Here is a 72,089-nt window from a genome sequence, read left to right on the forward strand (position 1 = left end):
ACAATGGCTTTTAATTTTTTTAAATAATTAATACTTAAATAAAAGTTATTATAATTCATAATGGCAATAGCTTAAACTTTTGTAAATAACTTTTGTGAAGATTATGTTCAGTGTATTTTATTGCTATGAAAATCCAAGAACAGAAGTGAAACATTAACATCTTTTTGTGACATTTGTAATAAAACTTGAAACAGTGAGAGAACATATTTAAACCAGTTGTTGTTTGCACACTGGGCAAAATAGGCCTGGAATGTCAGTGTGGCACATCCTAACACCAGCACACACATTGTGATAGAGGAGACGTATTATCTTTGCACTGCCGAAAGTACATAAATGCATAAAGCGCAATGAAGAAGGTGGTACGGATTTCAAAACGGGAAGATGGACAAGAGAAAACCATGCGACAGACAGCGGTACTGTGCATGCATCTTCTATACCTTAACTGCATGATAATGCACACACCGGGACAGGTCTCATGGAAATGTTGGTGTTTTTTTTTAGCGTTTTATATAGCGCAAACTTGACTCAAAGGTATAGAGTATCAGAGCGCTTTACACAAGCACCAGTAACGTTACAAGAGACACATTCATTTTTATTAGGCACGGGGAGATTAAGTGATTTGCCCAGCCTTGCCCAGATGTGTTAATTCCTGCTCTGCGTTATTCAGCGGGTGGTTACAATGATCAACATTCTGTAAACACGGCTCATTCTGTGAGGCAGAGACTGGATTTGTTGATCGCGCCAAGACAAACACAAATTTATTTATTTATGCATTTTTATATAGCGCTGACTTTACCCGAAGGCGTCGGAGGCTTCACAATATGAACAGAAATGATACAAGATGAGAACATTACACGAGAACAGATTACAAAGGCAGACGTTACGTTACATACTGTAAAGTGACAATTGTGAGCAAACAAAATACATGAGGTAGTAAAAATTGTGAGTAGCGCAAAGAAGTTTAACACTTGGAGGAGACAATTAGGTGAGGTAGGTTTTCTGAGAGTTTCACATTAAACGTTAGCAAAATGACAAAAACAATGTATTTCACGACAGCACAGTGGTGCTGGTAGCTTTTATTGAGCGGGTATAACATGCACGCCTTATCCAGTAAAAAAAGCTGCTTGACCTTTGAATAGTAAAAGCAATATATTTGTTTGCAGTTTAATGTAGCGCAGACTTCACCCGGAGCGACTGCAGCGCTTTACAGGAGCAGCAGTTACAAGATGAAAGCCCAAGGACAGTCCGCGGGGTCGGAGTGACTCTCCCAGCTGACAGTTCCTGCGAGCTGCAGGGACAGAGCGCGGCCTGCAGAGGCAGGAGGAGGACGGGGTGAAAGGAGGGCGAAGAGGTAGGCGGCTGTGCGGGGGGCAGTGCGGGGGTGGGGCAGTGCAGAGGCTGTGCGGGGGGGCAGTGCAGGGGGCAGTGGGGGGCTGTGCGGGGGGCTGTGCAGAGGCTGTGCGGGGGCTGTGCAGGGCGCTGTTCAGGGGCTGTGTGAGGGGCAGTGCAGGGGCTGTGCGGGGGGCAGTGCAGGGGCTGTGCGGGGGCAGTGCAGGGGGGGCTGTGCAGGGGCAGTGCGGGGAACTGTGCGGGGGGGGCTGTGCAGGGGCAGTGCGGGGGGGCAGTGCAGGGGCTGTGCGGGGGGGCATGAATGAACATATGAGCCCACGGGTTGACAGATACACCACATGCACAAGCTAGATCATCAGAGAGCTGAACACACACACAGATGAAGACAGGTAATCACTGTGAAGGTGCGACTCACGGAAACAGACACAATAAACAGACCATTTTCTAGACGTGAAAAGGAAACAGAGGCACATGGAGAAACGCACAACACAAGAGCAAACAGGTAAGTGTGCGTGACAGAGAAATGCCGCTGCAAACGGACCCAGCGCCACAGAGATATACTTTAAGCACACAGCAGACAATAGAAGTAAAAGCCAGTGCACACTGACAGATACATTAAAACAGACACAGTGACTCACAGCGATACACACAGACACCAAGACTGGAGAAGCATGGCTACTGATGAGATTCCTTAAGGGAGGTCTTAAATTAAAGTTGCTGTCACTTGCGTTTGCTCTGCCTGTGATGCACACACACCTTTTGTTACACACAAGGCGCAGCTCTACCAAGAGAGCAGGGTGAGGAGAACGTAGTGTAATACAGCTGTATCAGCGCCACATTAGCATGTACATGTGTGCTGAGAGTCCCAAAGCTGGTGTGTGCTTGGAGGGTGGGAGGAGGGCTCCTAATGTCAAGCGGAAAGAGGGAAAGACTAAATAAACAAGGTAACAACCAGCCCTGCACTGCTCCGGGCAGGACTTCAGAGGACTCACCTGACTGCGGCGCCGCTCGCTATCACCGGGGTCCCGCTGCTGGGGGGCTGCTGTGTGCGGGCCCCGCTGCTCAGCTCCTGTCGCAGCTTTGCCCGCAGCTGGAGGTAGCCCCCGTGGGTGACGAGGTGCAGCGCCAGAGATAGCGCCAGGAAGCCCAGCAGCAGCCGTCCTTCGCCGGCTGGGAGCCTCGGGGGCAGGTCGGGGGGTCATGGCACCAGGAAGCTGGGGGGCTCTCCGGGATCTGCTTCAACCAGCAGCTACTGCCCCATGTCGCAGAGCCATGGAGACACTGCTGGTAGAGCCTGGGAGCCGGGACGCCATGGGGTGGGAGAGATAGGGAGAGGGGAGGAGACCGCAGGGAGGAGCTAAGGGAGGGACGTGAAGTTAAGAGGGTGGGGCACTGCTGGAGCCGAGGACGGGGCAGCGGCAACTTCCTGCAGAGGAAAGTTAGCAGCTAGGACGGGAAACGACACCGAAGAGATAGAGGAGCACCGCGGCCCACGAGACAGAGAGCAGAGCATGGAGAGGCAGGTAGGGAAAGGACCTGGAGAGAGCGTTAGGCAGAGGCAGGACAGTAAACTACAGAAGGGGAAGCGAGAGACACCGAGGGAAGGATGCAGGCGAGAGAGACGCTGAGGGAAGGGGACACGAGAGAGGCGGAGGGAAGGGGACACGAGAGAAGCGGAGGGAAATAAATGGGAAAGACACTAACGTGGCATGGATGCGAGGCACTGCAGCCAGTTTCACTTTCATTCATTGAAGAGCGCGCACCAGGCAGGGAATGTGCACGGCGAGCGCGTGCACGAGGTCAAATCCAGCAAACTCGAAAGGAAACGCGCGTGGCACCCTCTTGTCCCTAATCCCCCCGAAGTTGATAACTATAGTTATCGAACTTGGACTGCATTACTCCAGCTCGACCTAAAAAGAACTGGAAGACAAAAAGGCGGACACTTACTCATCAGCCAAAATAGCTGCACAGAAGCCCAGAAAGGGCCCCGGGCGGGGGAACGGGACCACACGTCGACGGCGAGCCAGTCGACCGTGATCCCGTTGACACTCACCGATGTCGAGCCGTGTTCTTGACCGTGAAAAGGCAAGGCAGAACAGTAACTCTTGACTGCAGAAGAAGCTGAAGAAAAAAAGAACTGGAAGTCAAGAAGGCGGACACTTACTCATCAGCCAAAATAGCTGCCCCCCTCCCAAAAGCCTAGAAAGGGCCCCGGGCGGGGGAACGGGACCACAAGTCGACGGCGAGCCAGTCGACTGTGATCCCGTTGACACAAACTGATGTCGAGCCGTGTTCTTGACCGTGAAAAGACAGGAGCAAACAGTAAAAGTAACCATTAAAGTACTCTAAAAATCATACCAGATTATCCGCAACCAGAGCTACCTGGCGATCACGTCAACTACCATTGGCGGAGATCCTGCAAACTTCGATCCCGTCGACACACATCAACGGTAATGACGTCAACATCAATTTTACACATTGGTATCATTTACCATCATGTAAATAGGAAAGAATGCTTTCCAATTCTCAATAGCGAAAGCAACCTAGGTCACTATGGAAATATCTGCACAATGAGTCTGACTGACTTTAGGCAGCATTGAGCTTTAATTCTTAATTAATGAAATTCACAGGCAAACACTACTCACGAACTCGAAGCAATGCGCAAGCTAATTGAGAGAAATAGCAAACAGTATGAAAGTGTGTAACACATTAAACGCACATGGCTACCTCATTGCACTGTTGTGGTATGCCCACCATACCAAAACCTATGGTTGATAAATGTTCTTAATCCTTGTGGAGAGGTGTTGCAAAGAGGCAAGGGTGACTGACTACGGAATCTGGTCATCACGCTTACATCAACTGGCCCACTGGCAGATTAGCCCAGCACCGTGTGACTCTAGGCAATAGCTTGCTTAATATTCCTAACAGCCCAGAGCACCTACTGTGCCTAACGGGGTTGTTCCGAAATTTAGAAATGTGGATTAATATTTATTATTATTGTGAATACGTATTAACTCAATATTAAAATGTACTCTCACCATCATCCTATAATGGACGTAGAATCTAACTATAGTCATTTCCCAAGCACAATAACTACAAAAGGAGTCACATTACTTGCAACTGAAGAGTACTTGGCCATATAACTTACCATAATTAAGACAATAGTAAATGTCATGAGATTACATATTGTGCTAATCTACAGCAGACATAAGGAAACATCATGAAGAAAATAAGTACCCTGGTTTTTTAACAACATTTCATACATTTAAAACCTTGTAAAGGTAACAATCTAGATGTGTCGAACAGAATGCATTCTAAGTGTATCCATCTACAGCATTCTTGACAAAGAACCGTATAGGTTTGCAGAAGAACAGATTTTTTAATATTGCACTCCTTGCAGAATTCTTGGACCGAATCTAAATGTAACAGATCAACATTAGTGCATGAATGGAGCAAGTACAAAAAAATTAACAAATTGCAAAGTATTTTATGGACATATCTCTAAAACATAAAAAAACACAATAGGACAGTAAGAACAGATCAGAACTTTCAAAAGGCAAAAAAATAAAACAGCATTAAAATACTCCAATGTATACTTCAATTAATAGAATGAACAACAGTCTCTGTATGTTTGAGAATTGAAGAAAAGAAACATACAAAGCAAATGTAAACTTAAAAACAAAACTAGGGCAATACAATTCTCACAAGAAAAAAATCGAGAAACGTGAAACTCTAACCCGAGTACTGCATTAGCTTTATTGCAATAAACATTCTATATTCATTCAGAAACGTTGCATCTATTATATTTTGTTCTGGGACAGGAAATTCAAGTATGTACGATTCTGCAAACTGAATGGACAAGTAAGAAAAAGTATGTTTTACAAATAACCAAATGAACATAAAATGGTCATAAAAAGAAATGTTAACAATGTTTCCTTTGAAAATACTTTATCCGAGGTCTGACACCAACAACTTTAGTGCCATCTTAGTGGTCAGACAAAATGACAGGCAAAAACTAATCACCAGCACCAGAGTAACTTCACTACAAGCCCTTTTACAGTTTGCAACTAATCCATAGAAATAAATCTATTTACATTAAAACATATCGACAACAACCGTAACATTATAATTACATTACAGAAAAATTATCAGCATGCAAAAAACACCACAATTGAAGCTGTCCTCTTGCTTGGCGTTACATTCTACCACTAACTCCCATAGGTCACTTTCTGGACAGTCGATTGCCTGTAGGAAAGCCCGTTGGAAACATACGAACAGTTAGGTTTAATATTTGTTCGTAAAACATAACAAATGAAAACAAGAAGCTACACAACGGAACTTACACATGTAAAAATCAGATATTCACAATGATAAGTCATATTTTATGTAATTTGTAAGTAAAGTCGTACCTCCAATGTGTTAAAAATTTCTGGTACTTCCCAGCATTTCCAACCAGTGAATCGAATACTAATACTTTTTTAGAAGAAGGTTTCAATATCTGAAACAAAAAGGACAACACAAAAAATGAGCATTCCAAACTTTATATTTTTACATTGAGTTGTATCTTCAAAACATGTGAAAGAAAAATACAAGAAAGGGATTAATATATTCTTCAACAAAAGTCTTCAGCGCTTACAACACTTAAGCAGTCATATTCTTCATGATCAACTAACCAAAGTCACAAAATTTTGCACTTACCAAAAGTATCCAATGAGCTCCGGTATTGGTGGGACACAGGACCATATCCATTTTCTCAAAAGGTAACTATGCAGTACAAAATTTTGAACATGAAAAGAGACAAGTCACATACAACATCGGTAGCAGAATACTTAAAAACACATCTAACACGTCAAACAATTGAATGAAAATTGAAAAAAGGCATAACACGTCATAAACAATTGAATGAAAATTGAAAAAAAGGCAAGACAAGTAATAAAATAAATTGCATACACACTTGCAATCAATATTAATATTACAAATGTCCATATAATTATTTATGACAACCAAATTATTAACACATTTTTTAACAATGATTAACACCCAAAAAAAACAAACAGAAAGTGCAGTAAGACAATTTCATATTTACCCGGAAAAAAGATGACCGATAAGTGCCAATGAATATAGAGGAAGTCACTGTTGCAGTAATCAATAAACACTGAAGTCAAGAAACAAAATATAATTTAGTTACATTTGATACAGATTTTCAATTTACATGAGGTCTGTTACTTGTTAAGGACAATATACGTACTTTTGGTCTTAGCAAACAGAGTCTGGACAGATACGCATCTATTACCTTTCAAATAAAAAAAGGATAAAACATGTGCTTTTGTACAAGAACCACCATGTAAATCATACACCATTACACATACTACACTAACAATAGATTTTAAGTACACCAACCTCATCGAATATCCATTGGTCAGCTTTCAAAGAACAACAAGCATTGGAAATGCAATAGGTCTCGCATTAGAAAAGTTGGAGCTATTGGTTTTGTAAATGAATTTTTTTTTTTATGTGTTGGTCTTGAAAATAGCCAAATTAATAGCTTTGTCATTTACAATGCCAATACTTTAAACTTTTTCAAATGTGACACCTATACCATTTGTAATGCAACATGTTTTGTATGTACGTGACTTAGATGTATTCATCTAACAAATACAAATGTCTTTTAATGTTTTTAAATACTTAATACTGAAGAAAACAAGTTACTTACCTGTAACTTTGGTTCCCCAGTATTGGTAACTTTCATAGATTCCCATGCTTTGTATCATTCCCCGTCGTCGGAATGGGAGCCTCAGTAAATAGAAAATACCATAGTAATAAGCACAAAGTGAAAAAATTGGCCTAGGCCTCATCTCATTTTGTAGCTTATCCACCTCTTTTTGTAAAAGAGGCCAAACTTCTGCAGTAGCCAATCAGAGCAGCCTCACCCCACAGAACCTTCCTGAGAGAAGCTCAGAGTCTCAGATTTTCGTAGCCGTTGTGAACAGCTATCCACCAAGATAAGAAGACTGAGCTTTCCCAGGGGAGGCGGGTGGGCGCATGGGAATCTATGAAAATTACCAATACTGGGGAACCAAAGTTACAGGTAAGTAACTTGTTTTCTTGCCCCAGTATTGGAACTTTCATAGATTCCCATGCTTTGTATCAGAGTAACCAGCAGTAAACAGAAAAAGCATATTTTGCAATATATGAACCTGAAAATGTTACACATCTCTGATTAGAACAGTAGAAACACATAGGATCATAAAATATGACAATAATGCAGTTATACAAAATATGCAAATAGGAAGGCGGGATAGAAAGGAAAGCTCACCGACTTATTGGAAAAGATTCCTCAAAACTGCTTGGCCCACTGCTGCATCTTCTTTCACAGAAGAATCCAAACAGTAGTGGCGAGTGAATGTGTGGACACTGCTCCATGTTGCAGCTCTACAAATGTCCTTGATAGGAACTCCTGCGAATAGAGCTGTCGATGAAGCCATTGACCTGGTAGAGTGAGCACGAACTGCTCGGTGCAGTGGTTTTCCAGCCGCTTGGTGGCAAAATTGTATAGCACTGGAAATCCAGCGGGAAATACAGGCTTTAGAAACTGGACATCCCTTGCGTGGAGGACTGAAAGAAACAAAAAGCTGTGAAGACTTCCTGAAAGGTTTTGTTCTTTCCAGGTAGAATTTCAGGCATCTGTGAATGTCCAAAGAGTGCAAAGTTCTTTCCGCGGGTGTGGAAGGCTGTGGAAAGAACGGTTTTAAGACAACTGGCTCATTTAGGTGGAATTCTGAAGGCATCTTCGGGATAAACTTAGGATTCGTTCTTAGGATCAGAACATTATTCTTAAACTGTAGAAAGGGTTCCTCAATCATGAAAGCCTGGAGCTCACTTACTCTTCGAGCCGATGTCAGGGCCAAGAGAAGAGCCAGTTTCCAAGAAAGAAACTTAAGGTCAGACTTATGAACAGGTTCAAAAGGGGCTTTCATGAGAGATGACAAGACCAGATTCAAATGCCAGGCCGGAGGTGGCGGCCGGAGTGGAGGAAAGACCCTGAATAAACCCTTCAGAAATTGTTTGATAATTCTCGCTGACCATAGGGAAGGACCTGAAGATGAACGTCTGAATCTAGAGATGGCCGCCAGATGGACTTTCACAGAAGATGGAGCCAATCCAGATTTAGCTAATGAAAGAATGTAAGGCAAGAGTTGGTGTGGAGCAGAGGTATATGGGTGTAAACCTTCTTTCCGACACCAAATACAGAATCTCTTCCATTTAGCACGATAGGTCTTGTTGGTACTAGGCGCTCTGGCCTGGGCCAAAATGTCCCTACATTCCCCTGATAGATCTAAACCTTGGAATTCTCGGAACTCAGGAGCCACGCTGTCAATCGCAGAGACTTCAAGTCCGGATGTAGAACTTGTCCGTGAGACATCGTTAACAGGGTTGGCACAGGACGTAGGATAACTGGCTGGTCCTGGGAGAGGAGGAGAAGCTCCGAGTACCAAAATTGTCTGGGCCATGCTGGAGCGATCAGAATCATCTTGCACGGTTCCACCTTGAGTTTGCTGATCAACCTCGGGATCAGCGGAATGGGAGGAAAGGCGTAAACAAAGGCGCCTGACCAAGCAATCAAAAGCGCATTCCCCAAGGATTCCCGATGGTGAACCCTGCTTGCGAAGGACAGGCATTTGGCGTTCTGGGGAGTTGCAAACAGATCGATGGATGGCGTCCCCCATCGTGCAAAGAGCTCCTCCAGAACGGTCTGGTCTAGTTCCCACCCGTGAGAGACTGTCCTTTGGCGACTCAAAGCGTCTGCCTTGACATTGAGTGTCCCCGCTAGATGTTCCGCTGAGAGGGAGACATTGTTCTGGATTACCCAATTCCACAGCGTTTGAGCTTCCTTGGAGAGGGCGGAGGATCTTGTTCCGCCCTGTTTGTTTATGTAGTGCATGGCTGTGGTGTTGTCCGTACGAACCAGCACTGCACGGTTGCGAATCCTCGGAAGAAAAGCTTGTAGAGCCAGACGGATAGCGAGGAGTTCCAGAAGGTTGATTTTTCCTTGTTGAGTCGAAGACCTAGGTGCTCGAACAGTTCTTTGCATGACCGGACTGCATTGGACGCTTCTAGAGCAGATGGAGCCTTCAGTAGCCAATCGTCCAGATATGGAAAAACCTGAATAGCTTGCCTTCTGAGATAAGCTGCTACTGGAGCCAGAATTTTTGTGAAGATCCGTGGAGCGGACCGGAGACCAAACGGTAGTACCTTGAATTGAAAGTGGCTCCTGCCCACTGTAAATCGAAGATATTGCCTGTGAGCTGGATGAATAGGAACGTGGAAGTAGGCGTCTTCCAAATCTAGGGTCGCCATGTAATCCCCTGGATTGAGGAGACAAAGGATGTCCTGAAGAGTGACCATCCTGAAGGACAACTTTACGAGATAAGTGTTGAGCTGCCGTAGATCTAAAATTGGACGCCATTTGTCCTTTGTCTTCCGAACCAGGAAGAACCTGGAATAGAACCCTTTCCCCTTCTGAGAAAGGGGTACAGGCTCTATTGCCCCCTTGGTGAAAAGTTGGTGGGCTTCGAGATGAAGGAGCTTGAGATGTTTGGGAGGAAAGGCGTCCGGCGCTCTTGTCGGAGGAAGGTCTTGAAACTCCAACGTGTGTCCTTCTTTGACAATTTGTAGGACCCACTGATCCGATGTAATGATCATCCAGTTGTCGAGGCAATGGGCAATCCTGCCCCCCACTGATGTGAATGAGGGAACAGGAACAGTGGAAAGAGCCACCTGGCCGCTATTGTTTCCTGGTGTTGTCTCTCCTTTGCTGGCCTTGGCGTCCCCTAGGCTGCTGGCGAGAGAAAGAACCCCTCTGAGAGTACTGAGGTTTATATGTCTGGCTAGACAGAGCCTGAAGAGTAGCGATTCTGATTTCCTCCTCTATAAGAGGAAAATCCTTTGCCTCTAGCTCCCCTGAAGGGTACCTTGCGATACTGCAATGTTCCTAAGGACTTCGCTGTATCGGTGTCCTTTTTAATGCCTTGCAGGGCCTCATCGACGTGCTTGCCAAACAGCATTTCTCCGTCGTATGGCAGATCCAAGATTTTATTCTGCACTTCTTGCCTGAACCATGTGGCCTTCAACCACCCCTGGCGTCGCAGAACCGCCAAACCGTTCTTGCCTGAACCATGTGGCCTTCAACCACCCCTGGCGTCGCAGAACCGCCAAACCGGCAAGTGCTCGAAATGCGGTGGTCGCAATATCCATTGCGACATCAATGACTTCCGAGGAAGCCCGCTCCCCTTCAAGCAAAATCTTCTTCACTTCTTCTTTAGAAGAATCCTGCAATTCCTCTACAAATGGAGCAAGGTCGCACCACATCTGGCGGTCATAGCGTCCCAGAATTGCTAAAGCATTGGCTGCTCTAACTAGAAGACTTGCCATTGCTGAAAATCGTTTGCCTACGTTGTCTAGGCGCCTGCCCTCCTTATCTGGTGGTGTAGTCAGTGGCGTAGAAGGATTCTTAGATTTGCTTTGGGCGGCCTGAGAAATGACCGAGTCCGGTTTCGGCTGGCCAAGCAAACATGCCGGACTGCCATCAGGTGCTTTGTACTTCTTCTCTAGTCTTGGTAGCACAGGGAGGACTGTGGCCGGGTTGTGCATAGCCTTCAAGCCCTCAGACCAGACATGCTCAATGATTGGAATGGACCGTACTAATTTCCTGAATGGTTCCTTAAAGTCATATAAGAAACATTCCGATTGAACCGTGGTCACTGGAAGACCAAATCTTTTGGAAGCCCTTTCCATTAGGTTGTGAAATCCTCCAACGTCCGCTGGAGGCGAGGTATTGTTGTCTGGATCTGCGTTGTCCGGATCCGCCGGGTCAGTAGGATTCCAAGGCGCCTGTTGATCCTGATCAGGATCCGCTTGTTGGTCTGCATCCGAAGAAGCAGTGTCATCATCAGTATCATGAACATGCACCACCTCTTGTGGGCGTTCTTCCGGCACAGTGGTACGCTCTCTTGTAGGTAAAGAGTGGTCTGCCACAGGTTGCAATGTCTGAGGCAGAGGCGTGGGAGGATGCAGACGCTGAGCCTCTTGAGGAGTAGGGAAACGTTTTCGGTAGTCTTGCAACATAAGTTGTAAATCCGCAACTAAAGTGGAGGGCATCGCCACCATCCCTTCTGGTAGCTGACGTGTAGGCTGCTGCAAAGGCATCTGCCTGGTAGTAGTGTGCCCCTCCGCACAATAATGTTCCGGAACATAGTGCTGCCGTTCCATGCCTTCTTCCTCAGAGCTAACATCCTGAACCTTAACCTGCAGGTCAGATGGGCTATAAGCTTGTCCGTATTCACTAAAATTCTCTTCATCAGAGTCATCCTCTAACAGCAGACTAAGTGGCAATCTCTGAACCTGTCGCGGAGACGTCATTTCTGGCGTTATGAGCTTCTTTTTACGTGAAAAAACAAGATTTTCGGAAGATTCCGTCGACGGCAGCTCTTTATGGGACTGCGTCGACGATGGAAGCGCCGACGTAGATACTGTCTTAGTCGTCGAGGATTGCGTCGTCGACGAGGTGAGACTCATCGTCGACGATGGTGGTAGCTCGTCGTCAGCAACATGGTAACCGGAATCGTCGACACCGTCGTCGTCGATGTCGTCCTCGTCATCGCCAGCTTTGCAGTCGTCGTCGACGTGGAGATGGTCATTCTCGTCGACGACAAGCAGGAATCTGGAGCTTTGAAAACTGTCGACGGTGCAGGCGTCGTCGACATAACCGTCGTCGACGAGCCCGTCGACGAGGCAACTTTCACAGAGCTGTCCTTTTTTACACTCGTCGTCGACGTACCTGATAGTTTAACCGTCGACGACCTCTGCTTCTTGTCCGAAGCGACCTCTTGGACAGGAGCTGAAGGCTTCTTGACCCCTTTATCCTTCTCAGAGGGAGGTGAAGAAATAGTTGAAGACTTTTTCACCTTTTTTGAGGGGTGTTGCTCCTCAGGCTTACCCTGCCTCTCCTTTTCACCGTGGTGAGGAGATTTTAGGGAAGCAGGCCTGTCAGACCTATCAGAGGTCCCTGGTAAGGCCTTGTGACGGGACTCGCCTGAAGCAGAAGGGGGGGACCTACCCCTCTTCTGAGACTTCTTAGATGACACCATCGACGAGGAGCCCTCACTGTCCGAAGACATAATATCCTTCCGGTCCTTCATCTTTTGAAGCCATGTGAGGAGACGTCCTTCCCTGTCCCTCAAGGTCTTTGCTGAGAAGGATCTGCAAATCGGGCAGCCTGTAGGTTTATGGTCCGGATACAGGCAGTATATACAGTCCATATGTTTGTTCTCGACAAACAACCTCTTTTTGGAGCAGGTGGCACAGGCCCTAAAAAGGGCTTTCTTCTCCTTGTCAGCCATGAAGAAAAAGAATCCAAGTTGTTGAGAAAAAGTCAGAAAAAACTGAAGAAACTGAGCAGAGCTCAATGGAGACTCCCTTGCACAACGTGCGGTAGAAAATCTGAGGCTCTGAGCTTCTCTCAGGAAGGTTCTGTGGGGTGAGGCTGCTCTGATTGGCTACTGCAGAAGTTTGGTCTCTTTTACAAAAAGAGGTGGATAAGCTACAAAATGAGATGAGGCCTAGGCCAATTTTTTCACTTTGTGCTTATTACTATGGTATTTTCTATTTACCGAGGCTCCCATTCCGACGACGGGGAATGATACAAAGCATGGGAATCTATGAAAGTTCCAATACTGGGGCAAATAAAAGTTCTTGTAATTTATAATAGCACGCTCGGTGATCTTGGAGACCAAACTCAGGTCATATTTGAGCGGGGGATTAGGTTTTTGGAAGGTTCAGCACTTGTTTGAAGATTCTTGTTATTATGTTGTTCACAAGGCTGTTGTCTTTCCATTTCTAATTATTCACAACAAAACAATTATTACCCACTGAACTGCTACTGTTAACAATCATTAGCACTGCCAATAGGGCGGCTAGTTTTAAGCATTTGTTAATTGATGTGTGTGATATGTTTAGATACAGTAATAGACAATTCAAAGAGTTGTTCAACTACCACTGCTTGTTGCCTTGCTTTACTCACAAGAAAGTGTCACATAGGCAAAGAACAACATGCTACACAGAGACCTGGGCTTTGCGCAAGCTCTTTCATTCATAATTGTGATAGTCGCTGTGGTGCCTCAACTCTCATTTTGTAGAAAATCATTCCCCATTAGTGACCAATGATTGTTAAAATTAAAACAATAGAGTCCAGCACAGCACACTCACAGCACTATAGTACCAGCGTCCGGGATGTTCTAAGGAGCCTTAAACTGATGACTAATGCATGCTAGTGCGGTGAAACAAAGACAGCACTGAAATGCGTTAGTCTAACCCCTAATGTGTGGTACATGACAGGACCGATTAATCAGCGAAGGAAACATAAATAAATTAATACAATGCCGTTCCTTTGAAATGCACGGGCATTCAGAGTCCACACATTAAACCAGAAGCACTACAGGTGCACACGATCACCAATGAAATAGCTCCAAGCCAGTGAAGAAGAAATGTTGGGGCTGCCTATGGAATGTTGCGCTTGTGCGCCTAGAATGCTGCAAGAGCTGTACTCTGCCTGGAGACGGCGCAGCCGCAGTAAGCTGCTCTGTGGTAAATATGGCTGCGTGCGAAGGACCTCTGGTCCCACTGCATGGAACCTCTCAATTACAACCCTTCTCAGAAATGCAAAAGCAAAGAAAAAAACCGGGTATATGGCAGCATTACTGGTAAGTAAAACAGGAGAAGCCTAACTATATCGCGGGCCGTCGTGTTTAGTGAGTCCTCCCTTTCCATGGTTCTGTTTTTACCTGGGAGGCAACTTCATGAAATGAATATTCAGTTAATTTAATAATAACTGAAGCCGCACTCGCTGCAATGTTAAAAATAGAGGATGTGACCGCCAGGGTGGTGGTCACATCCTAATTGCACAGGAGGGAAAGCCGCAGCCCATGCGGACGCTCCCTCCTACTCAGGGGTCGCGGACGGACTCAAGTCCGTCCGCGATCCTAATGACCCCCTTAATGTCATCCATTTCTATAAACAAAAAATAAAGTGACAAGAAAAAAAACCTTAACCATGAAATAGGTAATTACCAAATTGTACATGGGGTCGTTAAAATATTTAACGAGACAATTATAAAACATGGAAAAATAGAGTATTACCATAAAGATCACCACCTTCAAAAACAAACCAGTACATATATGACATACACTTTAACCACAAGGAGACACTAGGAAGGCACTGCCATATTCATGAGCAATGGACAAAATGGCGGCGGAGATTACAGTAAGACACGAGGTAGCAAACACAATTACAGATAATATACAGCAATATATACTAGACAAATGGCGGCGGAGATTAGAGTAAGACACGAGGTAGCAAACACAATTACAGGTAAGATACAGCAATATATACTAGACACTGAGGCAGAAGAACAAACGTTACCAACCATACACTGAAACATAAAGGTTCAAATGGAAGCGATGCAAGTGACATGTGCATGCGCAGCGAGGAATTTAAGAAGGATCAAACAGTGTCCATTTCGGCATGGCTCGTCACACAGGTCTCACATTGTATTTCTGCATGGCTCTACATACGCTTTTGGCAACATTGGGCTTTCAATTTAACATTGAAAAGGGGCCTGCACAAATAACTAAGACTGACTTTCGGCAACATTGACCTTTAATTCACAATTAATTTAATTCACTGGAAAACACTAGTGGCCAACTCCAAGCAATACGCAAACAGTATGAAAACGCACATGGATAATTTCTTTCGATTTTAAAGTGCACTACATTTTTGTATTTCGCCATGGTTCAATGCACATGGCTACAAATGAGTAGGCAACATTGGGCTTTCATTGACAATTAATGAAATTCGCAGGCTTGAATTAACAATTAATTACATTCACGGACTAGTCACCGACTCGTGGATCTCAAATACTTTCGGCAACATTTGGGTTTCATTTAATTCGCGGACGGCAGATCAAAAAATACTCACCAACTTGAAGCGATACAAGGATTGCAGTAAACAGACATAGCTGGCTTTTTCCGTGCAGATGCCACGGAAGTGTCTGGCTTTTACTATACGTATGCCACGCACGTGGCTGGGCAGTAGTGCGTAGCAGATTAGAAAACGCACATGGCTGCCTTTCAATAACATTACATTCAATTGAAACGTACCATTCTGAAAAATAAATTGGACGCCGTTTCCCAAAGGGCCAGAGTGCGTACCAGACTACAAAACGCAAGTGGCTGGCTTTTATTAAACGTGGACGCCCTTTGGCAAAGCAAGTTAAAACAACAGGCATAGCTGGCTTTTTCCGTGCAGATGCCACACACGTGTCTGGCTTTTATTATACGTATGCCACGCACGTGGCTGGGCAGTAGTGCGTAGCAGATTAGAAAACGCACATGGCTGCCTTTCAATAACATTACATTCGATTGAAACGTACCATTCTGAAAAATAAATTGGACGCCGTTTCCCAAAGGGCCAGAGTGCGTACCAGACTACAAAACGCAAGTGGCTGGCTTTTATTATACATGGACGCCCTTTGGCAAAGCAAGTTAAAAAAACAGACATAGCTGGATTTTACCGTGCAGATGCCATGCACGTGTCTGGCTTTTATTATACGTATGCCACGCACGTGGCTGTGCAGTAGTGCGTAGCAGATTAGAAAACGCATATGGCTGCCTTTCAATAACATTACATTCGATTTAAACGTACCATTATGAAACATAAATTGGACGCCATTTCCAAAAGGGCCCGAGTGCATACCAGACTACAAAACGCGCGTGGCTGGCTTTTATTATATGTATGCCACGCACGTGGCTGGGCAGTAGTGCGTAGCAGATTAGAAAACGCATATGGCTGCCTTTAAATAACATTACATTAGATTGAACTGACCATTCTGAATCATAAATTGAATGCCATTTCCCAAAGGGCCAAAGGGCATACCAGATTACAAAAGGCATGTGGCTGGCTTTTATTATACATGGACGCCCTTTGGCAAAGCCTTTCAATAACATTACATTCGATTGAAACGTACCATTCTGAAAAATAAATTGGACGCCATTTCCCAAAGGGCCAGAGTGCATACCAGACTACTAAACACACGTGGCTGGCTTTTATTATACGTGGACGACCTTTGTCAAAGCAAGTTAAAAAACAGACATAGCTGGCTTTTTCCGTGCGGATGCCACGCATGTGTCTGGCTTTTATTATACGTATGCCACGCATGTGGCTGGGCAGTAGTGCATAGCAGATTAGAAAAAGCACATGATTGAAACGTACCTTTCTGAATCATAAATTGAACGCCATTTCCAAAAGGGCACGAGGGCATCCTATACCACAAAACGCACGTGGCTGGGTTTTATTATACGTGGACGCCCCTTGGCAAAGCAAGCAGTAGTGCGTAGCAGATTAGAAAACGCACATGGCTGCCTTTCAATAACATTACATTTGATTGAAACGTATCATTATGAAACATAAAATGGACGCCATTTCCCAAAGGGCCACAGTGCCACACACGTGGCTGGCTTTTATTATACTACAAAATTTCCATGGAGATGCATTGGCACACTACTCACCGACTGGAAACGAGGCAAGAATTTTCAAGGGCTTAAAGGCAGAGCTCAACTGGAAGCGATGCAAGGGTTGAACTCGACACTGTCGGCAAGGCTGTGGCAGCGGAAAAGGAAAAGTTTCAGAAAGTTTTCGAATAATAAAGATATGGAAATGCGATGATTGGTTAAATGAAGCAGAAAAAATGCGAAAAATACAGTCATTGGGTGTAAGCATGATGTCACTGTCATGAACACGTGTTTGGTCTGCGACAAAAGGGGGATACACGGAATTATGCTGTACGTTGTGAAACGTCATCAAAATTAAAATGCGCAGGCGCACCATTTGTGCGCCTGCGCACATCGACCGGGGGTACACAGCTGTCTATAGTACACCGGCATTTCTGAAACCCGGTTTCCGGCCCTGGGAATTGGTGGGGGCGGAGCCGAACGGTTAGCGCTCCAGCACTCACAGCCTTTATAACTGGCATGCCAGCCTCTTCGCACAGCGGACGCGCGCATTTATGAGACTGTCGCTGAGGCTGATATCCTCACGCTTGATTACTAAGCTCTTGACACTGATTTTATCACTGTGCTTTTAATAACTTGGATTTTTAACATTTGAAATATACCTTGCTGCTTTCTTCTTGCACTGTCCACTTTGCCTGGTTGCACTTTGCCTGGTCCCGGTCCACCAAGGGGTCTCCCCGCTTGTTGTGGATGGTGCCGGCATTTCATAATCCCGGTTCCGGCCCTGGGGGATTGCTGGGGGTGGAGCCGAAGGGTGAGCGATCTAGCACTCACAGCCTCCACGTCCTGCCGGGCCTGGGGCCCCAACCCCTGCCCCACCTACGGGGATAGTATGAGCTACTCTCAAAAGCAGCTACATGAGCTCCGGCAGAGCCTGCAACAGGACTAATATTTTTTAAATTGGAAAATCTTGATTGCACCCGTTCCTGCTGTGGCTATGCGTTTGATACACAGCCCAGCAGGGAACATCCAACAAATACCACTTGCTCAACTAACGATAATACACAGAAACTATCCCCGGACATGAGTGAGTTCGCTCCTCCCAAGGAATTCACCTTTTTTAGCATTAACTGCAGGTCGCTCCCTTAACATAAGGAAGACATTTTTGACCTCTTGTAGAACACTAAACCCGGAGCTATCTTCCTCATGGAAACATGGTTACACAAGAGCTTTGGCCCCGATGCTTCTTCTGCTCTGCCTCCCCAACTATACGATAATTAGGAAGGATCGTGGAGCTAAAACAGGAGCTGGCATTGCGCACATTTTTAATAATTAATTCACCTGTAAATGGGAGTACGTACCCGTTAAGGGTTGCGAAGCCAGCACATTCATACTTTTCCTTACACCCCAGTTCACTTTCTCTGGGATTTTGATATACTGCCCTCCTAGCCCTGCAGGACCATGGGCTGCGGCCTTTCCTGAACTCATTGCCCCCCTTCTGTTGGACCCTGCCAACTTCACTATTCTGGGAGACCTGAATATTCACTTCAATGACCCTACATGCACCTCGAGCACATCCCTGATGGCCGATTTGGCAGCTGTGAATGTCCTACTTTGTAACTCAGGCCCCACCCATAAGGCGGGCTATTTATTGGACCCCATTTTCTCCAATCTCCCTAGTATCTCATGCCAGGCGACGCTCCCAGTACTTTGGTCTGATCATTTCTTGGTCGGTTTCAGGGTGAGGAAGGACCTGCAATGTGCCAGCACACCCACTTCAGCAACCAAGACATTGTCTAGAAACTGGAAGAAATTAGACAGACACTTTTAACCAACATCTCGCTAAGAACATCCCTGCCATTACTTCAATAAATTTAGCAGATTTGGATATCATCCATACCTGGATCTCAAAATGCCTCCCACCCTCCATTAAAAAAGTGAACAACCACAGACCCCCTGCCCAATGGTTCTCGGAAAGGTTAAAAATAGAAAAAAACAAATTCAAAGCTCTCGAAAGACGCTGGAGGAAGGATTATGCGCTCGAATCCAAACTTACTAATAAATCAGCGACAATTGACTACCAGTCCCTCTGCAACGTTGCCCGAGCTGAATATTTGAACAACAACATCACGTTACCCCAAAACAATTCCATGGCTCTGTTTAAATTAGTTAAAGATTTTTCGGGCGCAGCTTGCCAACCCATCCCACTGTGCTCACTGAAGCTCACTGTCAGGATTTACGGTACAAAAGGGGGTGGTGATGGACGGAGCATCTGAATTAATCAAACACTCACACCCAGTCAAAAGATCTGGGTTTAATCCATCACCGTTTTTTAGCCCACTCTGCCACCCCAGTTCAGAACTGCCAAGCCATGTCTTCCCTGGACCGGAAACAAGCTTCCGAGGACCGGTTTCTGGCATTCCAGCCGTCTTCAGCTTGCCTGCTTGAATCCAGTGGCAAAGTGAGCAAGGGACTCATGTCTCAGCATACGCTGCCCACACTTACGGCGGCCAAAAGCGGTACAAAAGGGGGTGGTGATGGACGGAGCATCTGAATCAATCAAACACTCACACCCAGTCAAAAGATCTGGGTTTAATCCATCACCGTTCTTTAGCCCACTCTGCCACCCCAGTTCAGACATGGCTATATGCAAATCAGTCTGACCCTGTGCCTCATGGGAACAGTGCAGCCCGAACTGCCAAGCCATGTCTTCCTTCGTCTTCAGCCCGGCTTGCTTGAATCCAGTGGCAAAGTGAGCAAGGGACTCACGTCTGAACATACCCTGCCACACTTACGGCAGCCAAAAGCGGTACAAAAGGGGGGGGGGGGGTTATGGACGGAGCCCTTTTGTACCGCTTTTGGCCGCCATAAGTGTGGCAGGGTATACTCAGACGTGAGTCCCTTGCTCACTTTGCTACTGGATTCAAGCAAGCCGGGCTGAAGAAGGCTGGAATGCCAGAAACCGGTCCTCGGAAGCTTGTTTCCGGTCCAGGGAAGACATGGCTTGGCAGTTCGGGCTGCACTGTTCCCATGAGGCACAGGGTCCGAATGATTTGCATATAGCCATGTCTGACCTTGGGTGGTGGAGTGGGCTAAAGAACGGTGATGGATTAAACCCAGATCTCTTGACTGGGTGTGAGTGTCTGATTGATTCAGAGGCTCCGTCCATCACCAACCCCTTTTGTACCACTGTGAGGATTTAGCCAAGTTTTTCATTGATAAAGTTGAGAACATCTGTTCAGCACTGATTGAAGGAACAACCAATGTGGTGCAGCAAACTAACAACTCTCCCCCTACATCGAGCTGTTTCGCTCCTCAGGCGAACCATAGCAACGCACCTTCTAATACGCTAGAAAACTGGCTGCCTCTAGATGCCATCTCTTGTCAAATGCATCTTAAACAGCCTTAACCCTGGCTCTCCCAAAGATCCCCTTCCCATCGCCATACTTCAAAAGCTGGAGCAAGCACCACTAAAGCTTATCATCGAGTTCCTCAATGCATCTTTGTGGGAAGCAGCTGTTCCGTCTAAAAGGAAACATGCCATGGTCCTCTCACTTCTGAAAAAAAGCTAATGTTGATCCAGTGGAATTCTCTAATTTCCGCCCGATCTCTTTACTTCCAACATTTTCTTGAAAAACATATTAATCAGCAATTGATGCATTTCGTCGACTCCCAAAAATTTCTACATGCACCGCAGTCTTGCTTTAGAGCTGGGTTTTCTACGGAAACCACTATTTTGGGAGGTACAGAAACTTTGTGACACCGCTTTGATAAAGGTGAAACTGTGGCACTCATACTGCTTGATTTGAATGCCTCCTTCGACACTGTGTCACATACCACCCTACTAAAACCCTTACAATCTAATGGCTCACTGACTTTCTGACTGACCGTACCTTTCAGATATTTTCCCCGTCTGCCAGCTCCAAGTCTCATGACTCTCCTCATAGAGTACCGCAGGGCTCTATTCTCAGCCCATTATTGTTCAATATCTATGTCAGACCTCTGGCTACAATTGACGAAGATGCTGGGCTTTCTATTCTCTCTTACACCGATGACACCGAGCTAATCTTTTCCCTATCCACCAAAGAGGCATCCAAACCATCCTATCCCCAGGCAGGACTTCTAAACATAGCAGGCTGGATAAATGCCAACCTGCTAAAACTTAATGGCAATAAAACAGAAGTAGACATTTTTTGAAAAAATAAAGATCTTTGGGGCCCTCAGCATTGGCCTCCTAAAATGGGTGCTCTTTCCTAACCTGTGCAACAGGTCTGTAATTTAGGCGTAATCCTGGACGACCAGCTTTCAATGAGGCAGCAAACAGTCAAAGTCCCCTCAACCTGCTTCACCATCCTTAAAGGGCTTAAAAAATCCTTTGGATGTTACCTGGTCCCATGCAAAAAAACAGTAGTCCAGGCTCCTATTACTTCCGGGCTAGACTATGGCAACGTCCTGTATCTAGGTGCCAATAAAGAGGTGATTTGCAAACTGCAGGTAGTGCAGAATTCTGCGGCCAGGTTACTCTGCCAGGTTCCTAGAAGGACCTCCATCTCAAGCTCGCATCACGACCTTCACTGGATTAGGGTGGAGAACCGCATTAAATTCAAGGCCCTGAGCTACATGCATAAAATTAAATCTGGCATAGCTCCACAGTACTTTAACACCTTAGTTCATCACTACCTCCCACCTCCCCGTCTTCATTCTTCTACCCAAATTTTCAGTTCCTAGGACCAGACTGTCGCGCATGGAAGACCGGTTTTTCTCCTGTCTGGGTCCGTCTTTGTGGAATTCACTCCCTACGCCACTTTGGAAAGAAACCATCTACATGAACTTTCGCAAAGGCCTAAAAACATGGTTATTCAATCAATAGTCTCCTTTTTTCTTCTCTGCTCGTGTCCGATGGTGCTGAGAAACACCCGGGTAGCTGTGTGCCTTAAAAAATTAATAATAATAATAATAATAATAATAATAATTGCCAGAAATCACCAGACTCCAGCGTTTTGATCACTGGCACACAATAGGGATTTCCAAGGCTGGGAGACCTCCTGGAGCAAGGCACCCTGATTTCATTTAGCTTGCTTCAACGAGAATACAAACTAATTGACACTCACAGATATAAATACCTGCAGTTAAAACAAACATCGAAGGCCGAGAAGCTAGCCATCGCTGGCATTTCTGAATTCACACCAATAGAGGGGAGGTTATTACAAGGGGAAATATCTAGAAAGGCCTTCTTGTGGACATATAAAACCCTGATTAACAATATACCGGATAGGCTGGCAGTACTTAAAGCCAAATGGGAAGTCACAACCGGAGTTTTAGAAGACATTGACTGGTAGGCTGCTGCACACTAGAGAGGTGGCCATCATGGTAAGATTGCAACTGATTCAATTTAAGATCCTACACAGGGCCTACTTTGATAATGCACACCTATTTGCAATGGGGAGGGCTCAGACACTTACCTGCCTACGATGTAGGATGGAGATAGGCACCTATATACGTACGCTTTCGGAATGTTACTTCATTAAACAATACTGGTCACGGATCATAGAAGAACTGAATAAAGTTATGGAGACACAGCTGTCCATAGACCCCAAATACCTCTTACTAGGAATCTCCTCGGGAGTAGACCTCCCATGCCCCAAACTCATTATGTAATCTGGGTTTGGTAGTTACCAAAAGAGACATAGCCAGAAAGTGGGGTATACCGAAACTATACATGGTGACCGAGTGGAGGGCGGCATGGACCTATACATTGTTGCAGAAAAGGTGACATATAAAGCAAGAGGGTGTCCTAAGAAATTAAATAAAATCTGGAGCACTTGGAAGAGACACTATGGGTTGGAAATGGGAGGGGAGACAGATGAGCCACACCCACGAACTACCAGATCGATGCAAAATGGGGTCAGAGGTGTTTCCTCTCCTTGGTCAAAACCTAGTACGTGGAAAATTGTGATGTGAGGGCCAAATCAGCACGAGTCTGTATTTTTATTAATATCGTTCTGACTCGCTGCCTTGCGAATACACAAAGTTGCATATCTCCTGTGTTAATCGTGTATCTTGCGGTGAAATTAATACCAATAAAAACTTTTTTTTAAAAAGGGTGTCACAGTTTTTGCAGTATGTGAGTTGTGTCTTTGATGCAGCCGTGATTTTAGTGCATTTGCCGGTGTGGAGGAGGTGTTCCAGACTTTGGTCCTATCCGTCAGCATGCCTTCAGGAATCGCATAAGTCTTGGCCATGATTCTCAGATGTGGCTAGAGTACAAAAGACGCGGCAGAGGTTTTACTTACCCGTTGCTCTCCTGATGCTCCCTGCTGGTGATTGCCTGCATCATTGGTCACCATAACTGCACTCTGGAAAATCTGTGGAATCAATAAGAAAAACCCTTACCAAGAGTGCACTACTTCATTCAAGGTAGTAATTGTATAGTATTGTATTGTAATTGCCTTTATATAGCGCTTACTACCCTATCTACCGAAGGGCTTTTTCGACGTATTAAGACGGTACTGTTGAGATTTCCTTTGAGTGCCTTTTGAATCTGGATAGAAAGCTCCTGGAAGAAGGGGACTTTGATTAGCTTTTAAGTGGAAATGTGCACTTTCAGCTCCTTAAAGAACTGCGTTTATTGATTGTTTTCTCTTGGATCTACAAACCTTAATTTTTGTTCTTCACCGAAGGGGGTGGGGGGTTTGGCGAGGGGCATGGAAACAAGACCTGGACTGGTGTCAACAAGCTGAAAAGGTGGTATACGAGAGTAGAGTATGCCCCCAAAAATGGGGGAAAACCTGGAATATGTGGGGAAAATGTAGGAATTCCTGAGTCAGAGTGCTTGTAGTTGGAATTCTGTTGTAGGCAGGGGAAACCCTATCAACCCTTGTAGGCTTGGGCACTGTATGGTTAAGGTCAAAGTGTGCTAAAAGGGATTTAATTTGGACAATAATTGAACTTAGTTGTGAGTTGTACAAATGTAACACACTCAAACGAATCCACAGGATATCTAACTAAATGAACATTTGAAATAAATCTATGGAAGGATGAAAATAGAAAACACAGAGATGGGAATTCAAAAAGATTTGTTTACTCAAAAAGGCATATAATTTGGGAGACAAATAAACAAAGTGAATGAAAGCAATAGTTATCAACAGAGGCAAACAATAATTACTTCATAGTTCACAACTAAAAATATCAACTCCTGGTGGATTAGACAAACAACCAAAATTAATTAATAGAAGAATGGTCGTATGTTAGTGCCAAAGCAACGTGACTGGAGATGATGGAGGTGTCGACGTTTCGGTCTAATTCATCCGATGAACCTACATGCCGACAAAAGACGTCACTCACGAGATCTTTCTGAAAACGAATGTACCACGCCGTTTCAACTAACTGCTTGTCAAGATTCAGCCAATTGATGTGGCCTCAGTTCCTCAAAGTCAAGATTCCTTTCTGACATTGTGCTCTACGTTCACTTACTGCATAAAGCCAACTGATGTGGCTTTCTCTTCAATACCTAAGGGAGTATTTTCAGCAATGAAATATTCTGTCCTGATGATGGTCTACATGACGACTGCCCTATAGACCGAAACGTCGACACCTCCATCATCTCCAGTCACGTTGCTTTGGCACTAACATACAACCATTCTTCTATTAATTAATTTTGGTTGTTTGTCTAATCCACCAGGAGTTGATGTTTTATAGTTGTGAAGTAATTATTGTTTGCCTCTGTTCATAACTATTGCTTTAATTCACTTTATTTGTCTCCCAAATTATATGCCTTTTTGAGTAAACCTAAATCGTTTTGAATTCCCATCTCTGTGTTTTCTATTTTCATCCTTCCATAGATTTATTTCAAATGTTCATTTAGTCAGATATCCTGTGGATTCATTTGAGTGTGTTACATTTGTACAACTCACAACTAAGTTCAATTATTGTCCAAATTAAATCCTTTGTAGTTGGAATTCATCACTCCGGGAAAGGGTACTGAGTGGTTATGGTGGGTACAGAGTGGGAAAGCTTAGCACTGTTGCAATGTGTACTGGTATTAGAGTTACCATGACTCCCCATTGTAACCTGTATTGTCTAAATATCGCAATGTGTAATAAGCAACTGATTAATAAAAAGAGTTTAAAAAAAAAAAAGATGTTGTTCTTCTACCTGGTCTTCCCCTTTTTTGATAGCCTTATTACTTTGTGACTGAGGAACCTTGGGAATGGCTTTTCAATTCCCAGTATTCATGTGTTTAGAAGGGTCTTTTCTGAATGTCATATCAAATAATTAACAGAGTACTTACAAAAGGTACTTTTCTCAATTACTATTTACATTAATAAGGGCACATTTATGTCATTTATTTTCTTGTTTAGGAATGACTAATAGTCAGTGTTTTTCTTCCATTACATTATAAAATTCAAAGTGGGAAATTGGGAAGTTTTACTTAAGCAAAGTTCAAAGGCTAATGTCACCTTAGTATTAACATTCTGTCAGTGCTTTTCTTGAAGTTTACACACTGTTTTCTATTTAGAGATACACAATAATCTATTTCCATAATGCCTTGAGAGGAACTCACTTGAAAAGGATCTAGATGTACCTGTTTTAGAGGGACCAGATTGAAGAGAAGATGATGCTTTTTTTTTCTTATCCACTTCACCCCTCCCCCAAGGGCTGCCTTGGGTGAATCATAAAGAAAGTATTCAATACATGACAGTGTTTGAGTGGTGTTGGAAAAAGCTTCTGTGATTATGTCTCACTCCCACCAGTTTGCATGACTTAAAGAAAAAAAAAATAGTGCTTAAGAGTCACAGAGGTTACTTGGAGGGCTTCACTTGGATAATTCCTTAATGACAGGGAGTAGCTCTTCCATTTCTAATGGGAAGTCCAAGAGGCATACATGTGCATTATGTTTGTGAGAGTGTTTAAACATGCATCTTATTCTCAGGAGGGGCATTTGATCCCATTAGCACAATCAACAGTTTTGAAATAAGGGCCATTTCCATACCTTTGCTTCACTTTCAGCTTTCCTCCTAACCCAGTCTGTCCTATGATGTTCTAGGCACAGAGTGAGGCACTGGGGCATAGCTTGCATTCTTCTGTGACCTGTTGGTATGTGAAGTTCGGAAATTACCATATTTTGGGTGGTATTTCCCCAGATGTTTGCCTTCAGTAGCTGAACCCATTTTTGATGGCATTAGGACTCTGTGCATTTTGCCTCTGCTGACCAGTGGCAAAGTGCTTGTGCTCACCCTTTTAACATGGTAAAGTTGGCATACACCCAAATGACACATTTAATTTACTTATAAATAAGACCGATTCCGAAAGTTGTTTAATCTCAGTTAAACCGATTCGGAACGGCTGTCCAAATCAGTCATCGTACTCGCTCGTTTGGAAACTGTCTCCATTGGACTGTACGATTCGGATCCGAATGACTCTGGCTGCCTGAATCCCATTGGGAACTGATTCGGACAGCCCGGACGGCTTTCTCAGATCGTACTCGGTCACCCGGAAAGGTGACCGATTCGGTCAGAAACAAGGGTTCAGAATCAGATTCACCAATACTGAATCCCATCCAAAGCCCTTCCTAATGACATCGTAATCGGCCCCTAGGTCGTGATCCTGCTTGTGCTTATTAGAGATTTCTTGGTTGTAACCCTTTGGTTCAGGTAATCTCACTGGATTCTTTTGTGCATTTGGTTGCCTCTTCCTCTGCTTTGACCCAAAAAAGGTAGCGGATTATAATGAATTACAAAGTCGTGTAGCAAATTTTGTGGTGGTCCATATACTGGTGGCCATCCATGTTATGTTATGTTATGTTATTTTTACTTGGTTTAGTGCAACTAATCATACCCGAAAGCCTATATCGAGTCTGGACCAGCACAAAAAACAGACAGTTGGAAGAGCCAAGTTTGCAAAAGTTTTTCAAATTTGATAAAATCCAAACGGCAATGCAGATGGTGCGAAAGTTGGTTACACGCTGAAGGAGCCAGAGAGGAAAAAGCTCGACCACCTAGTCTGTTGCCATGGACATGGACAACAACCAAAAATTACTTGTCACCAGATCTAAGTGTTCTTGCAGGATAGTAGTAATTTAGTTTCTCTTTTAGATATGGGGGGACTCTACCCATCACGGCCTTATGAGTAAGGCAGCAGGTCTTTAAAATAATACACCTTCTGACTGGAAGACAGTGCAAGAATCTTAAGGTAGGCACCAACGGAGAGCCTGCAGGCAGATTGCAGACCAGGCGGACAACCGTGTTCTGCACTACCTGGAGTTTTATCAGTAAGGTGTCATTAGAACCATCAGCAAGGAGTTGCCATAATCGATGCAGCTTATCACCAAGGCCTGGACCAAGGTTTTCTTTGCAGCAGATGGTAGCCAGGGGAAGACTTTCCGCAGTAGTCGCCAGTGGAGGCTCCTCCGCTATGGCAGAGGAGTGTTGCCCCACTGGCTCAGAGTAAACAGACTGAAAAAATATATTTTATTATTGCTTTATTTTTCAGCTGCTGGCTGAGCCAAGCATGTACAAGGAGGGGTGGGGCTGGGCCATGGGAGGGAGGAGGAGTGGCGTAGAGTGCATTTAGAAGTGTGCACGTCAATTTAGACTGGCCAAACAGACAGCGCAGTTTAGGTTTCTCCAACTCAGCTGTATTCCACAGCCCAGTGGTAAATGGCACAGACTCCATGTGCCTGAGCAAGCATTAAACTAGCCCGCTCAGGCTAATCTCCGTGCTACTCTCATGCAGCATGAAAGCAGGACGAGGATTGGCTGGGGAGTCCCTGATGATGACCCCGGGACTGCTGGGAGCAGGAAGCAGGAAGCAGAGGAGTGACGAGGTGCAAGGAGGTGAGCAGAATCAGGTACATTTAAAACAAATATTTATTCCCTTCCCTCTGCTGCTGCCCTGCTACTTTTTATTGCCAGTAGTTGCGACTGGTGAGCGCATCCGAGAAAAGCAGTCACCCCATATTTCAGAAACATGGTCCTTCATGGACAATGCCCGATCTAATTTGACTCCCAGATTTTTTCATGGTCAGCCTTGTGGAAGGCGCTGCCCGAGTTAGGAAGTCTACTACTTAGAAGAACACAAATTCTCCTGTTTGCCGTTTTCTCATCATTTCTGCCTTCCTGCTCATTTTTGCCTTTATTGCTTAATTTCTGCCATTCCTGCTCATTTCCCGCCCGTGTCCTGTCCTTTCCCTCCTCCCGCCACCTAATCCCCCTTCCTCCCCCCAGGACCTATTTAATAGATACCACAGCGCAATCCCACTGAGCAGGTTCTCATACCAGCCTCCTGCGACAGGTTTCCTGACCAGTTGCTGCAGTCTGCTCACCCACACATCTCGCTTGGTGCTCTCTGATCTGCCTTTTACCTTTTGTCTCTCCTTACCCCTTTTTCCACTCTGATGCCCTGTTCTGCTCATCTTGCCTTCCCCTCAGCCTTCCTGCTCGTTTTTTGTTGTCTCTTTCTGTTAATTTCTGTCTTCCCTGCTCATTTTTGCCTTTTTCTGGTAATTTCTGCCTGTGTGCGTGTTTTTGCCTTTTTATCTTCATTTCTGCCTTTCTTGCTCATTTCTTCCTTTTTCTCTTTATTTCTGCCCTTTTGCATGCTTTTGCCTTTTTTCCTAATTTCTGCCTGTCAGCTAGTTTTTGTCTTTTTCTCCTTGGCGGCTCCTCTGTTGGAGCAGAGGAGCATTGTCCCACTTAAATAACACCCAAAGATGAAATATAATATTTTAATTCATTACCATTTTATTTTTCATACTCCCGTCCTGAAATCAGCATCAGTACGGGGCAGGGCCACTGCTGAATGACAGCAGCTGGGAGGAAGGTGGGCTGTTTGTGCACTTTTCAAAGTGCGCATGTCCCTTTGGCCTGCCATCTAGTGATGGCCAGCCACTCCTACAATTTGAAACCTCTATCCCAGCTGACTTAAGACAACTGGGTTAGAGTAAGTGCAGGCCTCCAGGGCGCTGGGGAGCACCGAGTGAGGCTGCTCCCTCCAATCAGGGTGCTGCTCTCACAGCATGAGAGCAGCGCCAGAATTGGTGCCCACATTGCAGCATCCAGTTGCTCTGAAGAGGTCTGGAGTAGAGGACATCAGTTAGGGTTTTATTTTTAATATTATTATTTGCATTTGCACCTGCCCTCTTCTCCCTGCAGATGCCAGCCACCACTACTATTTCTCTTCATTTCTGCCTTCCTGCTTGTTTTTACCCTGTTCTCTTCATTTCTGCTGTTCCTGCTTGCTTCCCTTCCCGCTTCCTGCAGTTTCCATCCTCCTGCCACCCAGTGCCCCTCCCTCCCCCTGATGTGTTTTATCTAGGACCCCGATCAATATTGTGACCTCATGCCCCTATACGGCTATAATCAATACATATCCCAATAATGGCATAACAATCAGAGCCATATTTCAGTAACTCGCCTCTGCAGTCCATGACAGTCCATGACAGTCCATGACAGTCCATGACACAGCAGAAGCCACTTCCTTAGATTCCTAGATAGCACACGGAGTTCTTTCGACATCTTAAACCCCCAGCAACCTGGGAAAGCCCCGCTTGCTTTGTTTTGATTAGTAATAGAACTCCTGCGAGCACTGTAAGAACGACCAGTTCTTAATGACATCTTTATTGACGTCTTATGTCCAAAAACTTACATCAAACTCGGCACCTTTCAGGTATAAACATACCAACGTTGCCTTAAGCAAACACACGGTGGTGGTGAATACTGGAGCAGAACAGCTGTTACCTTGCAGAGAGCCCAGCAGATGCGAGAAGGCCACGGACGCTGCCCCTCCTCCTTGACGCGCTGAGAAAGACGCTGTCTTTTGTCTTGCTGAGACAATCCAGCTCCGGCGTTTCCAGCCTACCCTTGCGGGTGACTGGGATATCGGGTCCTAAGAAGGAGATACCAGACCTCCTGCATTCTATTCCAGAGGTACGGTGCTGACTAAACCCTTGGAGAGAATTCTTGAAACAAACTCTTGGCAAAACCAACTTAACTTAAACTGCTACTTACTTACTCGCTTAGGTCAGGGACACCGGGGTAGGCGTAGTTACAAGCACCAGTTGAGGTCGTTAGCTAATGTATATATGAATGTATATATTTTATTCATTTTAACTATCTTATGGCTAAGAAACCATATCAATGCTTTTACAGTATTATTTCATAATACTCCTTTTACTGTACGCACTTTTCATAATAACAAGTTTTGCTATTGTGGCAATTCATTTCTCTTGCATGAGAAGGACGACTGCTCAATAGATAATATCTTTTATTGAAAAACGCCCGTCTCTCTATTCTCTGCACTCTGGTGAAAGTAAATCTGCACAACTGACTGAGTGAAATAGCGGTCTATTGTTTCACACGACTCTAGAGATGGACTCTTATTCTGAGGAGCAAAATTGTCATGTTTATGCGGTTGTCGGAAGCTGAATCCCTTCTTGTCTGAGCCAAGGAAGCCGATCACTTCCTATTCAGTCAAGAAAGTTTCCAGTGACCTCTGAGCTAGCTGGCGCAAACCTAAATTAAGTGTAACATAGTCAGTAGAGACCTAGAAGACCTCAGTCCTACGTCTACACTGCCGTTTATGTTATTCCAATGCGCAGGGCCTATAGGGAAAATAGGAACTACACTACATGGCGCCCAACGTTTGGTAAAGCGATAAAACTAATGCAAGACGTTAGAGTACCTCAGTCGTGCTTTTTCACACAGACCCTTTTTCCCGTAAATACTCCAATAGACGTCTGGAGTGGGTGAAAGGTTAAAAAAATCCGCCGGAACTTAGTAGGAAGAGATTCCTATGTAGAGTTTCTGGTTTAGTCAACGTTGAAGGATACAGTGTTCCAAAATATTGTGCACATAATCTTTGTTTCCTTGGAAACCTGCTCTGCAAACCTTCATTAATACAATGTCAGAAAATGGCAATAACAACGGAACCAATGAAGTTACAGTAGACGCGAATCAACTGGGTCCCGATGTTACAGGGATTAATGAACCGGGTGCGATTATCATCCCGGCAAACATAAGAAAATCTATAACCTCAAAACTTATTGAAAACGGACTGACATCACGAGGTGGTACAGTCATTTTCGTGATAGAGGCACACGAATATCGGCAGACAGAGGTATTCTATTCATGGATAAACATTCCAGCGGCAAACGCTACAACACACGAGTCCCACTATTACAAGATAGAGGAACCACCGGATGAATACGCTCCTTTTGAGGAGATTTAAATCCCATTAAAATACCAAGAGCACCTGCTCTGGTTTAAAGGCGCCCTAAAACATTAATTAATTAATTAATTGTGGGTTTGTAATGCGCTAGATTCGACTCCCGAAGGAGTATCTCTGAGCAGTAGACCGCTGGGGAACCCGTCCTGGTTTCCGTGTGAGATGGTCCCTACTGTGTATCTCCAAGGTTAAACCAGGCATCCCCGGCGTATGTGGGGGGCCGTAGTGGAGATGAGGCAAGCTAATGCCCAGAGTTGCCGAGTGTGATCCCTGGTTAGAGTAGGCACCGAGGTGAGAATTATCGAGTCCGCTGACCCTGGTTCACAACCCTGCCACGTCGGGGATTGAACCCTGGTCCCGGGCCGTCCTCTGCCCTCAGGTCTGCCGCCTCTAACCAGTGAGCCACACCACTCCACACAACATAATGATCACATTACCAGGCTCGGTCCACTAGGTAGACCAGGAGCAACGTGGCCGGTTCTAGCCAGCTACACACCACATCCAGACATTGATAAAATGTCAAAAGAAGAACTTTTAGAACAGCTAAAATGACAAAATAAAATACATAGACAGTTAGTCCAATATGTAATGCGGATTGCAACAGTTCAAACAGCTGTCAATGTTCCACAGCTGACCCCTCATCAGGGGAACACAAATAAAATTACACCACAGAACATACAATCATGTCTTGGAAAAACTCCCGCAAAACGGGAACAAATTCCTTTCTAATTAGCACAGAAAATTACTCAAATAGAGGCAGTATTCCCGAATACTACCCCTATTGAGAAACACAGAATTCTGACTATCTGCCTTCCAATAGGGGGGGGTCGCACCACATGTGGAGGACTGTGACACTTGGGGTACAGTCTTTGCTTCCATTTACACAAAAACACATGGTGTTCCGTCCATGGCGGTAATACCGGATGTGCTGAAACAAATTCAGAATGAATACGGTCCAGAACCTGCTTTAACTCTTGGTATGAAATTACTGAAAGACTTCAAGCAGGTCTCGGCTATATTACTAGCCAACATAAAAAGGAGAAGCAACATCTGTGGCGATCCACCAGAAATTGAAAGAAACAGATATAACAGATCAACCAATTGAGCTTGCCAGAATTATAGAAAAATTCTATGAAGAATTAGGTAGAGATAGTTTGGGTGGGAAACCTGTAAAACCCCAACTACTCGAAAATCCATAAAAATTATTTATTAAAAATAATCTAAACACTCCTAAAAAGAGCCTGGATGGAAATAAACAATCCACTCCCAAAGAAAAAGTTTTCCAGTCCACAGGAAGGTCTCCTCGGCAGAGGGAAAGAACTCCGACTCGAGAACACCAGTCTCCCCAGAGGGAACACTGAGAAAAGATATAACCTTAGAAATAAGGATAACTTGAAAAAGCCTGATAGATATCAAAGTATTGATAGACGTCCCTCTCGATCTTTTTCGCAGAAATCGGAAAGAAGAGGACGGTCAGACCCAAAGGAAGAGCACACCAAGTCCAAAGACAAGGAACCTGCTCAAAGTAAAAAAATACAATTCCCAAGGAAGAAGGTAGCCAGTATTAAAGTAATCGAACATGCCGAGAATACTGAGGACACAGCTGAAAAACGGAGAGTGGGCACAGACAATGCTAGACAGTGCAGCAGAAATCAGCATAGCTCGCAAGTTCCTGATGAGTCATCTGGAGACAGTGGACACGAATGAATACATTCAGGTAGAAACTGCAGACACCAGAGTTAGCGAACCTCATAAGATATACGAAATAACACTACATATAGAGGGAGATAAGACTAGAAAAATAAGGGGTCTCTTTTGGGATAACCTCTCAAAAGGCTATGAGATCCTTTTAGCCGAGAAAGATTGGCCCCCAGAGTTTGTCAGGGAGTGCCCTCATGGCGAAGAAATGATTATGCCTGCCTTCTCAAATCACATTCCAATTCACACTAAATATATATATATGCAAGGAAATGGGCAGTAGCCCAGGCACCAGCATTATATAAGAATCATGTAGGATGGGATGAGGACTCTCCTCCTCACAAAATCCAGTTAAAAAGTCAACCGACTACACAAAGGCAGTACCCAACTAAGCAAGAAGCTAAAAAACAGGTCAGGGAGATTTTAGATCAACTTGAATACCAAGGGGTAATTGAAACATGCACCTCTCAAATTAACAATCCTTTGTTTCCTGTCTCCAAACCGGACGATTCGTATCGTCTAGTCTTGGACTACAGACACCTTAACTCATGTTGCAAAACATTTGCTGTACAAAATTCGCACAGAGCGGCACTAATGAATAACATAGTTCGCAAAAAATACAAAACAACATTAGACATATCTAATGGGTTCTTTTGCCAAAATATTTCACCAGAAAGCAGGTACTTGACAGCTTTCTCTAGAATGGGGTCACAGAAAAATTCTGTAGGCTCCCACAGGGATTCAAGAACAGCCCAGGACTATTCTCAGCCAGAGTAACAGAGTTACTACAAATATATGATGATGAGGCATTATCTTATGTCGATGACATCTATCTCACTGACGACGACTTGGATACTCACTTGAAAAGAGTGAACACCATAATACTTGGATTCGCAGCAGAGGGTTGCCCATCTAACAGTCCTATTTTTAGGATACAAATTATCAAGTGAAGGAAAAAGCCTAGCGGACAACTTCTTAGAGAGGTGCGGTGTACTCCAAGAACCGAAAACGCTGAAGAACTTACAATCAATTCTAGGGTTCCTGAATTTCGGAAGAACTTACATTTTAAACTATGCAGAAAGGATTAAACCTCTCTACGAATTAATAAAACCTGATTTTAAACCAATCAACTGGACTCAAAAACACACGGAAATTTTGAGATCACTGCAAACAGACATGTTAGCTAAAACAAAATTAGAAACACGTGACAATACACGCAACCTTGTAATCCGGGTCATCCCAGAAAGATGCGGATTCACGTACCTGACCTCTAATGAGGGAGAAACGGTCCCAATAGCTTACAAATCACATTTGTACACACAAGCAGCAAAAACATTCAGTCTCACAGAAAATACTGTAAAGGCTGTCGCAGGGTTTCCGTTCTCTCACAGAACTGTGCTCAGAGACCTAGAACCTGGGTGAGTCAGGGTGACCCACAACTCACCTATGTTTCAGAAATCCCCTTACCAGGCTAGCTACAGTATCTCATCGGCAGTGAATACTTCCCGATGTCTTAGACAATCCAGAACATGAACTTAGAATAACTCAGGTATCGTGGAACACATGAACACTCTTTCGTTATATTATCATTCCAAACCGAAACTGGGAGGCAATGAGAACACGTGCAAGTTTGAAATGTTTATTTTTTCAATGCAACATTCTCAAACGCAGTATCTTGTATAATATTAACATACATATTATAAAAATCAGAGTCAGCAGCATAGTCACTAATCCATAGTAAGCAAATTGTGATAACATATTATGATGCAAAATCTATAGAATTCTGTATCACCTATATTTCGCGCACCCTAATTAGCATATTATATTATATCTAAGAAGGTCTCATCTGGGCTTTAGCTGGGCGAACCCATACCTCAAATTCTCAGTAGGAGGAGATCACATCAACAGCTACCAGCTCTCAGCATGTCCAGCATCAAGTGTTTTTTCTCATTCCCTGTAACTGTATCTTGAACTCACGTAAAGCCCAAAGTTGGCACAAACATTATTTGTGTTATGACTAACGTAGTGCGAGGATCAGGCCTACAGTAACCTTGTGTTAGAGTGTGCAGTTCTCAGTGTGCAGACAGTTGTACCAAGTGTTCCAGGCACGACTGATACCAGTACAATAATACATTATTCTGAAATAAATCACATCTTTCGTCTAGGTTAAAAGCTGAAATAACAATTAGGTGTCGTGTGCAAACCGAAGCAGAAAGAAAATATGGCGTTTAAACATTTACTAAGCACATGCTAACTTAACACAATCTATGGAAACGTAATAACCATATGACACCCCCCCCAATGATCCGAGGACGGTCAAAAGACAAATATATAAGCCAATACTCAATGAGAGGCAAGACTTGAAAGCAGAGTTCAATGATATTGAGCCAAGCTACATGTATGTAATGTATGTAAAATTTAAAAAATACAAAAAATATGTATGAATGCCTATAGTGGCCACACAAAATATAAAAAGTCGAACTTGAGGCCTAACTCTAATAAATAGGCCTAGAACATATGAAAAAAATCGAATGTTCGTATTGAAATTGGCACCATTCAGAATTACTAAAAAGTCACGTGCCTTATAGATGGAAGTATTCAGAGTCATTCCTCGTTGAATGAATATGCAAAATATGTAGCAACAGCTTTCAACATGAAATCACTGTCATCATCCGAAAACAGTTCAGCCATCCAATTAAGCAATGGGAAAGAACATACGTGCTCCTCCCGTACTGAATCCTCTAGCAACATCAGAGGACAACTCAGTGGGTTCTCGAGAACGCTCTGTGCCAGAAAGTCATGCGCCGCTGCGAAAATGTCCCACTGACCCATTAGTCCATGCATCGCTGCCACAGCCATAACCCTTTCGCCAGAACAGACCAACTCATGAGCCACTACGGGGGACATCAGCTGATCAAAGTCGACGTCAGGAGAAGTCGGTAAACAGAGACACAAATCAATGGCCCAGTCGAAATCACAGCTCAGGCAATGAAACACAGGCTGGACACAGGTGAAATAGGAAAATCTGAAAGATAATCCAAAAGCCGTGCTTAAAGTCGCAAGCGGCAGCGATCCATAATAATCAAGCATCCGGTTGCGAAACTGCATCAGCAGGTGCTGTGCGTTTCCTTGCGCAGGATGGGCATCCATGTTTTATGAAATAAAATATCACCAGAACGCCTGCAGCCAAAGCCAGCAAAACAGGAAAACCGCCAAACAGACTAGCGAATATAGAATGAAAGAACGCAGGGATAATACCAAATACTTTTTCAAATGTAGTCACGAGACCACTGCTAACCATTTAAAAAAAATGAGCGAGGCTGGATGTGGAGGAGGCATTAAAGATTTGATGAACCAGCTCGCAAAAATGAAACGGCAAATCAGTACTTAAAAGCGCTTGTACTTCTGTGCGTGTGTTTGCTATGTGAAGGACATAAGATTCGCGGGCAGAGCTCAGGGCCACCTGTTTTTGAGACAAAAGGGCTCTTATACGGCCTAAACCATTGAATTCAGCTCTCAAGGTTGGTATTCTTGGCCAAATTAAAACTTCTGAATTCCCATGCGTGGGTGGATACAACACATTCTTGCAGCAAACGACCCTTTCAGACACGGTAACCACATATGCGATACCAGGCTCTAACCCACAACAAAACTCGTTATTTAAAAGTAAATAACTACCGTTGGACAACAATGTGAACGTGGGAACTATTGCAGGAACTGGTGTCCCTTTCAAAACACAGGCCAAATTAGGTTTGTCCTGATTACAAGAACCATGCAACTGGATGTGTCTGCAAATAAGTGAGCGGTCAGGGGACTGTGTACATTCTTCACCATTCAGATTCACTTCATTCCCCTCCTTAAGGCATCTGTAAGTGTATGGTAAAGACCATGTCTCATGGAGGAAAGCGCTGCCTAATGGTTCATATCGCCCAATGGCAATATATTTCATACAATTTGTAAATTTATACAAAGCAAAAGGTAATGTTATAACACCATGAATAAGCCATGTTGCTGCAGTTACTTCAGCCACCGAAAATGGCAGGGATTCTAATTTTTCAATATGTAACATAGAAAATATCGCATCTCTCATTGACAACATGCGCTGTTTTTCAGTCAAATTAAACGGGGCAAATAATGATGATACGTTCAAAAAAGTCCATGGCACTCGACCAGACTTAAGAGTCTGTAGTGTCCACGCAAACTGCATCACAGAACGCAATTGATTTTGACCATGATATAACACGGACACTTCATCATGTACAATGTCGACAACAGAAGACACAATATTATTTAAAGTGTAAATTCGGGAAGAAAGCGTGTTAATGCTGTTATCAACCACTGCAAGCACTTTTTCCAAATTAGCTTGATCAATAGCCCTTAGGCGTTTAGCAGCCTCAACCTGGTTAACTTTCCAAATTTCATTGTAAATTGCATACAGGAACCGTTTAGATCTACCTTTAGCAGGGCCTTTTATAAAATCGTTTAAATCCACATTATCATGTAATTGAGACAAATGTAGTTTAACTGCAGCCAAAGTAGAATGCTGTAACCAATTTTGACACAGCTTCCCTACAGAATAAGTCGTGACAGTATATCCTTCTTCAAAACGTGGATTGGGCCTGAGTTCTGTGAACCCCTCAGCCAAACCCATAAATCGGCGCTGGCAAGAATCAGCACTCTTTTGCCATACCAGCCAACCCTTGGAATCCAAACTGGAAATGTTAAAGGACGAATTGTGTAAAAGAGTTTGCAACCCTTGAATGGAGGAATCAGTGAAATTACCCCAACCTGTATATTCATTTAAATCTGGGATGGATGGTGTATTTAATTTTTTAGAAGTAGCCAATCCAAAGCATGTTGTCTGGAAAATGGTAGAATTTAAAAACAACATGTGATTTGGGATGAGACATGCACGGTGTAAAGCCTCAGTGCCTTGTACCTGCCAATCTTTGGTACCCCAAACCGATTTAAGGTCAATTGTTCCTTTCCAGAACTCGTAGCCATCTACAGCCAACCTGTCTAAAAAGGACTTCGAATACAATAATTTTGTATCGGTAAGTCTAACTTTGGAAAGTGTCATTTTAAAATAAAACGACTCCGGATTAGACTGATCAAAGTCTGTAAAATAGGTATATTTTTTCAGAAATGTATTGGAACTGCCACTGAATGGAGCAGGGCAATGTTCCCATTGTGTATAATTTACAGCAACCCTCCTGGAATTTGTCTTATGCAAAAAATGATTACCATAGTGTTGAAAACAAAACAAATCACCATAATTAACAGAATCTGTATACAGATCCTCAGTATCGAAGGCAGCATAATACTTCAAATCCGAGAATAATGCTTCTACGGCCTGAATATCCCAATCATCAGAACGTATATTTTGTTTAATCACATCTCCCATGTTTACTCTAAGCACATTTGGAACATTAATCACTTCAGTAGGCCCGTGTATCTGAAACCTAACCGCATCCCACACAATCCCATCAAGGACAGGCCAAGCTGTAATGTTAACCGTATTTAAGTTTCGTTTCAGTCTGTGCGCAGAATGTGAAGAGGAAACAGGGGCCAATGTTCCATTAAGGTACCGAATTCCTGTTCTTTCTTGTACGTAGTGACCATCAATCAGGCGGAAAAAATAAAACACAAAACCAATTGACATAAAAAGATAGAATGAAAATAGGATCAACCATATGTATGTCCAAGGCGGAATTAAAAAATGTTTTTTGAACAACGTGGCATATCTTGCAATGTTTGTGGGTTTCTTTGATGTTTCCGAAACAGAGTCAAAAGAGAATCTGGACTGGCCTGCCAAACGGGTCTGCAAATCAGGCATCGATAAATCAGCAGGATAAGTGTAGTTTAGCTCATCAATGTTAGTATCAGGAATAGTATTTAATAAAGGACTGGATATGGCAGGCATCTCGAGGGACACCTCCTGTTCTGCACCAGATGTAATAGCCAGCACAGAGTGCCTCACCATGGAAGGACAGGATACAGCCGGTGTCATGCTATGAAGAATCGGCCACCCTGTGTGTCTTGACATTGTCAATAGAAATAAATCTGTTTTCCTTACGACCTGGAAGTGGTGGTAAAATGACTGTTCTTGTGCCCTTCACTCCAAGGACTCGAACTGGTGCTTGATATGAGGGACCAAACTCTTTCTTGTTATCGATCTTCTCTCGAACCAGTTCTCCAACTTGGGGTAGCCAGCCAACTACCGGGATCTGCAACGCATCATCCGATGTGGAGGGCAAATGTTCCTTTGCAAGACTGTCTCTGGTCTTTTGTAGATTCTGTAAAACATTGCAATGTTCAACTACGTCAAAGGCCCCGGCCTGGGCCTTGTAGTCCGGCCCATCAAGGTCAGGTACATACATCTTGATACCAAAGAGCATTTCGTATGGGGTCCGCCCACCCAGAGACATTCTAGGGAGATTATTAAGCGCACGCTGCACGCCTATGAGGTGGGCTAGCCAGTTTCTACCAGTACCTATACCTCGGGCTGTCAAAGATTGCTTTAAGTCGCGGTTCATTCGTTCTACTACACTATTGCCCTCAGGCCTGTAGGGACTTGAAAACTTGACTTGGACTCCCAACGAAACCATAGCAGCCTTGTATGCCTTAGAGGCGAAAGCCGGGCCCTGGTCCGAATGGAAAGTACCACAGGCAAAAATTCCCACAAAGACACGCAAATCCTTAATGACAGTCCGCGAATCAGCGCTTCGATGCGGCCATACCCATACAAAGCGTGTGCATGAATCAACTGCTACTAAGATGTATTTAAACGCAGTATCAGAAGAAAAAGGACCGCAGTGATCCAAATAAACGCAACCAAGCGGTTTATTAGAGATGTACAACTGTGTCTGAGGCGGACGCGCAGCAGTAGAAGGCTTAATCTGCTGGCAAATGTTACATTGAAGAACATATTCACGCGTCTGTTTGTACAGACCCCGCCACCAGAATCTCTGTTGTAGCTGAGTTACAGTGGCAGAGACGCCCGCATGCGCAGACGCCACACCTTCATGTGCCGCTGTAATCAAAGCAGCTCTGCGATCCGAGTTGGGAACTAAACGCTCGCCAACTTCAGGGATTTTCACATAAGGAACCGTATCGGGACTTAAGTGGTATGTGTATTTAGAAGGGAATCCCGCAGGATATTTACCTCCCTTCTCCGTTGCAGCTACAGCTGCCAAGATGTCATCATCGATTTTGCTTTTGGACCTCGTGACTGCTTCAACTAAGTATTTTGATACCGCTGACTTCGCTGCTTCATCAGCAAGCGAGTTGCCAACAGCGTGGACCCCCACGCGCTGATGACCGAGAGTATGAATCACAAACACGAGTGGCAGCTTCTCTTTAAGTTCCGCCACTCGGACCCAGATAGTTTTATGTTTTATTGTGCTACCTTTGGAGTCACGAAAATCATTCTGAATCCAAAAGAACAAGTTTTCATTGTAAGACTGGACACAGTAGTAAGAATCACTTACGATTAAAGTCGTCACACTACGATCTGCGTACTCCAATGCAAGCATCAGAGCACGAAGCTCTGCCAAATGAGCGGTGCAGTCTCCAAGCGTCTGCGTGTGCACGACACTGGACTTGAACTCATCGTTCACCATGGCACCGACCACAATGGCGCAAGCGGAAACGTAGGCATGTTTAGAGCCATGCGCAACCTGCGCCGAACCATCAGTGTAAATGATGCAATGGAAATCCTCCAACGGCCGCATTGCTAATGGAGCAGGATGAACAAACTCATACTGTAAATACTCCTGGGACCGTAAGGTGGCGTCAAAAATAAACGTGACATCCTGGGACGTCAAGGACGCAGCCCATTGAATCCACCGAGGGTGCAAAGCTTTGGAATTAGGTACACTGGCTTTCGTAACCACCTCTAAGGCAGGGCACGGGGTAACAACCAACATGCGCTTTCCTTGTGACAGGGCACGTTCCTTAAGAATTGCCATCTGCACAGCCGTTAAAACTTTCTCCACAGTGGAAAAACGCAATTCAGCCGAAGTGTACAAGTGTGACTTGTAAGCAATAGGTACTGTATCTCCTTCATTAAAAGTCAGGTACGTGAAACCCACCGCCCCAGGGATAATTCTTATCACCAGGTTGGTCTGGTTATCACGAGTCTGTAAGTATTCAGAAGCGAGCAAATCAGCCTGCAAAGACTGCAGAATGGCCGAATGCTCAGGCAGCCAGCATGATTTGGAAAAAGATGGTTGTATCAAAGCATACAAAGGCTTGATACGCTGGGCATATTCCGGAATGTAAGTCCTCCCGAAATTCAGAAAACCCAGAAGAGATTGTAATTTTTTCAGTGTTGTCGGAGAGCACAAGTGTGCACATTTCTCCAGGAAATGGGGTGCTAAACCCTTCCCTTCATGGTTAAGCTCGTAACCTAGAAACAACACTGTGTACTCTGCAATGTGCGACTTTGCAAAGTTAAACTTGTAACCCATGTCAGCAAAGTTACAAATTATGCTATTTACTCGACACAGATGCTCCCAAAGATCGTCGTCTGTGAGATAAATGTCATCCACATACGAACAAGCAACTGGGTCGAAGCTCTCCAAAAGAGAGACTATGCGCGCGGAAAAAACTCCCGGACTGTTCTTGTAGCCCATTGGGAGTCGTTTAAACATTTTTTGCACTCCGGCGCATGTAAAACTGGTCCATTGGGAACTTAGACCATCTAATCTATGTGCATAAAAACCATTGGAAATGTCAAGCGTGGTTTTGAACCGTTTACGCTCAAGACTATTCACTAACGCAGAGCCGTGCGTATTCTGTACTGCACAGTTACGGCAATGCGAGTTCAAATGCCTATAATCCAAAACCAAACGATATGATCCGTCCGGTTTGTTCACAGTAAAAAAGGGGTTATTCATCGGTGACACACACGTTTCAATTACACCTTGATATTCCAATTGTTCAAGGATAGCTGCGACTGAAGCTTTCGCTTCACGCCGTATGGGATATTGTGGTTGAGGCTGTGGCTGTGACCATAAAGGAATCTCATGGCTTGGTGACAATTTATCCCAGCCACATTGATTGCGGTACACAGCCGGCGCAAGCGCCAGAGCCCACTCTTCTGCAAAATGCAGCGCCTCCACCCTCGGCACTGTGTGCGCGAAGCTGGGTAGGATTACCTCCTCCCCTCGCGGAGCTGCGAGAACAAAAGGTGGGGGCCAGTCAGCCTCCGAAAGCAAAATGTCATACGTAGACGAGAGATTTTCCCAAAATACCCCTTTTACAGTTCGCTGCAGGTCACCTTCAATTAACAGGACAATTTCAAAAAGTCTTTCAGGGGGAGCAACATGCGTATCTGCAGTTTCAATCACAACAAAAGTTTCAGTCGCTGTCACCTTCAACAGTGGACGGAGGGCCTCTCTCACTATGGTAATCTCTGCAGCGCTGTCCAGCAAGGTCAGAGCCCACGTCAGATTCCGAAGCCGCGTTCTCACTATCTGGGGCATAACGATGCGCAGTCAGGGCAGCGACTTTCTTCGTGGCAAACTGAGGTCTCTTGGGCGTAGAGCCTTCCTGCTGATCTCCACTGGAACGCGGGCGGGGCTGACCACGTCCTTGCTGGCCACCCCGGCCCTTGCCGCCCCCTCCACCACCGGTTGACGGAGCCGATGAGTCCTGAAAGGAACGAGGAGAGCGTTGTTCAGAAGCCTGAAACCTCTCAGGCGATTTAATCATCGCGCGGTCGCGCAAATCATAAACACGATCCGACTGCGCAGGCAATGGAGACGCAGGAGCAGAAACCTGTATTTGTTGTTGTTGTTGCTTACCCTGATTCTGCTTTTTAGGCCAATTTTGTTTCTTGGACTTTTGTTGACCACTAGTTTCCGATGTCTGACTCTGGGGCTGTTTCTTCTCCTTATCAGGAAAAGTTTTAACCCCCTTTGCATTGCGGCCCACCATTTTGTAAGCATTCACAATAATCTTTGCTAACTGTCGGGGTCGGTCGGGCTCGGGAACCAACGCTAATGCGTTAGCAACTTGAAAGTTCACTGCATCCCCCTTGACATTCGCAAGGATCACACCGCAAACTACTTCAAAGGAGCCACACAGGCGCATGCCCAATTCAACAGCCGCCTCCGGTCCATGTTCGTCCTGAACACGTTTAAGGACCCCACCTAGATTGGTCACAGACGGGGAGCCATAGCACCTCGAATAGACCGCTGCAAAAGTTTTTCCCCAGGTCTCACAGTCAGCAAGGTCAGGAGCCAGACCTTTCGGCAAACTCAGTGTAAGAATCCGGTGTTTATCACCCGGACTCCTATTAGGAAACACAGCTTCCAGCTGGCCGAATTTCTCAGCAAGCCAGAACGGAAAATCGTCCTTTTCCTGGGGCTTCTTACCCATCACGGAATTAACCATGACCGGGTTGATTTTCAGACCAGCATGTTCTGCTCGAAGCTGTGCGCCTCTAGGGGCCGCGTCTTGAACATTACGTCCAATGTAATGAACAAGCGCTCTAATCACTCCCACCGCGACTTCATGAAGTAGCCGCAGTTCACCTACGTTACATGCGTTACGTCTAGGGTGAGGAGTAAATCCACCCAAAGCAGGCCAACTAGTGCCCGCAATGGACAAAGGACCTAACCTCGGAGCGGTCATAGCGTGCGGTAGGGCGCCACCAAACCAAACTCCATGCTGCCAAGTGTCTATAGGTACCTCCAGTGCTCTGTACGGAGCGTACGCCGCCGGTACAACCGAAGCAGTGTATGTGTGGAACACACCAGTATTTGCGTCCACACCTGGAAATGTCACCCACGAATAAAACAGTTCGTACGGGTAAGCATGTTCCGCGCTTACCACCAGAACCACAGCCAAGCCTTCCAAAGGAACATCATACATCCGCAAATGGTCACGCACCGCAATGCGACTATGCTGCGGGATGTCCACAGGCTGAGCCATGTTAGCACAGGAATGAGAAAAAACAAACTATACTTTGTAGCACAACTGGGTAGTAATTCAAGGAAACCGTTTTAGATAGATTCAAGCTTGAAAATTACCTATTTCAAAAATAGGTAGGTTTTTCCGACACTGCCGTTTTCCGGAAACGGGAATGTAGGCGTTAAGGTTTGAATGATATACTACTCGAGTGTCATGTTATAGGGCCAACCAACGTATGGGCGCCATGTCGCAGGGTTTCCGTTCTCTCACAGAACTGTGCTCAGAGACCTAGAACCTGGGTGAGTCAGAGTGACCCACAACTCACCTATGTTTCAGAAATCCCCTTACCAGGCTAGCTACAGTATCTCATCGGCAGTGAATACTTCCCGATGTCTTAGACAATCCAGAACATGAACTTAGAATACCTCAGGTATCGTGGAACACATGAACACTCTTTCGTTATATTATCATTCCAAACCGAAACTGGGAGGCAATGAGAACACGTGCAAGTTTGAAATATTTATTTTTTCAATGCAACATTCTCAAACGCAGTATCTTGTATAATATTAACATACATATTATAAAAATCAGAGTCAGCAGCATAGTCACTAATCCATAGTAAGCAAATTGTGATAACATATTATGATGCAAAATCTATAGAATTCTGTATCACCTATATTTCGCGCACCCTAATTAGCATATTATATTATATCTAAGAAGGTCTCATCTGGGCTTTAGCTGGGCGAACCCATACCTCAAATTCTCAGTAGGAGGAGATCACATCAACAGCTACCAGCTCTCAGCATGTCCAGCATCAAGTGTTTTTTCTCATTCCCTGTAACTGTATCTTGAACTCACGTAAAGCCCAAAGTTGGCACAAACATTATTTGTGTTATGACTAACGTAGTGCGAGGATCAGGCCTACAGTAACCTTGTGTTAGAGTGTGCAGTTCTCAGTGTGCAGACAGTTGTACCAAGTGTTCCAGGCACGACTGATACCAGTACAATAATATATTATTCTGAAATAAATCACATCTTTCGTCTAGGTTAAAAGCTGAAATAACAATTAGGTGCCGTGTGCAAACCGAAGCAGAAAGAAAATATGGCGTTTAAACATTTACTAAGCACATGCTAACTTAACACAATCTATGGAAACGTAATAACCATATGACAAGGCAGTGCAATCTGCTATAGCGAAAGAACGAGCACTAGCACAAGGCAAAAGGATCACTGTTCTCACAGCAGAATCCTCCTTCGAGGCACTATTCAGCCCAGTAAACCTGCCTACAGTGTCACTAGATCCGAAATGGATACAGTGGGAAAACTCTCTTGCTGCAGAAGACGTGAAATACAATTTCGCCCCGCACATGAAAAAACTGAATGATTTAAAATATGAAAAAGAATATCCTCTGCCAATCGAAATTCTCCCTCTAGAACAGTATTCCTGTGTAATCTATACAGACAGATTTGTACAGCATTACAATGTAGAAGATAAATCCTACGATGCAGCCTGCACGATTGTTAAAGGTCGCTGGCTCTGCGGTAAATTCAGACCGAAAATAACAAAAACTGAATCACTGAGAAAATGTTCGGCTCAGCGAGCTGAAATCAGATCTTTAAAGATGGCGCTTGAAAATGCCAAACGTGAATTCCCGACACTAATCGTGTGCGATTCGCATTTTTGCGTCAATTCTTACAATAATGATTTGCAGGGCTGCGTTCAAAATGATTACAAGGATGACACAGGTGCCACAATCAAGCATAAAATGCTTTGGAAACAAGTAGTTATTTTACAGAAAGAACTACAAAAACACTCATGTGATACACACTCCGAGTCATCAACGTGATGGTGTTCACGTTGCAGGGAATTCATTGGCTAATACAGCCACAGCGGAAGCAACTAAACCAGCTTCCGTAGCCACAAAAAAGCGTTCAGAAAAATACATAGACAGGGAAACCATGCTGGTGGTAAAAACGTCTTCAAAAGGCAACTGAGCAGCATTAGCTGTGAACTATCCACTCAATTATGCATACGTAATTGATGCAAACTCCGTTCCTTTTGCTCGAATCCCTGGAGTGGGGGATAGGGTAATTTTAAACACGAATCAGAGAAAGTTATTAATAGCAGACGCACACATGGGTGAAGGTCCGAGGCACAAACAGATGAAGGAATCTCTAACAGAATTACAATCAGCATACTGGTGGCCGGGGATGAGCCTGCACCATTATAAATTCGTAAAGAACTGCCCAGACTGTGACAGAGACCGCAGTAACGAGTCAAGTGGAGTAATGCCATGGCCATTTATGAAGGTAGCATAGAGCTATCTACACATGCAATCCAGTGTCCTATTAATTGTTTAAGACTACATTCACTTAAAAAATGTGGCCCCAGCGCTCGGCTGACGCCAGAACTGTTATAAAAGATTTGCTAGTCTTAATCGGCACATACGCAATTGCCATGCTTCATTCTGACCAGGGTCCTGCTTTTTAGCTCTCGAACTTATAAGGAGGCCATGACCAGCCTGGGCACTGGATTGCGATTCTCATGTCCCTTACATCCTGAGGAAAACGGGGTAGTGGAAAGAAAAAACCGAGACATAAAGCAATCTATAACGGCAAAGGTATTAGGTTCGGGTGATGGGTGGGTCAAGCATTTAATAAGTTTCCAACGTAGTCTTAACAACTTGACAAGAAATTCTCTAAAAGGTTTCAGCCCGTACGAACTATTGTTCGGAACTAGAATGCATGTTCAGGACTTAGATAGTCTAGCTTCAGTGGTAGAAGATAAGAATAAAGACTTTGACATCAAAGATCGTTTGGCTGTTTTACAGGACTTAAACGAAACAAGAAAACCCCTGAGCAACATAAAGTTAAAACAACAGCCAACCACCACCCGAAGACACATCACCTGTCCCAGCAAGACCTGTCTGCATTCCAAAGATTGGGGATCTGGTCAGAGAGAAAATAGCGGTGAAGAAGGAATTTGGGCCTTCTTACAGAAAAGGAGTACCTGTCTTAGCAATCAACGGAACAAGATCAGTAGTACTACCGCCCCTTGCTGGTAAAGAGGAGAACAGAGTTGTATCAATCGACCTGGTAAAACCACAAGCATGTGGTCTACAATCAATAGCAGGCCCAGTGGACTCCCAAGAAGTAACAGAATACCCAAATTTGCAAATATCAAGGAGGTTAAAACTGAAAGACTAATCACATTTGATAAACCTACAGTGAATAAAAAAGGACTATGCAGAAATGCCATGGAACTTGTGCCTCTTGAAACACAAATTGAAACAGTTCGTCATGAAACACCAGTCTATGTAGCATCAGAATGTGCTAATGAAAGGCAAATTGAGAAAACAATTCCAACAATTGACAGAACTGCATCTGGCTACTTCATTAATTTCGACAACTTTTCTGAAGATCAAAACGACTCTGAAGTGACGCCAGAAACAAAGACTTTTAAAGAAAAAGCAACAGAACTCTCATCAAATCAAAGAAGCATTGGATTGTATCAGGGGTACTTATACTCCTACTATGCCTAATTTTAGTTTTAATTTTAGGAAAATGTATCACAGTTCAATGGACACAGCAAGTCAGAACATCAACTTAGTTCTTAAGCCTCACAAATCATCTCACATCGAGAAAAGAGGACTATCATCAGTAAATGTCACAGCCATTCCAATACCCGCGGGGTAGTTTGGGACAAAACAGACAAGAAAAAATATATGGACCGGTCGAGATCTTGAAATATCCTCACCAGTTTAAGGTTTCATTAAGTGACTTTGTAAAACCAAGTACATTCTCTGATGATTGGGATTTTGAAAGTATAAATAATATGATGTCGGATTTAGTGTGGTCAGAACATGAACATGATTATTTACAATGTTCATCTAATTATGAACAGATGTACTGTTTTTCACATTACACAGACCACTATTTACATACATCTGCTCAACCTAGAAATGTTTTTAAACCTTGGCTGCTAAGGGGTTTTCCAGCTGTGCGCTGGAAAGTGATATATACCATTGTTCATGACAAGGTCAACTCGTCATAAGCACAGGGCAGATAAAACCCATGACGAGTTGACCTTGTCATGAGCACTGAAGGGGTTAAATATAACCAATGGGAACATTGTGCTACTCCACCTATAAGCAGTTCAAAAACATTCTAGGAGAAATTCCAATACTTCTCAGGGTTTAACACAAGTAATGCAGAAACATTTTATTATAAACTGTTGGATAAAACAGGGACGAAAACCATGCTGACAAATACTAAATTGATATATTCAGAAGCATTTTATGAAAAAATGATTAGATTTGGTTTTGATTTCTGGAAAAATAACATTGAAACAAAAACCATCTGGGGTACAAAGGATTGGCAGGTACAAGGCCTAGAGCATTATTTCGAGCCTGCATGATCCCAGAACAAATAATGTTCTTGAATGACAATTCAACAAACAACCTGTCGTGTACTAGCCAAGATTAAAGACCTTAACCCCTTCGAAGCTAATGACGAGCTGGGCTCGTCATGGCGCTTACCTGCCGTGCGCTGATGACAAGGCCAGCTCGTCATGAAATAATGTAAAACAACAATCATCTGCAGCGCAGGACGGGAAAACGCCTAGCAGCCATGTGGTTAACAAACCGTCTATTCCAAAGCCAATACCTGATAATGCAACCACAGATATTGAAATAGACGTATCCCAAATTTTAAACGAAAACAGAACACATCCTGATTGGAAAAAGTGGTTAATCTGGCCTACAGACATGAATAACTGTCAAGATAGATTCCTGAACAAAGTACAGGGGTTAAAAATAACCAGACCAGATCCTAGATACTCCCAGAGACAACATCCAGGGATAGTAACAACGTACAGTGTAGGGAAACTTTGTCTTGAATGGCTACAGACATCCACACTGGCACAAATTAAGCAACACTTGTCTTTACTTAAAGATGGTGCTGACTTCCGCGATTTCATTATGGGACCACGCAAACAGCGTCAAAAACGTTTCATAGCGGCCAGCATATATGCGGCATACAACGAGGCATGGAAAGAAACTCAAATTGAAACAGCTGAGAAAATACGAGAAATTGATCGTATTCATTTGGAAAAATCACTTTCTGTTGTAGACAATGGGTTAATGACTGTCTTCCAGAATATATTCACTGGACAATATTGTATCATCTGCTATTGATATAATAGGCCAGGACCTGCTAATGTTACAACATGGCCAGTCCCAATTGCGTTCTATTGTACAGCTAGGCTGGACGTTGCAAAATCTCCGTTCAGGCTATGTGCTATTGCGTTTAATCAACACAACGTCATTGTTTTCCATCTTTACCCTTACTGATAAACAAATCAGTTTGGCACAGAAAGGAGCAGACTATGCAATCCTGAGCATCGAAAAACTTGAGAGATTACCATTGACAATGTCAGAAAGACCTGTCATTGAATGGATAATACACAGGATTATCACAATTCAGATAACAACTTTCCAATTTAAAAATTGCCTTGAGTATATACCGGCAGGCCAGTATGAAAAGTTGGGTAAAGGATACATTAAGTCATCATGGAAATTACCTTATACACACACGTTATAGTGACAACAACAAAAATGTATTTCTTAGTGGTATTGAGTGTAAACATTCACTAAGCGGTATACTTTTGTGCCAAGGTATTAACTTACATGGGGCCTGTGAGGGTACTTCAAACAACCTTTCATGCCACCAGCATGGCACACCTGCAGCACAAATAGAGCCATTCTTTAGGCAACTTTCTAACGGGAGTTACGTTCTAATAACGGATCACAGCTGTTGTGGCTTGGTGCCAGGGAAAGCATATCTCTTAAGCGTGAGTTTGTATGCAAGCATTTTATCCGAACGGCCCTGGAGACTCAGTGGCTCCGATTTGGCCTATTTTGAATATCTCTTCTATACAAATTGATAGTTTAAGCAGAATGAAGTCTGTGCTTTTGCAGACAACGGTGCCCATCTCATCATCAAAAGAGACGTATGATCTCCAAGTTGCAAGGACGGCGGCAGAGATACATACACTTTTATCAACAAATTGCCCGGTGCATTTCACAGAAATGCTCAGCCAAATCCTAAATATGTCGAATGCCAGTGGTATCTCGAATGTATTTAAGACGATTTTTCAGGGACTGTTAACACCATTTGAAGCAGTCCTAGGTATCTTTCCAAATTTTGTCCATTCGATCTTTGGCGGCATACCACTACTTTTGGGACTCGTAGCAGGTATTTTATTTTTGACCCTCCTGCTCTGATATGGCAAACCAAAACGCAGACATGATTCCGGCACGGATGGAAGAAACGATCCCAGCAATACGCTATCGGGACCGCATAACTAAAGTCCTTGGATTAGCCCGGCTAAGAGATCTGAATATGACCTGGTTTCTTTCATTCAGACCTATATGGCAGACCTGCATCTTACCTGTGCTTCGATGTATGCTATGCGGAGAGGAATGTGTGTTAGGCACCTGTCTTGCACTACCATCAGCAATACCAATGGATGTCGATACTTTGCTAAGTCCAGTAACGGCTCACGCATTGTGTTATCCCCAGCGGTTACCAATCCTGATGACTGCATTCGTTGAGACTCCTGCGCTACGACTAGGTGGTGGCAGTGAGGCAAGAAATGGAAGCAGCATCACCCAGGTACGACCTTCTGTGAGCATTGCTGATCCTGAAATCGATGATAGCAATCATTCTCACAACTGCCAAGTTACAGCATTATCGAACTTGGTCGAACTGTCACCTGAATATGTAGACCAATTCTTTGCGAGCCTGTCTGAAATGATGTTCTCTCCTGAACAGAAACAATAACTTTTTGGAAAAGAATCCGGCACACAGCGTTCCCATGAACTCTGAATTCGGCCTTCAGCTTTGATAAACAAAAGCTACTGAAAAGCGTTTTGAACTATTTTTTCCCCGCTCACCATAAAATTATTTTTTTCCAAACTTTCCAAAATATTTACCTTTTTCTGGCACACGTACTTTGCTTAAAGTAGAACTATTCATAAAGAACAGAGCTTCTATTTTTAGTAGATCTAGAGACAATATATTACCTCAGCCTCTAGCACATTTTAAAGCAATTGTATTTATATGTGATGAAATAGTCTCGCCCTTCTTTTCTGTATTTAGAGACATTCCATGTGTAATTCTTCACAGAATCGTTCAACTGAATGCATATGCATTATTTTTTTGAATGATTACTATGCTTGATGACGTAGAGTACCTATTCATTTTCATGTATTTCATGTACACCATTTCAAATGCAAAATGTATTTTGGGGTGGGTAGGAATACACGTGCTTCTTATTGCTTTAGTTTTTAGTAATTTGATAGACATAAATTCGTGGAGTGGGTGATGTGTTTTATCTAGGACCCCGATCAATATTGTGACCTCATGCCCCTATACGGCTATAATCAATACATATCCCTATAATGGCATAACAATCAGAGCCATATTTCAGTAACTAGCCTCTGCAGTACATGACAGTCCATGACACAGCAGAAGCCACTTCCTTAGATTCCTAGATAGCACACCGAGTTCTTTCGACATCTCAAACCCCCAGCAACCTGGGAAAGCCCCGCTTGCTTTGTTTTGATTAGTAATAGAACTCCTGCGAGCACTGTAAGAACGACCAGTTCTTAGTGACATCTTTATTGACGTCTTATGTCCAAAAACTTACGTCAAACTCGGCACCTCTCAGGTATAAATATACCAATGTTGCCTTAAGCAAACACACGGTGGTGGTGAATACTGGAGCAGAACAGCCGTCCCCTTGCAGAGAGCCCAGCAGATGCGAGAAGGCCACGGACGCTGCCCCTCCTCCTTGACGCGCTGAGAAAGACGCTGTCTTTTCTCTTGCCGAGAAAATCCAGCTCCGGCGTTTCCAGCCTACCCTTTCGGGTGACTGGGATATCGGGTCCTAAGAAGGAGATACCAGACTTCCTGCATTCTATTCCAGAGGTACGGTGCTGACTAAACCCTTAGAGAGAATTCTTGAAACAAACTCTTGGCAAAACCAACTTAACTTAAACTGCTACTTACTTACTCCCTCCCTTGTATTAGGCTTAGGTCAGGTACACCGGGGTAGGCGTAGTTAGAAGCACCAGTTGAGGTCGTTAGCTAATGTATATATGAATGTATATATTTTATTCATTTTAACTATCTTATGGCTAAGAAACCATATCAATGCTTTTACAGTATTATTTCGTAGTACTCCTTTTACTGTACGCACTTTTCATAATAACAAGTTTTGCTATTGTGGCAATTCATTTCTCTTGCATGAGAAGGAAGACTGCTCCATAAATAATATCTTTTATTGAAAAACGCCAGTCTCTCTATTCTCTGCTTTCTGGTGAAAGTAAATCTGCACAACTGACTGAGTGAAATAGCTGTCTATTGTTTCACACGACTCTAGAGATTGACTCTTATTCTGAGGAGCAAAGTTGTCATGTTTATGCGGTTGTCGGAAGCTGAATCCCTTCTTGTTTGAGCCAGGGAAGCTGATCACTTCCTATTCAGTCAAGAAAGTTTCCAGTGACCTCTTAGCTAGCTGGCGCAAACCTAAATTAAGTCTAACATAGTCAGTAGAGACCTAGAAGACCGCAGTCCTACGTCTACACTGCCGTTTATGTTATTCCAATGTGCAGGGCCTATAGGGAAAATAGGAACTACACTACACCCCCAGGATCTACTTAATGGAGGCCGCAGCATGCCAAAGGAGTGCCAAAGGCAAGCCTGCCTGTGCTTGTCCATGCCTGGACCACGCCCAGCTCCAGGACCTCTGGGACTCTCGCCGCTATCCTGCTGAGGAGCTCCTGGCCCTGGACCCCGGACACCGAAACAACAGCTGCTGCACTTCCTCCCTGCCATCAACCAAAGGGCCATTCTCTGGCTGTCATTGCCCCTTCTACTGCAACACAGGACTGACATTTCACACTGGACCACAGGCCGCTTCTTCCCTGAAGACCACAAACAACCTTAAACCGCTTCAAAACAGCCAGCTCAATGGCTGATCCATCTGCAAACATGCCAAGGAAATCTGGAAAACCATCACCACCCTCTCCCCTGACGCCTTCATCACTGAAATATGGCTCAACCCTTCCTCAAACTCTGACATTGCCACACAATACCCATTGGCTACAAGACGTTACACAGAGACCGCACCAACAAACATGGAGGGGACATCGCCATCATCTGCAAGGAACCCATCTGATGCCTTGTCACAAGTGACGACCCCACACCACTCATGGAACATCTGAACATCCAACTACAGAATGACGCCAAGACCACAATCAGAGGCACCCCTCGTAGACAGACCCCCGGGACCCTGACCGGCTGTCCACGATGCCATCTCTAATCTCATCCCCCCACCAGCCACTGACTCCTACCACTACATCCTACTAGGCAACCTCAATTTCCACGTCAACGACTCCAACAATGCCAACTCCACCTCCCTTCTGGAGAACCTGAACAATATTGGCCTCACCCAACTAGTCACTGAACCAACACACAAAGCTGGACACACACTTGATCTCACTTTCACCTCCAGCGACAGAGTCAAATTCAGGCATGTCCCAGAACTCACATGAACTGACCATGCCATCATTCACTTCAACATCTCCAATGCTCAGCACATCATCACAAAGCACAAGAGCTCCTCCCAACAATGCTGGGGCAAGGTAACAGACACAGTGGACACAAGCCCTCAGCACCACCCAACCCGAAGCTTTCTCAGACCTTAACCAGGCCGTCCAGAAAATCTCTGCATGGATCACCAAATGCGCCAACTGAGTCGCCCCGATGAAACCAACAAAAACCAACAAAACCTCAAAAAGAGCTAGCTGGTACACTTCAGAGCTCCAAACTACCAAGCGTAACTGCTACCGACTAGAGAAATGATAGCGCGCAACAAGGAAACCTCCGACTGAGATGCTCACAAAGCAGCCCTCAGTAACTACTACCTGCGCATCAAGGATGCCAATCAAGTAGCCTTCACAGACCACATTAACTGAAAAATTATTGACCGATCTCCCTGCTCCCTGGACAATGTAAACAGGAAGGCCATCAGCTAACAGCTCACTGTATACCTGGAACAAAACCATCTACATGACACCTCTCAATCAGGATTACATGCCAACCACAGCACTAAGGCCGTGCTGATGACTACCACAGACAATATCAGAACCGTTCTCGACCATAGAGAGTCTTTGGCCTTGATCTTCATCGACTCCTCTGTTGCATTTGACATTGTTTTCCACCACACCCTAATCAAAAGACTCTACAACATTGGCAAACAGCAAAGCACCCTCAAGTGGATTGTCTCCTACCTTTTAGGACGCACGTAGAGCATCCGGCTGACTCCCTTCTCCTTCAAACCCAAGGTCATCAAATCAGACGTACCCCTAGGATCATCCCACAGCTCCACTTTGTTCAACACCTACATGACCAAACTCACAGACATCGTCAGGACCCACGGGCTCAACATAATTTCAGACGCAGACGACACTTAACTTATCCTCTCGCTCAGTGAAGACCCCTCCACTACCAGAACCAACTTCTGCGATGCCATGGCCAATGTAGCCAACTGGAAGAGACACAAATGCCCTAAATTCAACTCTGGCAAGACAGAAGTACTGCTCTTCTGGTGGCCAGCAGAACTCGGACCAACACACACCAACAGACCATGCTTGCAACCTAGGCATCATCCTCAACAGCGAACTGACCATGAGACGAAAAGTCAATGCAGTCATCTCCTCCTGCTTCCACACCCTTTGCATGCTCTGCAGAAACTTCAGATGTATCCCCGTCAACACCAGAAAGACCATCACCGAGGCCCTCGTCACCAGTCGCCTTGACTATGGCAATGCTTTCTACGCCGGTATATCCACCAGGCTCCGCAGAAAACTGCAGACCATACAGAATGCTGCAACAAGAGGCATTTTAAACCTCACAAATGGACCCTCCCACCTCAGAAACCTTCACTGGCTCACCATCCAGAAGAGATGCAAGTACAAGATCCTATTGCATGCCTACAAAGCCCTGCATGATCAAGGACCGGCCTACATCAACCATCGACTGAACATCCATCTACCTGCAAGGCACCTGCTCTCCTCCTCACTGGTCCATGCACACCACCCCCTGCATCCGTTGCAGCCACAGCGAGGGTCCCACCTTCTCCTACATCGCCCCCAAGCCCTGGAACGACCTGCCTCTCCGCCTTCGAAAAGCACCCTCCTTGGCGGACTTCAGAAAGAAACTCAAGAACTAGCTCTTTGATGGAGTGCTGCACCCACAGCGCCCAGATACCCTTAGGGGTACAGTGCTGAGCTATACAAATACGAATTGATTGATTAATCGATCCGAGTACTCTATAGAGATCTGTGGATGAGTTGCAGTGTTCTCAATTTTATTAGAAATTAAGGCTCTCCTTGTCTTCCTGATGAGTACGTGGTAGCTCGTGAGAGCTGTTTTATATGCTGCTCTTTTCTCAGATGATTTTGAATGTTGTCAACATCTTTCCTGCTTTTTACAAGCCAACTTTATGGTGTGAACTTCCATGGAAAACCATTAGGCATGAGGTCTGGTGGCAATGGACTTCACTTGCTTAAGCAGGGCTGTTCGATCAAAAGCAACTGTAAAAGCATGATGATAGGTAGTCAGGGCAGTATGAGCATCTGAACCCAGATTTCCAGCTGCTGGAGTAGGGATTTTTTAGAGCTACTGGAAAAATAGCTATGGTTGTCACACCCCTTGGCATTTCCCTTTTCACCGTAATCTCCTAAACTTGAGGACCAAATTACTCAATTAGGGTTGAATTTGAATTGAATTTACAGATATTTGTATAGCGCACCATCCTCACATATAAAACAAACAATATCAAAGCCTATAGGTCTTGCTTTTTTGGTCTATTCCAGTGTTTTACAATCTGTGGGTCGGGTCACGAGACGACTTTTGGTGGGTGCCTTTTAAATCTATAATTAACTTGTCACATTTGCTGTGCTTTAAAGACAGGTCAAATTTCAGGCTATGCTTGCTTACAAATTGCGGATTATTTTTTTGTCACTGAAATTGGTGTTTATAAACTCCTCTCACTTTGCAGTCAGAGAAAGATAAGTAAAGTAAATTATTTGATTACCTTGCTGGGGTACAGTAAGAGTGAAAGGAAAAGCTGTAGAATGTCATTTTTGTAAAACACCCCTGTTGGACTTGGTGTTCTCTGCCGGATCATCCCCAAACCTTTTGTCTTATTGTTCCTGTTTTGGAACATATTTTTGTTTGCTTTTAGAATTCTGTGCACTTTACCTCTGCTAACCAGTGCTACAGAGCTTGTGTTTTCTCCTTTATACATATTGACATAGGCTTACTCTAAATTGGCAGGTGTAATTTACTCGCAAGGCCCTAGTGAGGTGGTACAACATGTACTCAGGGCATGTAAATTAAAAAGCTACTCGTGGGTCTACAGCACTGCCACACACTGTTCCACACACTTAAGTAGCTCTTTTAAACATGTCTCAAGCCTGCCACTGCAGGCTGGGTGCGCAGTTTTAACCTGCCATGTCAAACGGGCAAATTAAACCTTTTTGCCAGTGACAATGACTCCTTTTCAATACATATGTCACTCCTAGAGTATGTCCTAAACAGCCCATAGGGCATGGTGCAGTGTGTTTTTAAAGTTGGACATGTATTTTTAAGTTTTTCATATCCTAGTACTGAAAAACTCCCAAATAATGTTTTTGTTAATTACTGCAATAGGATATTGTTGGTTTTCTTTATAATCTTTAATAAGTGCTACCTTTTGATTGAGAACAGGTAAACCTTTCATGTTCAGTATCTGAGAAATTGTAACAGAAAATCCTCTTTAATGGTAAAGTTGGACGCTAAGTTACAATTTTGAACATGCCACTCTTATAAAGCTTTTATAATGAAAATCAGCTGTAGTGCACTCTAGTTATACTCTATGCTCTTGCGGAACAAGGTACTCAAATTAAACCAAATTGGTGTGCTGACCTTGAAGTGGTGCTACCTAACCACCAATTCTGAAAGAAATTACTAAAACTGTCTGTCTTTGACAAGGTCTGCCCTACGCTATTGCACTCCACCTGGAGTGCACATCACATTTTTTACTCGTAAATACAGTGTTAAAAAAGTGTGCGACGCTTAATCACAAATCATCAACAGTGAGTGAAAATGTTAAACAATAAAGTGAACACTAAAGTAAAGTTCTCTTTTATCCAGTGTTGCTTGAGGCTTCTTTTTATTCAAAGATGCAATGTAGAACAAGCCGTGGGCTTCATTATGAGTGGTTCCAATAATTGCCAATGCATTTCGGGTGTTAATATACACCCTTCTTTAGGGGAAAATCTATAACAAACATAAAATACATCAATCACTGGTATGTACAATATTTACTGTTGCCTCATATACTTAGGGGAGTGTGGCGTTAGGGGAATTCACATGTTATTTAGACCAAATACAACAGAGACAACATGAGCAGAAAATAGTGCAACATTGGAAGATTTTGGGGAAGATTATTGTGTGGTCAATCAGATCAAAAAAGAGCAGGATTCACATCGTGTTTTTGTAGAGAAAAAACAAATGTAAACATGCTGATGTACCTGGAAGGTGTGTGTTAGTATGGAAAATCGTCGACATGCTGGTTAAAAGTGAACCAGTGAAGACATGCCTACTATGGTAACCCCAATCGTGAAGTTGTTGCGGCAAAAATGACCTGGTCACACTTAGTGACAACTCTTCTACTGGTAGTCCAAGCGATTCGAAGAGTCAAGATTAAAATCTTTAAAAATTTAACAAAGTTCTAACCGAACTAATAAAATACAAATAATGGATAAAAGAAAAGAATGCTACTGTCTGGGGTGGAGCTCACCTGCCAACGGGGCAAAAATCCTCGCTTAACTTTGGAAGTGTGACAATTCACTATATCTCGTAGGAACAACAACATAACGGGTGCAACTTGTTGAAAAAATGAAGCAAGTATATTGAACAAAAACCGGCTCAATAAACTCGCAAACGTGACCCCATCACCAACGTGAGTGAGACGCGTGATCTCACCTGTCAAATGACGCTGCCTTGATCGGCTGAACGCTAGTAATTCGTGAGAATGCTCTCGCTCTGTGTAAAAAAAGAGCGATACATATGAAGTTTTATGAATCTTGACAATAAGCCGCTGTACACGCGGTATTGGCTCCATGAGACTGTGAGACTTACATGAAAACGAAGGCGAAAGATCGTCAAAACTTTCTGCTCGTACGGGGAACGCTGTGACGAACTATAGCATTGCTTGATATCAGGAGTAACGGCTGCCCGCTTCAATGGGGGCGTGTGACGTAAATCCATGCGCGTGAAACGTGAAAACTGACTAAATTGTGCTCAAAACGCTGTGCCTGCCATATTTCAGTGGTGTGAGTGTGCTGTTAAAAAATGGACTTAGAAGATAGGCGGGTCTACAAGGAAATGAGTTCAATTGTCAATTACTGTAAAAGTCGAAGTGATATTGTTATTAAATAACCTGTGTTTTTACAATGTTCAAATATCAGTTAAAAAATACTGAGACATAAACAGCTAAACTTGTAAACATGTGTAAATATCGCTCTAACGTTGAATACTAATTGTCTGTCATAAAGAAACTGTGAGTAATGCAATAAACATAAGCAAGTGCAACGAGGCTAGACTCCTCCCTTTTTTTTAACCATTCATCGCTATCACAATGAATTTCCATTATCTATCATACAGAAACCGTGAAAGATTCAGTAAACATAAACAAGTTCTGTGAGGCTTGACTCCTCCAATTGAGTGCTTTTTAACCACGATCTGAAGTCTACCTGGCATGACATTAACCAAAGGCGATCCCAAAGCCAAAAAGTTTGAGCTCAAGCGCTGTATCAAAAGTCTGTTTACAAGAAACATGCTAATTCTATTTTATCAGTAAGACCAAAGGGAATCAAAGTATTAAGATTTTTAATCCAAAATGTTTCCCTTTGAGTTAGAACTTTCGTTATGTCTCTGTCATTGCGGATTTTCACCACCTCTAAAACAGTAAAACGGAGTTGGGCTATGGAGTGGTGTGCCTCATTCCAATGTTGAGCTAACGGGGAGCTGATGGTGCGTGTCCTTATTCTGCTCTTATGTTCTGTAATTCTAGTCCTTAATGCTCTTTCTGTCTTTCCTATGTAATGTAGTGAGCATGGACTCTTATAAAGCTGGCATGTTCCTGCCCTGTTTGGTGCCTGCAGCCTGTTCTTGGTTCACATGACTGGGTGTAGTTGACAGTTGGATTTCTACTAGATAGCCATACAATAGAGGAATTAGGCGTGCCTGGATGAGTCATCAAGTGGCAGGAGAGGTGAAGGGGCTGGGCACAGTCCTACTTGCAATTGAATAGGATGTGGGCTGCCTTCATACATGTTTATGCAGCCAGCTTGCAGCCAACACAGGGGAGGCCGGACACTTCAAGGGAAACCTCCAGAACCTTCTCCTACTTAAAAGTGGGCACCAGGTAAACGGGCAAATTAAACCTTTTTGCCAGTGACAATGACTCCTTTTCAATACATATGTCACTCCTAGAGTATGTCCTAAACAGCCCATAGGGCATGGTGCAGTGTGTTTTTAAAGTTGGACATGTATTTTTAAGTTTTTCATATCCTAGTACTGAAAAACTCCCAAATAATGTTTTTGTTAATTACTGCAATAGGATATTGTTGGTTTTCTTTATAATCTTTAATAAGTGCTACCTTTTGATTGAGAACAGGTAAACCTTTCATGTTCAGTATCTGAGAAATTGTAACAGAAAATCCTCTTTAATGGTAAAGTTGGACGCTAAGTTACAATTTTGAACATGCCACTCTTATAAAGCTTTTATAATGAAAATCAGCTGTAGTGCACTCTAGTTATACTCTATGCTCTTGCGGAACAAGGTACTCAAATTAAACCAAATTGGTGTGCTGACCTTGAAGTGGTGCTACCTAACCACCAATTCTGAAAGAAATTACTAAAACTGTCTGTCTTTGACAAGGTCTGCCCTACGCTATTGCACTCCACCTGGAGTGCACATCACATTTTTTACTCGTAAATACAGTGTTAAAAAAGTGTGCGACGCTTAATCACAAATCATCAACAGTGAGTGAAAATGTTAAACAATAAAGTGAACACTAATGTAAAGTTCTCTTTTATCCAGTGTTGCTTGAGGCTTCTTTTTATTCAAAGATGCAATGTAGAACAAGCCGTGGGCTTCATTATGAGTGGTTCCAATAATTGCCAATGCATTTCGGGTGTTAATATACACCCTTCTTTAGGGGAAAATCTATAACAAACATAAAATACATCAATCACTGGTATGTACAATATTTACTGTTGCCTCATATACTTAGGGGAGTGTGGCGTGGTGTGAAGTCTACCTGTCATGACATTAACCAAAGGCGATCCCAAAGCCAAAAAGTTTGAGCTCAACCGCTGTGGCTCCTGATGGCACTGTTGTGTATCTGAGCCAGTTTGAAAAATGTTTACTAGCGCTGTATCAAAAGTCTGTTTACAAGAAACATGCTAATTCTATTTTATCAGTAAGACCAAAGGGAATCAAAGTATTAAGATTTTTAATCCAAAATGTTTCCCTTTGAGTTAGAACTTTCGTTATGTCTCTGTCATTGCGGATTTTCACCACCTCTAAAACAGTAAAACGGAGTTGGGCTATGGAGTGGTGTGCCTCATTCCAATGTTGAGCTAACGGGGAGCTGATGGTGCGTGTCCTTATTCTGCTCTTATGTTCTGTAATTCTAGTCCTTAATGCTCTTTCTGTCTTTCCTATGTAATGTAGTGAGCATGGACTCTTATAAAGCTGGCATGTTCCTGCCCTGTTTGGTGCCTGCAGCCTGTTCTTGGTTCACATGACTGGGTGTAGTTGACAGTTGGATTTCTACTAGATAGCCATACAATAGAGGAATTAGGCGTGCCTGGATGAGTCATCAAGTGGCAGGAGAGGTGAAGGGGCTGGGCACAGTCCTACTTGCAATTGAATAGGATGTGGGCTGCCTTCATACATGTTTATGCAGCCAGCTTGCAGCCAACACAGGGGAGGCCGGACACTTCAAGGGAAACCGGACACTTCAAGGGAAACCTCCAGAACCTTCTCCTACTTAAAAGTGGGCACCAGGTATAAATATTGGACCCTCAGAACTAAATTTTCAGTATTCTCCGGGACCTGTGGATACTACAGAAGATGGACTGCTGTGCTGCTTTTCTGCCAGAAGGACTGCTACTCTGCGGCTATGCTGCTCCTCTGCTTGCTATCCTGCTAGCTGAGAATGAAGGCTGGACCTGCATCCTTCATCCCAGGCTGAAGTGAATCAAAAGTTTAGCTGACTGACCTCTTGTTTTGAACTACAGGAACATTAAGAGCTACAGCGACTCCCTGCAACAGCCCAGCTGACCTGCTGCCTGGACCTGCAACTGTACCAAGAGGTGCCCCTCCGGTTCAGGACCCTTGGTGAGGCATAATTTGAGCTCCTCTCAGAAGAAAAGGAGAAATCCTGACGTTTTTGGCTCTTCGCGAACGGTTCTGTTTGTGCCATGTTCTTGCTGCCTGTGCCACCCACAAATGTGACGTTTTGGTGAACCCCACTCTTTTCTCCACAGCAACCACCAACAATGGTCGTCAGCGCGCGATCTGCACTTTGAGCACAGCATTGAGAGCTTGTGGTGACCGCCAACGTGAAGTTCCAGCAATGAAAGTCTGCGATGCCTGACAGGATCTTCGCACTGCAGAGATGACCATCTGCAAAGCCCAGCCTGCTCTTCTCACTACCTCTACGACCATCCATGACACTCTTCCTGCTCCTTATGGCCCTTTACACCATGAACAGAACTCTTCATGCTGCATCTTGAAGGTAACTCTTTCAGAGGGACTAACCTGGACTCGGTACCTGGCCTGTGTTCCATCGCGGTTGGCCTGAACTTGTGACTTTCACTTTGTGCGTATAGGTATTTACTTACCTAAAATTTTTAAATTGCACATCTCCGGTTTTGATTGTAGTTTTGTCATTTTGGTCTCAAATGATTTACTACATTTTACTCTATTTTTCTAAATATCTGTGTCATTTTTATTGTGTTGTGTTTTCACTTTATTACTGTTTGAAGTGCAGCATAAACAATCTTCACATTGTCTCTAAGTTAAGCCTGACTGGTTTATGACAATCTAGCAGAGGGTTCAGCACAGGCTAATTTGAGGTTTGATTGTGTTTCACTCTGATAGAGATTGTGGTTGCTGTTTGAGTAGGGCTGCATCCCCCTCAACCAGTAATCCAATTTGTAACAACACAAACATGTAAATATCTGTAAATGTACTGTCCACATTCAGTAGTTAGGAAACAAATCAATACACTTTTCTTGGTGATGCACAAATTATAAATATTCACTGAAAGAGAAGGTTCTTGACTGGACCACGTTGTTCCTCTCCGGCAGAACCCAGAGCATCCGCATCCCACCCTTCCGATCCGAAGCCACTGACATCATCTGCGGCGTCCCCCAGGGCTCATCCCAACGCTGTTCAATGTCTACATGGCCCCCCTCGCACAAGTGGCCCGCCATCCCGACCTCAGCATCATCTCCTACGCTGACGACACCCAGCTCATCCTCTCCCTCACCAAGGAACCACACACCGCCAAAACCAACCTCCATGAGGGAATGAAGGCCGTCGCTGACTAGATGAGGAGCAGCCGTCTGAAGCTGAACTCGGACAAGACGGAGGTCCTCATCCTCGGACCCACCCTCTCAGCCTGGGACGACTCCTGGTGGCCGACCACACTGGGAACAGCACCAACACCCACCGACCATGCACGCAATCTAGGATTCATCCTCGACTCCTCCCTCTCCATGTCTAGGCAGGCCAATGCCGTCTCCTCCTCCTGCTACAACACCCTCTGCATGCTCCGCAGGATCTACAAGTGGATCCCGACCGAAACAAGAAGAATGGTGACAGAGGCCCTCGTCAGCAGCAAACTGGACTACGGCAACGCACTCTACACAGGAATCCCAGCCAAACACCAAGGACAACTACCACGCATCCAAAACGCCTCCGTCCGACTGATCGTCAACGTCCCCCGCCACATCCCTCCCACCTGAGAGACCTACACTGGCTCCTGGTCGACAAGAGGATCACCTTCAAGCTCCTCACCCACGCACACAAAGCACTCCACAACACCGAACCAGCCTACCTGAACAGCAGACTCAGCTTCCACACCCCCACCCGCCAGCTCCGCTCCGTCAGCCTTGCCCTCGCCACTGTCCCCCGGATCCAACGAACGACCTCCAGCGGCAGATCCTTCTCCTACCTCGTCGCCAAGACCTGGAACACCCTCCACATACGGCAGACACATGACCTTTGCCTTCAGAAGACTCCTCAAGACCTGGCTCTTCGAGCCGTAGCAGCACCCCCCTCTCCCCTCAGCGCCTTGGGACAATCACTGGTAAGTAACGCGATTTACAAGTACTCTGATTGATTGATTGGTTGATTCTAAAAAGTGGGTCTTGGTTCTAAAAACTTTGGGAAGCACTGGTCTTTTGGCTTTGTCTATGCTTTTTAGTAATGCTGTGCAACATTGGCAAAGGAAAAGAGAAAACTGCATGATGACATATCAAGCACATCGCTGGTGGCTACATTACCCTCTATTCATCAAGACACTGAAGCAATAATGATAACAGTATATTCAGGTTCTTCCAAAGACCCTTACCCCACCATATCTAAAGTTTGGGAAGAGCCTCGATCAATGCTGCACTAATTTCCATCATCATCACCTCCCTCAAAACAGCCACCTTCCTAGATAGCTGGAAACACGCCAAAATCACTGCCCTCATCAAAAAACACCCAGACGACCCATCTCACTGCTCTCCTTCCCAGCCAAAGTCATTGAGAAGAGCATCAAAAGACAGCTCTGGGACAACTTAAAACACCACAAACTCCTGGAAGAGTCACAATCAGGATTCCAAAACATCTACAGCACCGAAACAACTCACATCACTGTCACTGGTGACATACGCTCCCTCCTTAACTGTGGACAGACGGCGGACTCATCCTTCTCGACCTCTCCGCCACTTTTGACACCGTCTCCCACCACACAGTCATTATGAGACTACACACATCAGGAATACAACAACTACCACTCAAATGGATAGCATCCTTTCTCTACTGAAGAACACGAGTCAAGGACCTCATCTGCAGAGTCCCACAGGTATCATCACTCAGCCCCATGCTTTTCAACGTATACATGACTTCTCTGGCAAACATCATCAGCTCCCTTGGAATAGTCCAATCTGCTTGTGATTAGGTCCTGTGTGGTGGTCCGTCTGGTGTCCAGTAAGAGCCACTTGAATATTTTATGTAACATGCAGAGGCTATGGAAGCATGAGGAGGTGAGGACATTGACCTAGGACTTCATGGTGAGCTTAGTGTCCAGGGTGAGTCCTAGGTTCGAGTGTGGTTGGTTGGGGTAGGTGTTGGTCACAGGGTTGAGTCCCAAGGTGAAGTCTTATTCGTGAAGATCAGCACTTCAGTATTGTTGGTGTTAAACTTGATGCAATTTTCTTTTATCCAGTTGGCCAAGCTGGTCATACATTGTTTGAAGTTTGTCTAGGTGGTGACAATGTCCTCTGAGAGGGAACAAATGAGCTGAGTGTCATCGGCATAGGAGATGATGTTGCTCCCCCACCACTTGTGATTCTTAATAAGAAATGTATTTTCTTTAGAGCCCGGCAGCTGCCATTTGCTGCCTACAGGAAAGTTGATAAGGGTTTGAGGTGGACAAGTGTTTTGTAGCTTTGGAGATTTCTTACTGAACATTTTCTAAGTCCCAATGCCCAATGGGACTTTTCCGGGGATGCAGGGATCCTTGAGCAAGATGAAACTGAAAGTCAATCAGATGCTATGGACTGCCAGTCGGATTCTAGTTCCGGTGCGTCCCTTTTTTGCTCTAGAGAAAAAGTTTTCACACTTTCTTCTGGTACCCAAACAACCACAGAAGTAATGCTATGTAAGGTGAATTTTTAGAGCTCTGCTTGTCACCCATGAGGTTATCCAAGCGCTGAGTAGGTGAGTGTAGTCATGTGGTGAGAGACTGAGACAGTGATTGATGGTCCTGCAAGAATACTAATTGAATAGCTAGATCTTCAGCTTCCTGCAGAGTTCAAGAAGTGAAAAGGAGGTCCTGATGTGTTGGGGGAGGTTGTTGCATGATTTGGCCGTTTGGTAGGAGAATGATCGACTTCTTGTTATGGTTCTGTGAATGCGGGTTCTGTGGATTACAGGTAGAAGGGAAGCAATGGACTGTGGGTAGGGGAAAGAAGTAGGATGACCTTGAGTAGTTAACAACAATTCAAAATCCAAGGAGAGTGAAACAAGGAACTGGGTGGGAGCAACACAGAGTTATAGATCTAAAAGCTGCACGAGAGAGCAAAAGGGGAGGTGGGAGCAACACAGAGCATGTGTTTTACTGGTGGTTATAATAATATATATCTGATTGCTGTGTGACAGCTGTGTCTGTGATTGGTCTGCATCATGTTGCAGCCTATCCCCAATTTTGCTTTACCTTAAGCTGTGTGCACCAGAGGTAGACTGCAGGTTCTGGCCACAGGAGAGGCCTGGCATAAACCCAACTTCAGACTAACCACTGCAGCACATGTGCAACAGTGGTTTACCAAAGCCAACATACTATTCATGGGTCAAAGGCCAGCTGCACATGCAGTCTACAAGTTATACCAAATTCTGATATCTCCACTTCCATGCAAATCAAATCATTCAAATAGTGCCATAGTTATTATCAAATCAAAGCTTTTTGACCCACCACCCCCTTTTGACTTAATCTCTTCATTTTTAGTTCGGCACAAAAGGCTGAGAACTCAGCACTGGTGTTAACTTGACATACCAACAGAAAACGAATCATTAAAATTTCTGTCAAATTGTGTCAAAAGGTGCCAAAGTTGTTAGTAAAGGAAAACAATTTTGCCCCCCAGTACCCTGTTGACAGATCTGTTATAGCTCATAAACTCAACATATGAGAGTGTGTAAACCATACTAGCAAAAGAGAGAGTGAGGGAACTTTTACAAGTACTATGTGAGGTGGGAACTCCTGGTCCCCGGAATAGATTACAAAAACAATAGAGGAGTATCCCCTCGTAGGCAGAGAAATGTATCTCTGGATCTAGGCTTGAGTGCTCTAGTCAGCACAATATGCCCCAACCTGTTATCGGATAATGCATATCCTTGTAGAAGACCCCTCACTCACCAACCTAGTTGGTGACATGCTTCATCATCGGGGTCCCACCCCATAGGCCGAATGCCTACAGGGTGTGCTGCGACACCTGACTACAGTGGAGCTGGTTAGTATTTACTTTTATGTGTGCATAACTATCAAGAAGTGTGTTAAAAAAGGGCCAAAACTACTCACTGCAAGTATTTATTCTTGAGTGTTTGAACCCTTATTAAAAATAGTGTGGCACCTATGCCTAATTAGGTAGGCTTTGGTGTCATAAGTAGTGTATTAAAAATAGCGAAGTGTGCTATGTGAGATGTGAAATTTTACAAAACTATTATTAAAAAGGTCTACATGTTTCAACCATTATATATATTCATAGGTTTTCGTCAGGACCGTGTTATGTTGAACTGGGTGGTCCGCACACGCTAAGGCGCGTCCTGCCCTAGTCCAAATCAAAGTGCATCAGGGTATGCTCACCCTGCCCTTTTCTGACCCTATTTTTATTTTTTATCTTACTTTTTCATTATGTGTTGCTTTGAAAACCATATTGGGTAATGGCAGCCGCAACACACATTTACCTGTGACAGCCAATCAGTGTGTGGATTTAGCATCAGAGCTACAAATCTGCAATAAATGGCAGGTGCTAGAGCTTCTCGTTCAATGATGTTCTTTTATTTTTTAAATCGAATTTTGAGTCTTCCCAATATTCATGAATCTATTAGAGGATGATGAAATTAATAGTTAAGATACCTCTATAATTTAACCCTTTGAAACCTGCCTGACACAAAGTTCTAATTTCAAGCTATGCTTGATGGAATTCCATTGAATGTTTTTTTGCTGTAGTGGAGAGCAAAGTTTCCTCTTCACTTTGCCCCAGATGGACCTGTGTTGGAAATTGCCCTTTCTGCAGGGTCACCCACAAGCCTTTTGCCTTCCTCCTCCCCTTTTTGCTGAATTCATTTTTGCTGGCTTTAACACTCCGGGCACTTTACCACAGCTAACCAGTGCTAAAGTGCGTGTGCTCTCTCCTTAAAGGGTGTTAACATTGGCTTATCTACAATTGGCATATTTAATTTACTTGTAATTTCCTAGTAAAGTGCACTGCATGTGTCCAGGGCTACTACAATAAATGTTACTCGTAGGCCTGCAGCACAGATTTTGCCACCCACTTAAGTAGGACTTTGAACATGGCTCAGGCCTGCCACTGCTGAACCTTTGTGTGCAATTTAAACTGCCATTTGGACGAGACAAGTTATCCCTCTTGCCAGGCCCAAACGTTCCTTTTTAATATATTTAAGTCTCCTCTATGGTAGGCCCTAGGCAGCTCCAAGGACAGGGTGTGATTTCTGAAAAATGTTGGACATGTTCTTTAAGTTTTACATGTCCTGTTATGAAATACTTTTACATTTGTTTTTTCACTACTGCAAGGCCTATCTCTCCCATAGGAGAACACAGGGACTGTCATTTTATAAGCGTAGTTTGCCATTTGGACAAGATTGGTGTGTCTGGACTCCCAATATAAAAACATGACTTATAGTGCATTTGTTTTTTAAATTGCAGTTCTGAATATGCCACTTTTAGAAGGTTGGCATTTTCTTACTTAAAATATTTGGTGCCTTCTGCATGTCCATGGAATACACGTCTGGGATTGGTGACAGCTGGCATACTGCATTCCCTCTAGACACCCTCACACAAAGGCACAGTAGGTGTGACTGTGCCGCCATCTACATGTTGATTAGTCATCCTCAAGGCAGAATGAGAGGGAGGAGCTGACACTTGCACCTGAATAGGGCTGTGCCTGTCCTTATTCATTGCATACCTCCCTGTAGTGAGTCTGGGGCCAGAGCAGGTAAGGCATGGCCTTATGCACTTTAAAGCACCTCTTTGAAGTCTCCCTACTTCAAAGGCAAAATTAGGTATAAGTACTGGACCTCTGACACCATGAAATGAGAACACTGTGGGAACCAAGAACATTCTGCCCGGAAGAAGAGCTGCTGTGCTGCGGGAGGGACTGCCACTTTTCTAATTACTTTGCTGTGTTGGCCTAATGTCTGATGATTGTTGTGCTGTAGGAGGGACTGCCACTTTCCTCCCTGCTTTGCTGTGTTGATCTGCTGCCTGCTGCTTCTTGCCTGGGAGTGAGAAGGACTGGACCAACCTTCTACATCCTTGAATCCAAAGTTCTCCAGGGCCTTTTTTCCCATGCCTTCTGTTTTGAAGTGTCAGGTTCATCAAACACTTCCTTTAACTCTGCTTCAGCTGCCGGGCTCTGCTAACTCTGAGCCGTGCCCTGCCAAGAGGTCCCAATCCAGTGCTGGACCTTGAAAGTGGGTTCTGCAGCTATTTTCCTGCAAAAAGTGACACAGTGATGAGTTTGTGGTGATCGGGACTGACGCTGTGCTCTTCACTCCGACACAATGCTTATCTGAGAACATCCCTGCATTGCTCGTTGATGATGGGAGTCCCGACTGCGCTGTTCGACACCAAAGTAATGCTGATCCAAAGACATCCCAGTGAGGCTCGACCACGATGCATCACCCCTTCAAGGACATTCCTTGGCGACTCGATGATGACGCAGCCCCTGCCTTGTAAGGGGTTTAATGGCATTTCAGGACGAGGCTGAGAGGTTTGACGATGGCCCATCGGCCTGCGTGCATGAATTGGAATAGACACATCGAGAATTCAACGTTTGCTCCGTCTAGGGTACTTTTTCAGTGGGCCCTGCTTGGGTCTTGTAGCCGGCCTGCCCTCCATCGCGATCGGCCTGAATTTTAGATGCACCCCGGTCTAGCGCGACCTCAATTAACCTCTAAAAGCTATTGACTTTAAAGCACTATATTGCAGTTTATTTTTTTCATATTCATATCTCAACTTCTACTTATTGGATTTTTGTGTTTTAGTCTTGTTTTCCTCAGATAAATATTTTCTGTTTTTCTAAAATGGTGTTGAGTCGGTTTGTGGTGTTTTCACTGAGTTACTGCTATTTAAGTGCTTTACAGATTGCATCTTAAGTAAAGCTTGACTGCTCTGTGCCCAGCTACCAGTGGATGAGCACAGGTTAATTTAGGATGTATATCTGACTTACCCTGACTAGGATTGTGGGCCCTACTTGGACAGGGTGCATACCTCAGCAAAGTAGCAACCCAATTTCTAACAATCTGCGTAAAACTGGACATGCTGAAGCATATCCACTTTCACTGTTTAGTCTGAATATTTTTTGCAAATTCGTCAAAAGCTCCCAAAGTTGTAAGTAAAACTAAAAATTGCCCTTTAAGTGGAAGCTCAGACCTATAACTTTACTAAAACTATTGCCGACAGTGTAATTTACCTAAATGATACAGTGGTAGTCGATATTCTTGATCCCAATATTCTGACAGAAAAGGGAACAGAGGAAACAATGTTTATTTCTCACAGTGCAAATGCATGTGTCTCAACTGAAGCTCTCACTTGCCCTAACTCCCACCACTTCACCCCTCCCCTTCCAGTGAGGGGCGTTTTTCATCCAGCCTTGTCCCTTGTTAAGTAAAACGTACAGTTCCACTAGCCATTCAATTTGTATTTGAAATTAGGCAGTCAAATCAAACCTCCTGTTTTGATTTCAGAAATAACATTTGGAGCGAGTCCCTGAGAAAGAATTATTATGCATTGGTGAAATGCTAGAGGTTAGACCGTGGTCACAAAAATAAATTCAGAGCCATGAATATGTTGCAGGGACTCTGTGACCTTATCCCCTGGTAATTATTCCAGGCCCTGAAATGTGCGCGGGTGTCACGAGCACTTGGGCAGTTTGTGATTAATTGGCACACGCCGCCTTCACTCCTCTATTCATAATTTAACACCGCAGGCGGGCCTTGGAGCTAGGTTGAGGCTGGCAGTCACCGCAGGAAGGGAACAGAGCCTAAGGTACTGTATTGCAAGCGTTATAGCAAAAGATAAAATATTGCAACCACTGCAGGGGACCAACCACTACATTTCAAGGCAAGATGAGCAGATGTAGAAGTAAGAATAGCAAATATATATGTACCCTGATGGCCTAGTGGTAGGCAATGTAGTGAATGCTACATTTTCGAAGGCCTGCATTGCAGACCATGACATAGTGTGTAGCAATATTGTACTGGAACAAAACATAGTTCCAGGCTCCAAAATAAAAGTGGGCCCCATTATCGAACCCATTATCTAAAAAAGTGGCTCACATTTGAAATTCAGGCCAGTTTTTAACTGGTAAAGACACGGTATAAGGGTATTTTGCAAGGGATGGGAGACGGCATGCATTTTTCGTTTGCTGCAGGCAATGTTTGTGGTAATATCAGGAAAATCAACAATAAAAACCACCTCACCTGGCCATAAAACTGGCCGTAATCTTCTAAAAATAACGGCTTACACACTGACCTTTCAGACCAGCCCATCAGGCACTGCCTGATAGTCCTACAAACCAATCCGACCCTGGTGCTTAGTGATATTGAAGCCTGCTCCTGACTCCTGGAGTTCAAAATAAAGCTCAGTGCCTACAGCATCACCTGCAGGTCACAGATTCCAATTGGGCAAGGACCAGTTCGGCCCTTCAGAGATAACTTGAGGATAAATGAGTTGAGTAATTGTCATAACTTGTGCCAAGAAATAATTTCTGTTGTTGTACGCATCATGTAAAGGGTAAGGAAGTATCCCTTTAATAGATGAGGGTGTGTAGTACCTATGTACAAACCTGAGCCTTTCTTCCTTCTTACTGTCTACTGGGAATATATCTCTTTACAATGAATGCTTTAGATCGCATGCCATTACAACGTGGTTGCTACAACAACCGCGTTGTTACAACGTGAACCATTACATCGCAAGTTGTTACAGCGACATGCTCTAGGGGGCATGCTGGACTAAGAAATAGTAAATTATACTCCAGTTTGTGCAACAACGGGGAAGGTGTTGGATTCTAAATCCAACACCTTCTGGCCCCTACAGCAAGTTGTTGTAACGACTTGCGATTAATGATTTGCGTTGTAAGAACGCGGCCGTTGTAACGACCAAGGCCCACATGCATCAAAGCAAAAACCGATTCTCAGAATCTGCCCCTTTGCAACCGGTATTTTTGCATTTGGGATGCATCATCCCAAATGCAAAAATCTCAATTTAAGTAATCCCTAAATTGCGATTACTTAAATTGTGATAGCATTTAAGGAATCTCAAATTGAGATTCCTTTAATGCAATGCATTAAAGTAAAACAAATTCGCGATTTTGCTAATAGGGGGATCAAATTATCATGAAGTTGAACTTCATGGTACTTTGCAAAAACGTTGGAAAATGCACTAAAGTGCATTTTCAAAGTTCCATTTTACACACACATGCCCTTGGGGCATGTGCGTGTGCAAGAGGGCATGTGTGTGTGCAAGATGTTCTCATATGCAGATTTCAGGGGTGCAACACGGTGTCCTTTTGACACCCTGGCACCCTTTAAATTGCATTCTCAGTTTGCGATTCCCTAATTGAGAATCGCAAATTGAGAATGTCTTCCCATTCATTCCTATGGGCCTCTGGTCCATTGGAATGAATGGGGATGTACGGGCCAGATGTATCAAAGGGTTTTGCCCATTCTGTGTTTATGGGGAAATGTGTTGATACATATGGCCCATATTCCTTAATTGCGATTCGCAATTTGCAAGTCTGAATTAAGGAATGTTTAGAAATCGCTATTTTTTAAGCGATTTCTACATGCATAGCCGTTTGCTATTCCTTATTAGCGAATCCTTGTTTTTCGCTAATAAGGAATCGCAAATGGCATTGTTGATGCATGTGCCAGTATGTTGTAATGGCATGCGATCTAAAGCATGTGTTGTAAACGCTGTTTTCCATCTACTGGTGTCGTCACTGTGGTTGGTGAAAAAAAATCACCTCAGTACTTTAATGTGAAGAAGGGTTACTTACCAATGAACATGATTACATATGATCTAACTCTTCCTAGTCACAGTATCATAATGTGAGGTGAGTCTTGCCTTGGCAGATGGCATGGTGTGCAAAATAACAATGCACTGAAATGTAACCCTGAGTAATTAAAATGGC

General features: G+C 44.1%; 1 protein-coding gene across 1 annotated transcript; it reads right to left on the reverse strand.

The window, feature by feature from the left end:
* Positions 1-5,087: 5,087 nt before the first annotated feature.
* LOC147733320 (uncharacterized) lies at positions 5,088-58,139 on the reverse strand. Its single transcript, XM_086956306.1, has 6 exons — positions 58,011-58,139; positions 23,207-23,278; positions 6,437-6,505; positions 6,049-6,114; positions 5,760-5,848; positions 5,088-5,595 (listed from the first exon to the last, which is right to left on the reverse strand). The coding sequence occupies exons 1-6, from the start codon at positions 58,137-58,139 to the stop codon at positions 5,559-5,561; spliced, it is 462 nt and encodes a 153-aa protein (XP_086812432.1). The 3' UTR covers positions 5,088-5,558.
* Between the last annotated feature and the right edge of the window lie 13,950 nt (positions 58,140-72,089).

This window comes from Lissotriton vulgaris, chromosome 2_1 (assembly GCF_964263255.1).
Source record: "Lissotriton vulgaris chromosome 2_1, aLisVul1.2, whole genome shotgun sequence".
Taxonomy (NCBI): Eukaryota; Metazoa; Chordata; class Amphibia; order Caudata; family Salamandridae; genus Lissotriton; species Lissotriton vulgaris.

What these genes read in the sequence shown, in the direction of transcription:
- LOC147733320 (XM_086956306.1), bottom strand. Translation starts at nt 58,139, where the DNA reads ATGGATTTACGTCACACGCCCCCATTGAAGCGGGCAGCCGTTACTCCT. An exon ending in TCTTTCGCCTTCGTTTTCAT is followed by an intron (nt 23,279 to 58,010) that starts GTAAGTCTCACA and finishes TTGATTCCACAG; the next exon opens with ATTTTCCAGAGTGCAGTTAT. An exon ending in GAGCATCAGGAGAGCAACGG is followed by an intron (nt 6,506 to 23,206) that starts GTAAGTAAAACC and finishes TCTTGACTTCAG; the next exon opens with TGTTTATTGATTACTGCAAC.